Raw genomic sequence first — 72,089 nt, 5'->3', positions numbered from 1 at the left:
TGTCATGCATTCTGCATTTCCAAAATATTTCTTTAATTCCTGTTTTTTCTAATTAGAGCTGGACAATTAGTGGTATTTGTTAGCTAATTAATTGTTTGGATCATTAATCAGTTACTCCCAACTAAATGGTTAATATCACATAAGACTTCAATAGCTGAAGTGATACTTGGAAATTGTTGATGACGAGAAACCAATAAATATCTAGTGATCTTTCTCAATTTCTTAAGATTTTCTGTTATGAAAGATTTTAGCAGGATTACAGTTGATATTTTCTTGTAAGTATCTCACTGCCAAATGTTACGTAAATGCTTGGGGTACTTTAAAAAATTCATGTTTCCATATCTTGTTTTGTACCATGGGTTTGGGGCAGTATCCATCTTTGTATTAATTCTTTGTCCACTCTTTTAACCATTTCAGACTTGTTAGTTTCAATTCTTATTTTGTCTTCCAGTTGCATTCCTTGTTTGTTTTTTTTTTTATTGACAAGTGGAATGATTTTCTTATATTATTTACAACTTTCTTAAACAGATATGGTTTTTGTGAATGTAGATATTCAGATAATGCAAACCTTTCTTTGTGCTTCAAATCTGTGAACTGACATTACCAATGAATGCATTAAGCATCTAAACTTATTTACATGTATAATTTAAAACTAGCTGGTAATATCACTGTTCTATATTTCTCTTAATACTTACATTAATCTACATTTATTCCTCAAATCTTTATCGTGCACCCAGCCACAGGGAAAATGTACTAGATTTTATCTGTAAAATGACTTACGGTTATGTTTCAAACAAGGCCTAATTACCATTTGACACTTAATTCATCATATTGCATACGGTGTCATTTCTTGATATGGGAAGTAGAACCACTTAAAATTTGTAACATAAAAGCTTTCATTTAATTAACTGTGCATCTGTTTGTACATCTTCCAAGTTATTGTCCCTCAGTGTGGATTCTTGTACGTGGTGAGGGGACCTCCCAGGGAAGGTTCTGTTATTTCAGTTTACCTCCTCTGGGATCTAAACATCCACCCATGTGTTTGCCATGCGTGGCAACCTGTGAAGGGGAGGAGAGGATCCTGGTGGTTGAGGGGTTCAACCTTAACACACCACTTTGACCTTGAATTCCTCTAGATGGGCAGCCATGGGATGGCCCCCCCTTGGGTCATTTGGCTGGTTCACTCGGGCTAGGGTCAACCAAGTACCAGTGTTGGATGTTCTCAACAGGTGTTGTGGACATTTTATCTGATGCTGGTGCTTAGGTATATTGTTTACAAAATCCTGATGTTGCTGCAGTGTCCTTGTTTGACATTGTAGTGCGTCCCCCCGTAGGGCTCCATGGCGGGTGGGGTCAGTGAGTACTAAAATTTTCCTTATTAAAAATTTCAATAAAATAGTGAAAAACAGTCTATAAGTAAACGACCATGTCTTGAAGATCCTGAGCAGCAATCCTCACCATCCGTACCACCTGTTATACCTCATTTTCTTATATTGCACTCACTTTCAGACAAACCTTTAGGGCATATGTCTCCCTTTTTCATTCAGAAGGAACTAGAGGGACTTGCTGACTCTCCAGAGTCAATAAAAAAGCTTTGATCTAGTGACATATTAGTAGAAACATCCACATCTCAATACAGTGAACTCTTCTTGAATTCAACGGATATTGGGGATATACCTCTTGAGGTTATCCCTCATGCTACCTTGAATTCATCACAAGGAGTTATTGTTGAGAGGGATTTGAAGAACGTCCCCGAGTCAGAGATTCTCAGTGGTCTCTCCACTCAAGGAGTTTCTGCAGTGAGGCGTATTTCCACTCACAAAGATGAAATTATGGTACTGACCGATGTCCTCATTCTGACATTTACGTCACCATGTCCGCCTGCCACCATCAACGCAGGTTATCTTAATTGCAGAGTACGGCCATACATTCCAAACCCTTTTTCCGATGTTTCCAGTATCAACAGGTCGGTCACTCGAAGACGTCATATCATGGTTCCTTGACGTGTGCTCGTTGCAGTGGCAAGGACCATGATGCCTATGAGTGTGAAACGGACCCTCAGTGCATCAATTACAATGGCTCTCATCCATCCTACTTTCATTCTTGCCCTAAATGGTTCAAAGAAAAGGAGGTGCAGCGTTTGAAAACAATTCAGAACATTACTTATCCTGAGGCTTGAAGATTGCTGTCCATCACTTCATCTCGGATGTATGCTGCTGCACTTCATTTCACAGCTACTGTGGGAGTGCAGACAGATCTCTCTGTGCCTCCTAAAGAGTTGTTCTCCAAACAGATGAAAAGTCTTTTGATCTCCATGGTTAAAATCAAGTTTGACACCTATCTCTGTCCCTGATATACATTCCACCAAACACCAAGACTCACATCCTTTGGTTCCAGGTACAGGAATTTCCTCAGATCCATCTTCCTCTCATGTCCTCAGTCTCTGGATTCCCCTTCCAACAGCAAAGACCTGCCCAGTCGACCCAGGGCAGGATCCATGGAGGTCGATAAACCTCCCTCGAATAAGGAAAGTAAGGAAAAAAGACGTGATTGTAAACAGAGGGATTCTCTGCCCAATTTGTTTTTTGCCCAATAAAAATGGCCACAATGGAACTATCGAGGTTTATGTTCTAATCTGGGTGACAACAAAACACTGATTACTTGCTACCATCTTGTTTGTCTCTCCTTACAGGAAACATTTCTGAAACCTGCCAATACAGTCACCTTTTGACGGTTTTCTTTATATAACTCTGTCCCCCTCTCGATCTTGCTCTCTGATGACCAGGAAGTAACTGATACCCAGAGCATCACTGATACTCTAGGTGAAAGCTTTTGCTGGGTATCTAGTGCTTCTGCCTCTTCTTCCACCTGATGATATACACTATGAGATGTTGCGCCATATATCTCCTGCTTCTCTTTCTATCCTTCTGGTTGTTTTTAACTGGATCTGGCAGAAGAATGTTTTTCCTGATGCCTGGTGCCAGGCTATTGTCCTGCCTTTCTCCAAGCATGGGAAGGATCCCAAGATTCCTTCAAACTACCGTCCAGTGGCTTTGACAAGCTGTCTCTGTAAGACCTTACAGAGGATGGTTAATGCTCATCTTGTTTGGTTCCTCGAATCAAATAACCTTCTCTTGTCCACCCAGTGTGGGTTCCAACGACAGTGCTCCACCATGAACCATCTGATTGGACTTGAAACATCAATCAGAGAAGCCTTTCTCAAATGACAACCTCTTGTATCAATATTCTTTGACATTGAGAAGGCTTATGATACAACATGGAGGTATGACATTTTGCAAGACCTCCATATATATGGGTTATGTGGCCATTTGCCCATTTTTATTAAAAAATTGTTAATGGAAGGAGATTCTGAGTTTGTGTGGGTTTGACAATTTCCCATTTTTTTCTACAGGAACTTGGAGTCCCTCAGTGTAACACTTTTTAGTATAAAAATTAATGCCATCACTGAATAACTCCCTCTCACTGTTGCAAATGGGCTCTATGTCAACGACTTTCACATCTCATGTCAGTCATTGAACACGAGGTATATTGAATGGCAGCTACAGACTGCCCTCAATCATTTACTAAAGTGGACCACAGCAAACAGCTTTACATTCTGTCTCTCTCTAAAACCATTTGCTCGCACTTATGCTGCCAACGGGGTATTTACCCTGATTCTGAACTCCGTATTGGTGAAGTTGTGCTGCCTGTGGTCTCTGAGACTAAGTTCTTGGGGCTTATCTTTGACTGTAAGCTAACCCTTATACCACATATTAAGCAGTTACAGGTTAAATGTGTTGATATGTGTTTATTCATTGAGTACACATATACAAAAAAAATACAAAGTGTGACATCACAATACTTCCTGTTTTTGTCATGAATAATGTTCTCCTTGAGTTATTCCTAACTACAGGAGGCAGCACTTCTCTCAATATTCTTAACACTCCCACTTAATTTTAAGTTTTGCACAAACTTACAATTACTGTCAATAATCTTACAGTTATTCTAAATGTTTTACAATTACTTTCAATCTGTTATTATAATCATCATTTTATCTGGTTCATTTATCCATTGGTGCCGATCCAACATTATCTCTGAACCTTTCAAATGCATTTCTAGCAGGTGGCTTTGTAAGAATGTCAGCAGTCATACTGTTTGCAGGACAATATTCCAGTTTTACTGATCCGTTCTGCACACATTGGCAAATGAAGTGGTAATGAATATCAAAGTGTTTTGTTCTTACATGACCCACTGGATTCTGTGCCATAGCGATTGTTCCTTGGTTATCTTCCATGATACGAACAAGGTCATCAACTTCAGAACCTATTTCTTGCAGTAGTCTTCTCAACCATACTGTTTCCTGTGCTGCAAGACTCAAGGCTACATACTCTACCTCTGAGGTGGACAGGGCCACCGTGGATTGCTTTTTGCTAATCCAACTTACAGCTGCTCCTGCATGAATGAAGATATTTCCTGATGTGGACTTTCTATCATCCAGGTCTCCAGCAAAATCTGCATCTGAGTAACCAGTAATGACGTCTCCTGGTACCTTTTCAAACTTAAGACTAAGATCAGCTGTTCCTTTCAAGTAACGTAGGATTCTCTTTGCTGCTGTCAAATGTGCTGTGTTGGGCTGAGCACAATATTTCAATATTGCTCCCACTGCAAATACAATATCTGGTCTTGTTCCCATTGCAACATACAGAAGGCTGCCTCCCAACGACTGGTACAAACTGATGTCAACCTGAGTGCTAACACCATCGTCCTTTTGCAGTTTCATGTTTACATCTGATGGAGTTGAACTGTCTTACACTCAGTCATTCCAAATTTAATCAGCATAGTTTGGATATACTGTCTTTGATTTAACCATACACAGCCATTTTTTTCATCCTGAACAACACTGAGCCCAATTTTGTAATGGAGCTTTCCAAGGTCTTTCATGTGGAATTTTTCCCTCAGTGCTTCCTTTATAGTGATTATTTCATCATCACTATCAGCAACCAAAATAATATCATCCACATATGCTGCAACTATTGCTAGATTTTTACCCTTCCATATATAAACACATGGATCTGCTGAACTCTGAACAAATTCCAGTTCCATCATCTGTTCATGAAATGATTTGTTCCAACAACATAATGACTGTTTTAATCCATACAGTGATTCATATTTTCAGTTTACACACAAGGTTTTCCTTCCGTGGAACAGCGTAGCCTTCTATTTGTTCCATGTATATCTCTTCATCCAGTTTTCCATTCAGAAATACAGTTGTGACATCCATCTGGTGAATTTTCAAGTTGTTCTGCACAGCAAATGCAATCAAGGAGCAAATTGATGCATAGCACACCACTGGGGAGAAAGTTTCCTCATAATCCAGACCATAATTCTGCGAGTAACCTTTGGCCACCAGCCTACTCTTGAACCTCTCCACATTTCCATACTTAACTTTGAATACCCACTTACAACTTATAGGTTTTCTTTCAGCTGATAATTCCACCAGATCCCAGGTGTGATTTTCTTGTAAAGACTCAAATTCCAGATCTGTGGCTGAGCTCTACTCCTCTGCATTATCACTTGACATTGCTTTACTTAATGTGCTTGGCTTTAACATACTGCATAAGTTTGGAGTGTGACAAACTGATTCATTTGCTGCTGCCATATCAGCATACTCATCACATCCATAGCGGATGGGGGGTTTCCTGTTTCTTGCTGGTCGTTCAGCTTTATCTTAACTTTTGTTTCTTGGTCCACTATCTGTTCACTTGATGAGATATAGTCATTTGTTGCAGGCTCTTGACCAAATTCTGTTTCATTAAAGATAACATCTTGCTGTATGAAAATCTTCCTGGATTTTTTTATCATACAGTTGATATCCTTTGGTACAGTTATCATATCCAATGAAATGTACCTTCATAGACTTCATGTCTAATTTCTGTCTTGATGCATCTGGCACATGTGCATATGCAAGACATCCGAACACTTTCATGTGGTCTACATCTGGTTTCTTCCCATACCATCTCTCATATGGCATACAACCATCTTTTATTGCTGATATGGATACTCTGTTACCCACGTACGCTGCAGTAGCTACAGTGGTAACTTAGCATGTGACAGCATGCTTCTTGCTGATTCCATAAGAGTTCTGTTCCTTCTCTCAGCAACACCATTTTGTTCTGGACAATATGCTATTGATATCTCATGCCTCTTGACTTCAAGTATTGCTGGAACTCATTTGACGTAAATTCTCTGCCATTATCTGTGTGCAGGGTTTTTATGCACTCTTCAGATTTATTTGAGTACAACTTCTCAAATTCCTTGAATTTCTGAAAGATTTCTGACTTCTGTTTCAAGAAATACACTCTGCAGCATCTTGAGTAATCATCAATAAATGCAACAAAGTACTTGCTACCTCCAATAGATGGAGTTTGCATAGGACCACAGACATCACTGTGTACCAGTTGCAGTCTTCCCTTTGACCTGATTTCTCCCACTGACTTAAATGGCTTCCTGTGCATTTTACCTTCAGTGCATCCCTCACAGAAACTGGCTTCATCAGACTTCTGGAATTCGATTCCACTTACATTTCCCCTCCTGACAAGCTTCTGTAACTGTGAAACACTGACATGCCCAAGTCGTTGTTGCCATATATCCAAGCCACTGTTTGAGGCTACTTAGGCATTCTCAATAACACTGGTCTTACAGTCCAGTTGGTATAGACCATTATCCTTTCTTGTACCCATGCCATGGAGTTGTCCTGATTTACCTCGGATGTAACAGTGATTAACTTCAAACTGCACAATATTTCCTTTTTCAGTAGCAGCTTCTACTGAAAATAGATTGCTAGCTAATTTTGGTATATGAAGGACACTCTGCATTGTAACATACTTTGAATTACTGACTTTAAATCTCATTTCTAGTTTACAGTTTCCAACTCCAAGAGCTTCAACAGTTCTTCCATCACCAATCCTAACTTGTTGAGGTGTGCAAACTTGTGATTATATGTTCCTCTGGTGTGTCATATGCCTAGATGCACCAGAATCCACCAACCATTCCCCATTTCCTATTCCTTTATCCTGGTTTTTACAAAGGCAACACCATTGTTTCCATCAGTATAATCTTCTGCCACATTAATATCCTCATTCTCAGCTTTTTGGACCATTTCCTTCACTGTTGAACAATTGTGTTTTATATGTCTCTCTCTGCCACACTTGAAGCTGTTACCACTTTTCTTTGTTTCTTGTGTTCCATGTGGTTTGAAGTTGCTGCAAGTGGATAATGTAGTTTGATGTCTCATTCAATGTGGTCTTTTTCTTCTTTTGTTCTTCATTAATCAGTGCCTGTTGCACAAATTCTAATGAGATATCATCAGTTTTGGTTTCCAGGGCTGTTACAATTGTATCATAGCTAGCTGGCAGACTACCAAGTAAGGTAACAATCTGATCTTCTGCTATTTCCGCCCCAACCGCAGCAAGCTGATCCGTTAATTCCTTCATTTGTTTCAAATGTTCCTGGACCATCATGCTTTCTTTTATCTCACATCTTGAGTTATTTCTTTTTTCAGAAATAGTTTACTGGCTAGTGTGTTCCTATCAAAGTGAGCATGCAGTACATTCCTTGCTTCCTTAGGAGTTGTGTATGAGGTGACAAGATAAAGTTGTGCACCTTGAATATTCAGAACAATTGTTGAAAATGTTCTTTCCCTTTTCCTGTTGAAATCTGCCCTTGTTTGATCATTGGCTGTCTCTGCCAATGCCTCTGTTTCAGTCACATGGCTCCATAGGCCTTTTCCTCTCAATAAATGTTCCATTTGAAATTTCCACATGGCCCAATTATTTTCTCCCAACTTATCAACTGATATTTTATCTTCCATTGTCAAACTATTTCAACCACAACTGTAATATTCCTTTCTTTTATTTAGATCTATTTCTCCCTTTATATGACTTGAGAAAATAGAGTGTCAATCAATATTTTACTTACAGTTTATCTTGGTATTTCACAATGGCTTCCAGACAAAGGAAACGAATCGCACAGCACTTGTGATAAAGTATCCATGTAAATCCTGTGCCATCCAACGAAAATTGTCATCCAAAACTGTTCTACAGTAATCCTCAGTATCTCCTGGATTACTTGTACTAACAATTTTAAAACAGTTTCATATGTTTAAGCACTATTAGAGCATTCCTGGGCCCATAACCTGTTATGTGTTTGTTCATTGAGTACACATGTACAAAAAATATACAAAGTGTGACATCACAATACTTCCTGTTCCTGTCATGAATAATGTACTCCTTGAGTTATTCTTAACTACAGGTGGCAGCACTTATCTCAATATTCTTAACAAAATGTACAAGAGCATTGAATGTTCTCTCTACCACCAATTGGGGAACGAATTGGCGTTCTATGCTAAAGATACATCGTGCTCTTATTTGATCGAAACTTGACTATGGATCACTGGTTTATGGCTCTGCCAGAACATTGGCAGTAAAGATGCTAGACCGTATTCATCATCAAGGACTTCTACTCTGCATTGGGGCTTTCCTCACTTTCCCAGTTCAGAGCTTATACATAGAGTCTCATGAACCTTCTTTGCACCTCTGCCGTTTGCAACTGTCTTTACTAAATGCTTCGAATCTTCTTTCATTACCAAAGCATCCCACCTGGGGTTGTGTTTTCCTTCCTTGATAGGCCATGCATTTTAAGACCAGATGGTCTGCCATTACTCCTTTTGGCCTTCGTATCCAGGTGCAGTTAGACGAATTAGGTCTGTCCTTAGATAACATAGCCGTATCCATTGGTCAGCCCATCCCACCATGGCTTCTTACAGTCCCCAATTGTGACCTATTTTTAAGTCATCTGAGAAAAGTTGACACTCCTGATTGGAAATACTGTGCTATTTGCTGAACATCTTTTGAACCATCCTTCCATTCTTATTTATACAGATGGTTTGAAATCAGGCAACTGTGTGGGTTCTGCCATGGTTTGTTGTGATTTTCTGGTTGTGTGTAGAATTCCCTCTACAGCTTCTGTGTTCACTGCTGAACTGTATGCCATTTCTCTTGCCCTGGATCACATATAAGCTGAGCAGTACTTGAACTGCATGATTTATACTGACTCGCTTAGTTCTGTACTGGCCCTGGAATAGCTTCATGTTGGTCCACACCCTGTTCTCGCTGATATTCAAAATCAACTGCCCCTTTTCTCTTTAACATCTACTTCTATCCAGTTTTCTGGATATCGGGCAATGTTGGTATTTGCGGGAATGACCTTGGCGACAATGCAGTTAAGTCTATCTGCTCTGGCACTATAACTGCTATGCCTGTCCCATACATGGACTATGGTTCTGTATTCAAGGCTTAATTCCATGCCAGTTGGCAGTCGACTTGGAGTGAACAATACGAAAATGAGCTTTTCCAAATAAAACCCTATATATCACATGATATTTAGTAGCAGTAATTTTTCTAGTAGATTAAGGTTTGTTAAACTTTACTTATCAGATGTACTGAACCTTCTTAGCAATAAACAAAGGAAACCTTGTAATGTGAGGAGTGAACAGGATTAGTTTAGTTGTCTTGTACTTCTGCTACGTTAAAATAGTTGACTATTCTCATGATATTACATTTTTATTATTTTTATCAGTCTTTTGTACTGTTAAAAGATAATTTGGATTTTATCATGATTTAAATTTCAAGGACTACAGGGAACTTGTAAAAGGAGCATCGCAAAATCATTTAGTAAAATTTAAAAGGAGAGTCAGCATGCTGCATTTGGGTAAAAACTTGTTTTACTTATCTTGTGACATTCACTGAAAAGGTTACTGAATATATAGATAAAGATATGGTTGGGAATTCAATGCATCTGTGTTTTATGAAAGTATTTGTTGAAACGCTACATAAAATCGTGTTTTAAAATTCTTCTGTGGGTGTGGGTGATAAATTAGCTTGTTGAATAGAAATTGGCTCGATGGTGTTCATCAAGCTGGATTCGTGTCATAAATGTGGTATCTTAGGGCTGAGTATTATAACCTTTGCTAATTTTGATTTACGTCAAGAAAAGACGAAAGAATGAAAAATAGATTACTTCAATTTGCTAATGAAATTAAGGTATTTCTGTAGCTGCTGCTTTAAAAGGGTTTAGATCATTTGATGATTTCAGAAACTAAATATAAGATGGGTTTGAATCATTAAAAACAAAAGATAATGCATGTGGGTTTTCATAATTGGAAGTATTAGAATAATTTTGATATGAATGACCTTAACAGTTTCTTGAAAGAAAGATCTTGTGTAATGGATGACCAGTGTCTTAAAACATTTGAGCAATGTGTTGTTGACAGTGGTATGACAATTGGGATTTTTGGTTGTCTGTACAGAAATATTTGAATATGAGTCTAAAGCAGGTATAATGTCATTGTATAGATCACTGGTTAGGCCACGTTTGAATGGTTATATTCGGTCTTGGTCTCCTTATTTTAGGAAGGCTATTGAATTATTGGAATGGATTCAGAAAATGATATCCAGTATAGAATGGATGTCATGCAAGACTGATTAAGATCTTTGAAATTGTTTTATCTTGAAAATACTAGAGTTAGTGGGGATATACCTTTTAAGGGAATTGGTTGTGTTGATGCATTGCCTTTTTTGTACTTAATGGTTGGATTAAGTGACTCAAATCTTTTCAGAGTAAGAATAGTCTTCATCTAAGACAGTTTTACTCTTGATAGCACAGTTGGTCTTTGGAAAAGACCCCCTCCTGATGTGGTGGATGCAGTAAATTTGAGAGAAGGTTTGATAAACATTTAAGTAAAAGGAATGATGAGGTTTGATTTGAAGGTAGAATGTTGTATTTAGTTTGATGTTATGTTAGAAATGAACAAACATAAGGGCATAAAATACAGTTCATTGGAATTTAATAAAATGGCATTTTTCAATTATGAGAACTTATACTGCTAATAATTTTGTCAGCAACATCTAACAAACTCTTTGATGTGGAGAAAACCGTTTCAAAAGTTGTCCTAACAAATACTGACAAGAAGAATTACTGTTGTTTCAGAACTATCAAGGATGAACCAGTAATTTCTGACAGTTCAAAATTAAACTTTTTCATATATTTGACAGTGATTTAATAATACTGGAAGATAGTCTTGAGTTTCTACATGACTACATGCCAATTTTTGAAATCTTGTGTAACAGTGAAAATAATTAAAAATATAGAACACAACAAACTAGAAGAAGATTAAGTTAATTAAATACTATTTCAGATAACTTGTGTCTCACAAGCATCTCATAGGGTTCATCATGCCCTTTGTAGGAAGGACTACAGAAAGAAGATAAAATTTCCAGAAATTGTTAGAAACGTTTTAATGATAGTAACAAAAAACTGACTGCCATGATAATACAAAAAATTATGTTTCTAAGTAGATACATTTCCCACCTTTGTGAAAGTTTGTATGCTAAGAGTAGGCCTGCAACTATATAAGTTTTAAAGGGCCCTGAATTTCATTGAAATGACTGTATATAGCATAAATTTAATTGTCTTTAAACCTATACTGTTTATTTTTCAACTGTACCTGTACAGTTTATGTGCTTATATGATCATAATCGTGGTTCAAGCCTGAAATATAGAACACTACTGTAATATGTTTATCTTGGCAGTGTTCTGGATTAATACATTGTTGTATTTAATCTGATTGAATACCTTAGTTGTGACTTGATTTACTGTTGTTACTACAGTCATAGTATCAACCATAAAACTGTATGTTCCTTTGCCTGGCATACTTTTAGATAATAAACCTGTGGGCTATCTGGATGTGTGGAGTTATTGGTATTTAACAGACAGTTGTGTGTATTGAATTTGTAATATTTCTTAAGTATTTACAAGAAACCATTACAGAAGTAGTTTCAGTATGTAACTGGCACCTTAGTGTTTCAAGTCTTGGTTAGATAGTTGATGGTCACTTGTGTACACAGGGCCTGATTAACACTTACTTTGCATAAAAGCTTTATTATATTAATTAAATTGAGTTAAAATTCTTGTGAACCATTGGAGAACAAATGACTTAGTAAGGAATGAACTGTGTGTTAATATAATAGTGAAATGTATACTGTACATTCACTAGAAGGTCAAATAACTTTCACAGTTTGTTCATATTTATGTGTGTACATTATGAATGTCTCCATACAGCACTGTGTCTGTAAAAACTCTCTTGTGTTGAATGTTTATGATACTCCATAGTTCTTAACAGTTAAGAACATAAAATTATGTACAGATATAATTGAATAGTGAAATAATAAAACTTACTTTTGGATTAAAAGTTTATTTTTGTTAGTAAATTTATGTTATTTGTTTATTAACATCATTCAATGTTTGAATATGTTTGGTCATTTTCACTAGTTATGTGCTCATAAAAAATTTTTTTTTCATCTTACACTTTACTATTTGTAAGTATTTTGTTGTAAAAAATATATAAATATTAATACATAAGTAATAGAATTACTCTAAGTGAATAACAATCACAGAATTTGTATTGTTTTATATTTCATGTAGGCTTCTTGAATATTCCAGAGTGATGGATGCAAGAGAAAATTAGCTGCTAAGTGAAAGGAAATGTTATTAAAACTAAAATGCTGTAATTATCTAATGAACATAAAATCTTGGTGTCTTAACAATTATATAATCTTGCATAGCTCACTTTATCAATTGTGGATAAAATTAACCAATAAAATAATAGGATATGCATTCTTAAATTTGTACAACATACTCATAAGGCCTCATTCTTCTTTTGTTCCAGCACTGTCTGTACAGCTAATGAGGCTGTTGAAATAACACCAAGATACTGAAAGTTACTAGAAGATCAACAAACTTTTAGCTCATGACTTTTATGACAATATTAACTCAAATATCTATATATTTTTATTTGTATATATAGAGAGAATGTGTATGTGTAAGAATGTTGGAAATACTTTTGAAGAATTCTGTTTAGAAAACTGTTTAACACAAAGACACTTAGTCTGTTGCACCTGTTTATTTTTCTACAGCACCAATAAATGTTTTTAACATGTTTTTCAAACCAGGATGATTCCACAATGGAGCCCTAACATTTGTAGCACACTTGATGAAATGTTCCTAGTTCAGTGGAATGGACAATGAGCCCTGATAAGCTGCCCATCACATTCCCTAGACATTCTATCAATGGAATTTTTTCTAGAGCTTTCTAAAGGATATGGTTTATGTTATTAAGGTTGCAAGCAAGGGTAAATTGTTTTAATGTGTTCTAAAAGCATTTACAAAGGTTACTCCTGCAATGTTGCAAAACACTGAATGTAGACAGAGCATTGTGCACATGTCGAATTATGGCGACTATGCAGTAATAAAACATTGAACATTATTCTTGCACGTGCAACAAACAGTGATTCTATATTAAGTAGTTTTTCTAGTATGATTTTTTTCAAAAGTATTTCAAAAAACTATTTGGACACACTGTATGCCCCTAATTTAAAATGTAATAACAGTTACAGTATTACGGATATAAATGTTCTGTCTGTTAATACCAACAATAATCTGCTCCGTATCTTGTGCTGGCTTTTGGAACTTTCTTATGCTTAAGTATCATAGATATGATTTTGTAATAGCGTCCATCACCATAGTTACTCTTGTAACAAGCCTCTGTCTAAGATAACAAGGTTAAGTTTATATCACACATTATATTTATAAAGATATCAGCTTCCGAGACCAAATGTTAAGTAGATTGAAAACATGCCTAACTAGTGTTATCTCTCTTGTAGAAATACATTAAATGTTATTCAAAGTCTGTGATGTTATAGTTCTTGAACAAGAAATTTGTTATACTTCATAGGCCAACTACAAGTTTGTTTTTAATAGGACGACCTGGATATACCTTATTTACTATATTTTAAAAGAATAGCAGGTAATCAAAATTTGTATAGCAACCTATGAGCTTGAAGTTTACAAATTAATTCGATATTCTGAATTATAAACTAGATTAATACCATAAGTTACACCTGGAATTTCCTTCCTCCGACGTCATCTCCCGGGCAAAAACTATCTTTCACCCACCTCATCTATCAACAAGTGGGATTAGAACCTGACTAAGACAGAAAAAATATTTTTGATTAAATATTAATTTCTTATTTAATTAATAATTTCTTTAAATATTAATACATTTTCGGACATTTTGTTACAGTAAGTATTAATTTTTTTTTCTGCCGTCATTATTTTTGAAGTTAAATTAAACAAAAGAATAGAACAAGAATATAGTAATATTCTACTTTTCCTAGATAATGCAACTTGTCACCCAAAAATTCAACTTTTAAATGTTCGTTTAGTCTTTCTACCTCCATGTACAACATGAATTCTACATTCACTAGATAATGGAATTATATTGTATAAAATTGAAATACAGAAAATTGATGCTATAACATATTATTGCAAACATGAACGACTGTAAGAGAGCATCTGAAATGACCATGAAAATTGAAGTGTTAGATGCAATTGCATTTTTAAGTCATTCAATCAAATGCGTAAAAAATGAATACGTAATAAAGTGCTTTCGAACCTAGATTTATTCATGATAATGGCGGAGATTGTGAAGAAGTTTTTTGTTATGACAATTCTAGTGAAATCCAAACTCTGATTGAGAAGATTGTTACAGATGATTCTGTGAAGGTGGAAAGTTTTGTGAACGTTGACAAGAATGTTTTAACAGAAACTGATGAAATTGTTTTAAAATCTATAATAGAATCGCAAGATAGTAACAGTGTGAGACATTCAGAAGATGAACCAAATGAAAACGATAGTGAGGATATAGAAATTCCTACTTCATAGTAATTGTTAAGTTATATTAACGTTATTAAATTGTATGCAAAAATAAAGGGGAAAAATGAACTTCATGAAAAGCCGCAGAATTGGCGTTCTGATGAGAATATCTGTTAAAAAAATGAAACAGTTGAAATTGGACACTTTCTTCAAATAAATTTGATTATGATTTTATGTTGGTTATGTATATTTTCAATGTGTATTTTTGTTCTTATTCTAATAAATAAAGCATAAACAGTATAATAACTTTATTCACAAACGTCTTACTTCCCTTGAGTCAAGCAAGTATAACGTTTTGCTCAAAAATTATATATAATTAAGGAAGTGCATGTTCACTGTCTAAGCCAGAAAACCTACTTGAGCTGCAAGTTTTACTCGGTCTCGTGCGATTCCGCCTTAGACAGGTTTTACTGTAGCATCATTTTTGCTTTCCAAAAATTAAAACACGAGAAACTGGTCTATTCGATGTGTGCGGTATCTGTTCTTTAATTAAATGTTTATTTATAAAGGTTTCCGGTACTTAATGACACACGCCAGTTGTCGTTTATGTGTTTTATGTTACTTTTGACATCAATATTGTTATCGAACTTTTTAAAGTAACTGTTTGTTGTTGTATTGTTAGGGTTTTAATAATTCATAATATTATTTGATGGGAAAGAAATAAAAAAAAATAATGCATCATGCCTAAGTTCGGCATTTAACAAAAATAATGAAAATAACACTGACTTACGCACGGGAATGCATTGTTTTATTTATCTTCAAAATATTTAATGTTCGTATGCTCTCAACAGTATTAATTAATCAGTTTCCAACAACAGTGAATTTGTGCATGTTATCAAAAAAGTTATTTAAAAACAAAAACAAAAGACAATGTTCTGAACTATTTAAAATCTAATTACAATAAACATAGATAAGTATTTAGTCTCTAGTAAACAGTATCTTTCTTAAATGGACCTGATGATTATCGTGTTTGGACTGTGAATCGAAAATGGCCCACATATGTTTTAAAAACTTTAAACAAGTGTGATGTGTATTAAATCCATAACTGTAAAACAACAGTGACTACCAAGACTGTGAGCTTAAAATTAGGACAATCCATAGGTGGCCCTCGTGTAGTTCTGCGCGCAAACAAAACTCTTAATGCTCGTGTAATCACTGACTTCTGGAGTTTACTGAACGAATTTCTTATAAACTTAGCCAATTCCATGCGAGTCTGGTAGTTAGGCCTAACATATTCTGATTGTTAGGCTTATTAAGGCTTGCAGCTATGGACCTCGACTACCAATTTGAGAGACGCGGGTTCGAATCCCCGTCTTACTAGGCATGCTTGCCCTTTCAGCTGTGGGGGTATTATAAAGTCATGGTCAATCCCACTATTCGTTGGTAAAAGAGAAGCCCAAAAGTTAACGGTGAGTGGTGTTGACTACCTGCCTTCCCTCTAGTCTTACACTGCTAAATTAGGGACGGCTAGCACAGATAGCCCTCGTGTAGCGTTGCGCGAAGTTCCAAACAAACCCACATGAAGACAAAGTAATGTCATGTGAAAATTACTTTGTTACCAACTCTTCTAGGTCTATGTGTTATGTTAAAAGTACTTCCAGTCATCGTATAATAAATTATCAAATAAACAAGTAGAACTCTATCAAGTGCGTGTGATAAGCCACATGGATAGATGGTTTTTACAGACGAAGCATTCTTTATCTGCAGAAAGTAACACTGGTTTTCACTACAGTAGTGAAACACTTCGAATAATTGGTCAGAAATCCGGTAAAACAATAAAGTCTACATTCCAACTGGTGTCGCCCAAATTTGTAAATACTTGGGCTGGAAAATACACGAACAAATACGCACAAACAGACGAAGATGTTTGTTATTAAGCACAAAGCAAAACAATCGGCTGTTTGGACTTTGATATCTGGAAAAATAACCAATGAACGAAATCAGTGGCGTAGGAAAAGGGGAAAGAAGTGTCACTTTTTGATCCGTTCCAGTCAAAATGCATTAAAATATATAGACACAAATGTAGCTTTATTTTAAAAAGGTTTCTTATGTAGAAAATAGGATTATTTGTGTGTGACTACCAAGTGTAACTGTATTGTGAACACAGACTAACAGTGTGATCATACGTAAGTGACGCTATTGAAAATACATAAGTTAATATTACCCCAAGGATCACACGTGGCACGTGAAGGGTATGTTAATTAAAACTGCGGACAATGAACAGAATGTAAAATGCTGTGAGTAATGTAACAAGGGTTATTACCTAGGATTCTGTAATAAGATGAACAAAATAACAAGTCCAGAAGAGATCAACGCTGAATCTCTCCTCAAATCCGAAATTCCGATAAAGAATGAAAAGTAGGAAAATTTCTCTCAGTTGTGGGCATAAAATTTATTCCAGAACCTAAAAGATTCTTGGATATTAAGAGGAGCCTTGGACCTGCCTGTAATGGATGTGTATGGCGCACATCCCCTCGCTTCGCCTGATGAAATAAACCTTGGTCTCCTTTTTCCCACTCCTAATTTGTCTCCTACACCTTTCAATGGAAGTCTTACAATTCATGACGAAATTGGTAGAATTAGTTTACAAATTCTGACTGATTTGGTTTTCATCAGTTTGATATATATATCCCACAGCTAACGTTAGTATTACAAAGATCTTATAATAATTTATAAGATATAAATTATATATATAATAAATAATATTATAATAAATATTTATTATAATAAATAACTGATGTATGGATTATTTACTTTTATAATAACAAAACATGCATAATTTCGTCACACCACCGCCTACAGCTTTATTTTTATTGTTAATATCCCGGTTCTTGCCCTCTGCATACTTGAAAGCCTGTTAGTGGAACAGTGTACAATATCGTCTGGACGGGAGTGGTTGTTGAGAAACGTGGTCTCATGCTTCAATACCATTGGTTAGGTCGGTGGCATGCATTCTTTTGCAACACGGACAGGATATAAACTAATGTTTCTTTAAAATCCTGTTATTTAGTTCTGAAATGTTGACTAACGTGTTCGTTGCTCTTTGGAATGTAAGATCATGTTTTGCGTTACGAAACACGAAATCTGCTTCGCATTTGTGTTAAATCGTTTAGGTGACAGCTTAAAATTGTAGTGCTCACAATTATTTAGGAACTGTTAATGTTTTCAATTTCTCTTCTAAAAAAGGATTTCGAATAATCTTTCTTTGTGATTTGTTATATAACCTACCGCTTTGTCACATCTAGTTGATAAAATGGGGAGGCTCATAAATATTCTTCTTCAACGAAGTGGGGAATCTATACCATGGGGATTTCGTCTAGAAGGAGGAATCGACAAAAAACGCCCCCTGACGATATCGCAGGTAAAAACGTAACTACTGAATTATTATTTTATAAAATCATTTAATTATTTTTCATATCTTTTTATTATCTGACCATTGAATTGATTAATATATTTGTATCTAACACATAAAAGAATCACAGAGACCAATAATTTGATTTAATTAATCTCAAATGAAATTAAAAATTCATCGAAGAAAAAATTATAAATAGCGTAGATTTGATTCTCTATAGTTCTGCCGTCTGTTTTTTGTTTTTGTTTTTAACGACATTTACGTTTTTAAGATTAGGATAGTGTTGTATTAGAACTGTGTTTTTTGTAGATGAACTCAAAGCTACATAATAAGCTCTCTGTTTTGCGCCTACCACAGATATCGAAACCTAATTTTTAGTGTTATAAATCGGCAGGCATACTGCTGAACCACTTTGTTCGTTCATTTGTTTTAGTTCAATGTTACGCGTTGGGCTTATCTTCGTCGCGGAGAATCGAACTCCGAATTTTAATATTGTAAATACACAAACGTACCGCTAAAGTATTAGGGAATAAAACTCCAATAAACTAAGTACATATATAAATCCGGCCATGTTTTTAAGTAAGAAAAATAGCTAAAGCTGTCCGTACGATGAATATTTTTCCAAAATTTAATCGTAGAGTTGTCCAATAAAATAAATTTCGATACATTTTTTTAAATCTCTAGTTAGTATGTTCGCCATTAACAATATATTACCGAGCGATGTGGACTAAAGGAACATATTAGAGATCACAAAGTTCCGAAGTTAAAACTACTGAGCCCCGGCATGGCCAAGCGTGTTAAGGCGTGCGACTCGTAATCTGAGGGTCGCGGGTTCGCATCCCCGTCGCGCCAAACATGCTCGCCCTTTCAGCCGTGGAGGCGTTATAATGTGACGGTCAATCCCACTATTCGTTGGTAAAAGAGTAGCCCAAGAGTTGGCGGTGGGTGATGATGACTAGCTGCCTTCCCTCTAGTCTTGCACTACTAAATTAGGGACGGCTAGCACAGATAGCCCTTCGAGTAGCTTTGTGCGAAATTCCAAAACAAACAAACAAAGCAAAACTACTGATCAGAAGGGATAGTACCCTTCTATCTACCAGCACCCACCGCATATAGATGGTTTTTTCTAAACCGAATAACGAAATTAACTGTTACTTTTATAACGTTCTCACAAGTAGAAGAAGAGCGAGTTTAACTGTATACTACGGGTTCGAACCTTGATATTTCAGATCCTCAGATAGACGCCTTAGACGCGACCGACACTCGGCCTTAAGTACAATTTAACGAGATGAAGTCGAACCAGCATGGCCAGGTGGTTAGAGAGCTTGGCTCGTAATCTGAGGGTAGCGGGTTCGAATCCCTGTCGCAACAAATATGTTTGCCCTTTCCGTTGTGGGGGCTTTATAATGTGACGGTAAAAGAGTACCTCCTAAGTTGGCGGTGGATAGTGATGACTAGGTGCCTTCCCTCTAGCCTTACACTGCTAAATTAGGGACGGCTAGCGCAAATATCCCTCGTGCAGCTTTGCGCAAAATTCAAAAACACAAAAAGAGAACAAGCCTCGCAACGAACCCGCAAAACCTGTTTTACAGCACCTTAACCTCTAAAGTTCGTATAATTGTTCAGACAGCTTATAGTAACCAATAACAAGCTGTACATAAAAGTGTTTAAAATTACGGTTTAAACAACAGAAGCAGGAGAGATGTATATAAACCAAGAAGTGTAAATTTTTTATACAATTACATAACTTCCAGGTTATTCCCACCACCACACACATAATATGTCCAATGTCCCTCTGATTTCCAGCCGCAATTGGTAAGCTAAGAGGAATGTGGGTGGAAAGTATCTGTAGTTAACTAACTTGTTTTACAGAACAGAAATATGCATTTGCAAAGATGTAATATTTAGTTGGATAGCATTTAATTTTTTGTAATATAGTGACGTGCGAAAGAAAGTTCATTAAGAATAATCAGTGGTTCCATTAATTTTAGTCTGTAGGTTGTGGAATTAGCCCTTTATTTTACAGACTAGCAACGACAACCACTACAAGGAGGCTATTATTTATAACTGTTATCGTTTCTCTTTGTGCTTAGCAATCAGAGTCATAACAACAGGCTTGAGTAATCCGAGGGTCGCGGGTTCGAATCCCCGTCACACCAAACATGTTTGTCCCTTTAGCCTTGGGGGCGTTATAATGTGATGGTCAATCTTACTATTTGTTGGTAAGAGAGTAGCCCAAGAGTAGGCGCTGGGTGGTGATGACTAATTGCCTTCTGCAGATAGCCCTCGTGTAGTTTTGTGCGAAATTCAAAAGCAAACGAATAGGCTTGAAATAAATTTTCTTGACTAAGTAGTACATCTTAATAACAAAATTACTATGTGAAAAAGGCTTTGTCCTGTCGATTGCTGGTTAGAAATATTTCAAATGTATTGTCTAACCAGAAATCCTTTCAAAAATCTAATATTTAACACCATTTGTTAGGGAAATTGCGACTTGATCAAAGTGAAAACATTATGTATTTTGTGAACTCTCCTATTCTTTTCCAGTTGGTTATTGACAACTTTTAGGGTTTACAATACAAACAAAAAAACCAGGTTTTGATACGTGCGTTCGGCACATCACAGATATCCTATTATGTAGTTTTGTGCTTAAGAAATAATTTTATTTTTTCTTACATTCCAAATTTGTGTAATAGTAAAGCATGGAATTCGTAGACCTCTACAGACTTGTATTCAATTATGATGGCTTTATTCCCGATTTACGAAGATATTAATTTAGAGTTTTATTTCTGATGGAGCATGTATGATGAATATAGCAGTTTTTTTTAGTAGTTTCGTAAAATAATTTTAATAATATCAAACAAACATTATTGTAAAAAACTAAGCTGAGTAAAATTATAGATATAATTGTTATGGTTTCTTTGAATAAGCAATATCGTAGGCCTACGGTAATTTTATTGTCTTTAAATGTTTACACATTCTATTTTAATTTCTGTACGATAAATTCGAAAATGATATCCACTTCTCTCTATCATGTACAGAGTTTTCACCAAACATCATTATGTAGTTTTACATAAGTGAAGCATTTTAATTGAAATCGTGTCACATTTTGTTATGCTTAAAATGTTGACAACCACTGGCTATAGATTTCTCTTGACCAATCGCGACATGAGAGTCTTATCGATCGTTCTATAACCCACGAGAAACGCATATAATTATAAATTTCATTGTGGTAAATAAAATAGTAATTAGATCTAAGTAATGGTTTTTTTTTCTTCCCGGTTTGTAACAACAACCCTTTCCCGATAGAAGAAAAAAAATATTAGTTTCCAAGTCTATGTAGGTGATTTATGGAAAATTCATTATTAAAACCAAAACAACTTTTACGTAGTTTTTAAATTCGCAGTCCCGTGTACCTGATATACATATGTTGTTAAAGGTTATTTGAACAAACGAAAATGGATATAAATAATTCAATTAACAAGCAGAAGTCTGTTTACCATCCACAGAAATACAAATGAGAAACAAAACTACTTTATCGAACAGAGGCTCATGTCCGCAAGTTTAAATCCGATATGTAAAATTATGGCTTTGTTTAACTTAAAGGATCAAAGCTACAGAATTCTTTTTTTTTTTTTTTTCAGTACAGTTATCATTCAGAACATAAATCATTCTACGTTTAGAACTATAGAACAACCAGAATTATAGAAAATGTTGATTTAAGATAGATAAGGAACGTTGAGCAACGCTTGTTGTTTAGCTAAGTTTTAAATATTACTTTGTGAAATTAATTTCCGTCTGCGTGGAAAGTTACTTTATTACAATTTTATTCGCATATTCGCAGCTGACTAGGTCTTGGGGAATTACATCTATGTAAAAGCAAAAATACACTTCATTAGATTTTATTGTTCTAATTACAACTGGCTGGGTTATGAGATTAATTTATTTTTGCTAAGAGCGAAGCGGAGAAAGAAACCGAAATAATTCCAAATTATCACATACAAAATTTTCCTCTTGTGTTAGTACAATTTGTCATTATTATGAAATACGTATGTGTTTGTACACATTTAAAAAAAAAACTTATAGAACCTAGTACTCGATGGAAGAACCATGAATAAATTGTAGAAGACTGTCATTATAGGCCTATCACGGGCCTGGTGAAATTCACTCGACTCGTAATGTGTGGATCGTGTTTTCCAATCCTATAATCGAACATGTTCGCCCTTTCAGTTCTATAGACTTTGTTATGCGATGGCCAATCCAACTAGTTGTTGGTAAATGGTAGTCGAAGAGTTGACTAGCTGCTTTTTTTTCTTGGTTAGCGCAGATCGCCCTTGTGTTGGTTCAACAAACAGTCATCATTTTATTTGTGTGTGCGTGTGTATTTTCTTGTCTCTTTGTTATAAACAATCCATTATTTAAGCCTTTTTATATGCAGTATTTCTTCACAAAATAACTATTTGTTAATAAAGTATTGCTGCATGCTGGTCGTTATGACAACAAAGTCATTTTCAGTAATGTGATAAGTTTTTGTTATGAGATTCTCGTGTTTTTATTTAACAAAAGCGACCCCTGTGAAACGTTGTCAGACCTTCAATCCTTATATTATTACTGACACTTTTTTGTTTTCGAGCTACATTAGTGACAGCTTTTTATATAAGTTCTCTTATAAACTTTAATCTATAATACATACAAGCACCTTACCCTGTGCCGAAACTGTTTACATAAACGCATCATGTGACAGGGTAGGATCCCGGATTTCTCCTGTTTACCCTGTCTATTTGAGAAGGAACGAAATATGTTTCTGGTAACCTAAGTACAATTGTGACCTGTTGAACCTATCAAGTACGTTTACACGCTACCAAGTGCTTGTGTATATATATATAGAACAAATGGGATTTGTGTGCATTAGAATTAAGTATATTGTAACTGAGATCTGATTGCGATAGGGTTAGAAATGTACAAAACGAACTGTATTATTGTGTTGAACGTCTATAGTATTAGCTTTGTATTGATTATACATTTTATTTAAAGTTTTAAGAGTGAAGCTGTCAAGTAAGACTAAGCTGTTCATTAAACGGTGGGGTTAAAATCTATAAAACGAATTTTACGTGTATTATGGTTTTGAATGTCTATAGTATTATCTATAGTCTATAGTATATATTATCCTTGTATTTATATATTTTATTGAAAGTTTTAAAAACGAAGCAGTCAAGTTAGGCTTAGCGGCCCTTAGTGTGCCAGGTCAATGAGATTTGTTTGTGTGTGTATTTACTTTCCATATTACCGACAGAGAGCGAAGAAATCGAAAATATAAATTGAAGTTAACAACTCGGTAATCTCAAACAAATTTTCATTGTGAAACAGTAAGACAAAAACAAGTACATATTTGGCTTTCTGCACTGCAAGCTAATAATGTTTTTAACAAACTATGTTTTGACGTTGCTGTAGTTGGGATTACGGCGAACTTGTATGTCTCGAAGTAAAATCGCCACATTTGTATGGTTACGATTTGATACCAAGTATGGACATTTATTTTCAATATAGATTAAAAAAACGTATATACCTGTATAGGCTTGATGGTTATCCTCGTAGGAAAAGTTCTGATCACGTGACTAAAATATTATTGTGTTGGGAGGGGGGGAGAAAAAATGTGTGCTGTTATTTTTACAATTAACTCTCAAAATATATTTTTTCTATCTGATTTATAGGTTTTAGAAACAAACATTTGTTGCGCTACTATGCATTTTATCATTCTAGTAATTTCTTCTGTACCAGTGTGGTTAGCAACATGGTTACGTGAGCTGAAACAAATTCAATTCGATTTCAAGCTATGTATTTTTTTCATTTTGGTCCATGTCTAAAAGGTGTTTTTATATGTTGAAGGTTTACTATATATATTTCACGAGTCTACATTTAAAATGAGCTTGACACTCGTGAGAATTGGCTGTTCTTTGGGTGGGTTTTCCGTTGGTGTAGGTTTAAATAGGTCATTACAGGTGAGCGTTAGCTCATAAGTTTGTCATCTTAGACGTGAGAAAAAGTAACAAACACTGGTTAAGGTTTCTATGAGTTTCGCAACAAATCGACATTAAAAAAGAGTAAAATGTTAACCAAGATGTTTAAAGTTGTTTGCATTTGCTCGAGAATATATAGCGCACGGAAGATAGGCTTTGAACTACGTTGCCCCAATGGGGCAGCGGGGCAGCACCCTGTCTGCGGACTACAACACTAGAAACCAGGTTTTTATACCAGTGGTTGGCAGAGTACAGATAGCCCAATATGTACCTTTGTGGTTAATAGGAAACAAACCGAAAAAAGAAACTTTTAAAACGAATTAAGATAAAAAAAGTGTGTGTTTGTTTGTTTTTTTAATTTTCGCACTAAGCTACACGAGAGCTATCTATGCTAGCCGTTCTTAATTTTGCAGTGTAAGACTACAGGGAAGGTAGATAGTCATCACCACCCACCGCCAACTCTTGGAATACTCTCTTACCAACAAATAGTAAGATTGACCATAACTTTATAACGCCCCCACGACTGAATGGGCGAGCATGTTTGATGTGATGGGGATTCGAACCATCGCTCCTCAGATTACGAGTAGAGTGTCTTAGCCACCTGGTCGTGCGGGGCTAAGAAAAAAGCGAAAGAACAGATGGGTAGATTCATAACAATCCGAAAGAAAAAAAAAACAAATAACTATGCCATTTGTAACTTTTCTTTACTGATTGCACAATTTAATAATTACTAGTTTGTTACCTGTTCCCACGTTTCAACACTGACCTTGCTTTGAACACGAGGACTTGTTTTCATCTGGACAAATACGAATAGAAGATTCGTCTTTGCTTTATAAATTCCATTTTACGACCGATTGAATTGGCGCATCTCGGTCACGCTCTTACAGTTCTACTTAACCGGAGTTTCAAATTTGAGGACAAAGATTGTTATTGCTTCATTAAACCAAGTGACTGGGAGGACCATTCAGTCACATGACATTTTAGTGAGTGTAGACACAAACAAACAAACATTTTTTACATAAGTCAAAGGCCCGGCATGGCCAGGTGAGTTAAGGCGTTCGACTCGTAATTTGAGGATCGCGAGTTCGAATCCTCGTCGTACCAAACATACTCACCCTTTCAACCATGAGGGCGTTATAATGTGACGGTCAATCTTACTATTCGTTAGTAAAAGAGTAGCCCAAGAGTTGGCGGTGGGTGGTGATGACTAGCCGCCTTCCCTCTAGTCTTACACTGCTAAATTAGGGACGGCTAACGTGAAATTCAAACTAAACCTTTTTGTTTGTGTAATAAGTCGTATTATCCCAAGGCCCGGTATGGCCAAGCGCGTTAAGGCGTGCCACTCGTAATCCGAGGGTCGCGGGTTCGCATCCCTGTCGCGCCAAACATGCTCGCCCTTTCAGCCGTGGGTTGCGTTATAATGTGCGGTCAATCCCACTATTCGTTGGTAAAAGAGTAGCCCAAGAGTTGGTGGTGGGTGGTGAGGACTAGCTGCCTTCCCTCTAGTTTTACACTGCAAAATTAGGGACGGCTAGCACAGATAGCCCTCGAGTAGCTTTGTGCGAAATTCAAAAACAAACAAAAAAACGTATTATCCCGTTCTCACGAGTGGAAACATCCAGAACATTATCAACTAAACATCTCTGTTGCTACGTTTCAACAGTCTTCTTCAGTGAATAATATTGTTGTGTGTGTGTGTGTTTACCCAACCACGGGTATCGAAACGCAGTTTTTAGAGTTATAAGATTTACCTCTGAGCCAGTAGGGAGCGGGAGTGGCTAATATCGTTTATTAAATGAGACGCACTTTCTGTCGTTTTGTGAAAAGAAAAGTCGAATTTATTTCATGCTTGCAAATAGAAGTGGGGTATAACCGCTTAAACACATCACAGTAGCTCTCTACTACCCCCGGTGTCCCAGCAATTAGTAAGCTTGGAAAGCTATTACGCTAAAATTCAGAGTTGAGTCCCTCCGGTGAGCGCAGCACAGATAGTGTATTGCTCAGCTGCATGCTTATCTCAAAATGAAGACCATAACAATGAAAAGCATTGTCTTGGCTGAAGGTTAGAGCCTCTATATAGCGTGGGTTACTTTCAGTCTGTTTCTATGTTCTATTAAGAACATAGTTAAACTCTTAATAAAATGATTATTAAGCAGTACCATACTAAACATGAGAAATATTGGACTGTAACTCGTATGTAGCTAGACAGTCCTTCTGGTTTCTTCTCCCATTCAGTGTTGTTACACGGTAGTCAGTTCTACATCTTCATCAGGAAAAATAAATAAGGGTGTTGCTCTGAAAAATAAACTTGATTGGAAGATCTGTTCCACATTTTAACAGCTTTTTGCACGGATATTTTAAGCTCACCCGAATTCCCCCACAATTCTTAAAAGTCCTTCACAATGAAACGTTAAGTTCCATTGAAGTGGTATTATTTATCAATGAATTTCCTGTGGACTTTGTCACTCGGTCAACACAGTATTAACTGTGGAAAGTTGCCACTCCCAAGTTAGTCGTCCAACTACTGCAAAAATGGCAGAGTTTTAATACTTCCTAGCTTGGGAAATTCCTACTTCAAACCATCAAAAGTATTCGAACACCCACTCCCACTTTTTTTTTTTGAGAATTTCATCTTCACACCAAAGGGTGGGAGCGTAGTCTAGTGGTTAACGTGTCATACTGTACATCCGTTCACGTATCGCCTCACTGCCGATTAGTCGTTCTCCTCGCTTTGGGGCCGTGATGGCGTTATAAGAGTAACAATCAAATATTACTATTCAATTATATCAGTCCAGGTGTTGTTTTTGTTGTTTTTTCTGTTGGTCAGCTTCTTTCCCTATAGTCTATCGATTTAATTCTAGACGCGGCTAGCGTTGATAACGTTTATGTAGATTTGTGTGAATATCCGCACCAAGCAAACAGCCATGAAGCCTGGACAGACAGTCAGACAAGACAAACAATCAAGCTTAAAGACGAGATTGCATAGTGTAAAGTGCGCTGATTGTGTATAGTTGTTTTTTCTCAGTGTGTTGGAGCTTAGCGATATGACCACTGCATGTCTGTAATTTTTGGTTGTTTGTTTTGAGTCTCGAGACCACTCACGACCATTACAATATCTTAGATGTTGACATAACATTGATTATTGTTGGACAGGTTTACTGGGTGGTGCCTATCTCCTCTCCAGGTGCCCGTGTCCCTCTAATTCAGTAGTCAACACCACCCACCTGCCATTCTAAGACTTTTCTGTTACCAATAAATAGTGGGATTGACCATTACGTTATAACGTCTTAAAGGATGAGCATGTTCAGCGGCAGAAGCTCGAACCCACGACCGCCAGTTTGCTGCGAATCTAATTCTCTGAATCACCAGGCTAGATGGTTGAAAACCAGAATGACTGACAAACTAGGCCTAGCTCGCTGATTAGCGTGACGTTTCTTCCACACTTAAAACGTATGCCTATTGGTCATAACGTTTCAATTACAACATGCCAGTTCGGGAGCACAAACATCTTTCTATAAACAACATTTGTGTTAATTAAAAACGAATGCGAATTGTACAGTAATGATTCTTTAGTGTCGGTAGAGCTATCCTGTGGTTACCTGTAACATGTTTTCTCGCGTTTTCCGGATATTTTTTACAACAATTATTTGGTAAGGAGCAAGCTTTTCCCAGTAAATCTGGACAGGCTGAGTAGTTAGCGCGTGCCAGGCTATGGATCCGAAGGTCCATGGTTCGCAAAATTATCACAATCCGCGCGTTGGGGCGATAAATGCGTAATATTTGTTTGTTTTTTGGAATTTCGCGTATAGCTACACGAGGGCTCTTTACGCTAGCCATTACTAATTTACACTGTTGGCCAAAATCTTAAGGCCAATGAACATAAAGAAAAAATATTCATTTTGCGTTGTTAGACTCAACCACTTATTTGAGTAGAGCTTCGAAAGATGAGAATAAGAAAAGGGAAAATAAAAACATTTTTTAGCATTTAATAGGAAAAATGTGAAAACTATGAAATTAGCCTAAATACTAGCTGGTCAAAAGTTTAAAACCATACTTAAACGAAGCGTTAATCGGTAAACACGTAACGAAATTTAGTCATTTGTGTACAAGCATTAGCGTTATCAACATCTCCCACTGACATCTCTTGTGTTACATTGGGTAAAAATATGGCAAAGGCGAAAAAGTTGACACAGTTTGAACTGGCAGAATTGTCGAGCTGCAAAAGCAAGGTCTCTCTCAACGTGCCATCGCTGGTGAGATTGGGCGTAGTAAAACTGCTGTTGCAAATTTTTTAAAAGACCTTGGGAGAATTTCAAGTGGTCGACCCAAGAAAATTTCGCCGGCGTTGAGCAGGAGGATTCAACGGGTTGTCCTGCGAGACACCAGTCGATCATCGAACCAGAGTAAGGTCCTTACGGACGCAGAATGCAACTAAAGAACAATAAGATGGCATCTACGAGAGAAAGGCTTTAAAAACCGCAAACGTCTTCAAAGGTCAAGCCTCCTTCCACACCACGAAACATTTCGGTTAAACTTTGCTGAGAAGACCAAATATTGGACGTAGAAAAGTGGACGAATGTTTTGATCTCTGATGAGAAAAAAATTTAACCTGGATGGTCCATATGGCTTCCAACGTTACTGGCACGATAAGGATATCCCACTGGAGCCATTTTCAACACGACACAGTGAGGAGGTTCCTTCATGATCTGGGGTGCTTTCTCCTTCCATGGAACAATGGAACTTTACATTATAAAGGAGCGTCAAACAGCAGCTGGCTACATTGGCATGTTGGAGAGAGCATCGTTATTGACTGAAGGCCCTCGCTTGTGTGGAAATGACTGGATCTTTTAGCAGGACAATGCTGCAATCCATAATGCCCGCAGGACAAAGGGCTTTTTTCATGGCGAATAACGTGATTCTTTTGGACCATGCAGTGTGTTCGCTCAAACCTAACCCCATTGAAAATGTTTGAGGGTGGATGGCAAGGGAAGTCTATAGAAATGGACGTCAATTTAAAATAGTGCATGATCTTCGTGAAACCATCTTCACCACTTGGAATAACATTCCAGCCAGCCTTCTGCAAACGCTTATATCGACCATGCCAAAGCGAATGTTTGAAGTTATTCGCGATGACGGCCGTGCAACTCTCTACTGAGACCTCTTGTTAGGCATACCCTGTTTAGGACTTCTTTTTTGGTATGGTCTTAAACTTTTGACCAGTTGGTATTTAGGCTAATTTCATGGTGTTCACATTTTTCCTATTAAATGCTAAAAATGTTTTCATTTTCATTTTCCCTTTTCTTATTTTCATCTTTCGAAGCTCTACTCAAATAAGTGGTTGAGTCTAACTACGCAAAATGCATATTTTTTTTCTTTATGTTCATTGGCCTGCCTTAAGATTTTGGCCAGAAGTGTAAGACTAGAGGGAAGGCAGCTAGTCATCACCATTTATCGAGAACTATTGGGCTATCCTTTACCAACGAACAGTGGAATTGATCATAACATTATAACGCCCCCACGGCTTAAAGGGCGAGCATGTTTGATGTGACGGGGATTCGAACCCTCGAACCTCAGATTACGACCAAATGTATAATAAATGTACGTTCAAGTTCCAGTATTCGATTATAATAATCTAAGAATTAGTGGTAGGAGTTCTTCTGACTTTTCAGTTCAAAATTAAAAAATGGCTATTGCTAATAGCCCTCGAGTGGCTCTGAGTGAAAGGTTTGTGCGAACGTCTGAAACAATCAGTCAGTCAGTCTACTGGACTTGTTATTTTATACTGACTGCCATGTATTGTGTTGGTGAGGCTCAATATTTCTATATGTTATGTTGAAAATATTTAAGCGTAACAGTTATGGATATCATTTGACGAAATACAGCTGGAACAGAGAAAAGTCCGAAGAACTATTTCGTCAATAATATGACTTGGTATGACCAGGTGGTTAGGGCGCTCGTCTCACAAGCAATGAGTCGCGGTTTCGAATCCCCGTCTTACCAAATATGCTCGCTGTGGGGGCGTTATATCGTAAAGGTCAATCCCACTGTTTTTCATAAAAGAGTAGTCCAAGAATTGGTAGAAGGTGGTGACGACTAACTGCCTTCCCTCTAGTATCGCAGCAAGCGCAGATAACCCTCGTTTAGTTTTGCGCGAAATTCTTAAAACAACAGACAAAATTTCAATAACATACCATCACAGGACTTGAACTGCCAAACATATATCCACAAAAACATATAATGACAAATATATTTGGCATGAATTTACTTTTAAAAACTTCCAAGTATGGATTTCTGTACAATTTTACGCAGGATGTCATGACAAAGGACCTTACTTTGAGATTAACAAAGTATAGAAAGGACCTTACTTTGAGATTAACAAAGTATAGATACGCCTTGAATGAATAACGAAGAAAACTTCATAATAAATTTGAGAAAGTAACAACAGTGAATTTCTTACTAAATAAATACTGTCTGCAATCGTATGTTATTTATGTGATAACTGTCCAAAATTCTACATCAGAGAAACCGGAAAGAAATAGGTAACAAGATATGCTGAAGATAGTATTAAACATACGAAAGAAAAAACTGTTTATAAGTATTGTAATTTTTAAAAACAACAGCCGTAGTATATTTATATCAAACAGTGATTTTAAACAAAGAACTAAAGATCAACAAAGCCATTATAATTGAACACAGCCTTTCTTCTGAACTATCGTCCTGAGTGTGTTAAGATGCATTTGCTAAGCAATCTCCATTCATGTGACTTTGTTTCATACTGTGTACGTTTATTCCTGTGTCTTAGTAAACCATTCATTCAAGAGGTCTTGTAGAAAGTTAATTTACGCCGTGAAAATGTTTATCTGATATATACACAATATATATTTATGTGCACAATTTCATAAATTACGACAGAATTTTTCTAAACAGGTTATTCCTGGTACTATTGGTAACCAACACTTGAAACCTGGGGATATCCTCCTGAGGATCGGCGATCGAAGCGCCACGAACCTGACTGTAGTTGAAGCGGAAGAAATTATTTCTCAAAGTCAGAATCGTATTGAGCTTTTGATTCAAAAGTAACGAATTTTTACAATATTTGATTGATTTAAGTAAGAAATAAGCCATTTGTAGTAACTTATATGACAACAAAACTACGCTAATTTAATCCGTCAATTGTAAACTGTCGAAAGTGATTCACATCGAATAAATAGTGTTGTTTTTTTTCGATTTGATATTTCAGGCCATTGGCTTTATAACTTCTAATTTTAACAGAATGTAATGTGTACTGATTTATTTGGGTATTTTCTGTCTTGGTAATATATTCCCGGTTTCTTATTTTGTCGAGTATGTTTCGCCATCTTGTGGTTTCCACAGAAGTTACTTGCTAATATATAGTTACAAGGTTTGTATTCGTCTTTGGTTATTAGTAATTACTATATATAATTCCGTAGGCTCTCCAAAAGTGTTTTATTTCAAAAGTAAATAAAACCACAATTAAGAGTAACATTTATTTTATTTCTTGCTTTTCAAATTCATATTCAGTGCTGTGTTGTAGCATACAGAAATCTATAACTAGTGGTTGTCAGTATTTTAACCATAATAAAATGTTATCCGAGTTCAATGAAAATGATTCACTTGTGTACTAATTGATTTTATAAAAGCACATATGGCGTTTTCATGTGGCCTGTTAAATGTTTATATACTATCGGTGTGTTTCTAGTAGGTGATAAAACGATCGAAAAAAATCTGTACGTGATGGAGAAAGATGGATATCGTTTTCGGATTCGGCGTACAGGAATTACTGTAGAACATGTAAAACATTTGAAGACAACTATCGTAGGCCTATGTTATCTCTGTAAACTTCATGGTGTTGATTACAATCATGTTAAACTGGTGGACAACATAAACACAATAACAAATTAGAACAAAGATGCTATTGTTAAATGGCCTGACATGGCTTACTAATTAGGGCTTTTGACATGCAATCTGAGGGATGTAGGTTTGAGTTCGCGTTGACGAATATACTCGCCCTTTCAGTTGTTGGGATGTTATATGTCACTACCTATCCTATTATTTGTTGGTGGGGAAAAAAATCCTTAGAGCAGGCGTGGATGTTGTTGATATTAGAAACGGCTACGCAGATAGCCCTCAAGTCACTTTGCACAAAATTCAAACCAAGCTGCTGTTAAAACAGTAAATAGACTAGAAATTCACTCGATAGGGCGTACACATCCGCCACGTAGCGTTGACCGTATTCGGCCCCAAAAAACACTGAAGTGTGTCCGTATGTCCGTTGTTATCAAAGAACTCGAACCGTTTTTGGCAGAAGGAGAAATAATATTCTACATATATCCGCAACGATTCATCAAAACTCGAAGATTTTTGACCGAGATATAGAACAAAAATAGTATGAAAAATCAGTCGCTTATTTAGAGATATGATTTTTTTTTTTAATTTCCGTGGCCTTGACCCTCCAAAAACTAATCACTTCTCAGCTGGGTCAGTTCAAATGTATAGCAACTTTCGCCCAAATCTATTAGCCGTTTCGAGACACCTTGCTGACAAATACACAAACAAAACAAAAAAATACAAGCACGTATATAGGGGTGCAAACCCACTCTCGGTGGCGGAGATAATAAAGTTTACGTAAGCAGGTTAAAAACTGAAAGAGTTATTTACATCTTAATTATACGTAGACCTGAAACTCGAGCGCTTTCGGTTAGTTTACTATTCTTTTTTTATACCCCTGGGTCTTTTTTTTTTGTAAATTTATTGCATTTTTGTGTGTGTTTGTTTTTTTAATTTCAAGCAAGGCTACATGAGGGCTATCTGCGCTAGCCGTCCCCAACTTAGCAGTTTAAGACTCTAGAAGGAAGGCAGTTCGTCATCATCATCATCCGCCAACACTTGAGCTACCCTTTTACCAACGAATAGCGTGATTAACCGTTACTTATAACGCCCCCTCTCGGCTGAAAGAGCAAGCATGTTTGACGTGACAGGGATTCGAACCCGCGACCCTCAAATGACTAGTTGAGTGCGTTAACCACCTGGCCGTGGCGGGCCTTTTTGTGTGTGGGATCCCATGTTCTAATACTTTCTCTCAGAATAGATTTAATGAATCTTTAATTTCTAACTAATCTGGCGTCCAATGTATTCTATCCTCATAAAATCGAAATTATTAAAACATCAAAGAAAAGGGCATTAACATATTCAGTGATTATTTTAAACAAAAAAAAAGTCAAAATCGAAATAAAACTAAGTAACATAATACCCCTATCACAATACCATGTACATTTGTAAAGTGAAACAATAAAACTGTCATTTATACGGTATTGTTACACGGGCAGGAATTTTTACAGGAAGGAGTAAAGATTTCCGCGATAGGGGTAGTTACATTGTGAAGTGAATAAAAAATTGATATGCATATGCTGAACTAGTAAAGAAGGAATTGAGTTTGTCATTTTTCCATGGCAAGTGCCCCTCCTCCTGCGGACGCTCATGATTGTACATATTGTTTGGAATGTTCTGGTAATCAGCATCACAAATCTTACTAGTTTCGTAAAATAAATATATACACATGGTGTGTTTTAACAGTGAGGAGGGACTAATAAATAGGTTTAATGCTTTCATATAATAAAATGATAAGAAAGCAAGAGGAAAAGTGACAGGTAGGTTGGTTTAAAAAAAAAGACTGACAGTTTTGGTGAGAAACTTTGGTTGTTTATTACATGTTCTAGAGACAGGTGTTCTGTCCTATCGGCAAGTTTTTAAAACGCTTTTGTTCTTTTACTACCTTTTAATTTTAAGTTAACGTTTTCTTGATGTTTTCCATCTGGCAGTGATCTCCTGTTTGTATGTTTTTAACTGGTGTTTAGTACCATTTGAGAGTGTAATGCCCAAAGCTGACGTATTTCAAAAGAAAACCTTTCAACCGTCTTACTCAAGCTCATAACAACAATCCTCTGAGAACTGATGCAGGAAATGAATTATATTCTATACGTTCCATTTTACATTTGTTAGATAACAAAGGACTCCTACTGATCCAGGATCGCAACTTCTGGACGTCAAGTGGGAGGGAGGGTTAGGCTGAGTGTGAAGAACGTGGCTGCTCATAAGAGCCACGTGTAAATATAGCATCAAGACGTCTCGAATTGAAAACCAGGCAACTTTCTTTTCTTTGTTTGGCATTAGTTCTAGATGATGCGCATACGCAACTGAACGGCCCTCTTCTGTCGATATTTAACTCCTACGTGCGATTTGGTAACCACAACATCTGAGATTTAAGCGAGTAAAATATCTGATGTAATCTAGCTATGAGACGTTGCTGCTAACGTTAAGTAAGGTAGATCTCATTGATATAGGTTCCACTGAAGGTCAGTGTACTGACGCAATATGGACCGAGGTTTTGAAATACGGTGAGTGTGAAAGTATAGATTTGGCTCAGATTTAATCTTTCTGCTTTGTTTAGTCTGTGTAGTAATTAAACAAGACATTTCTTGTATTTCTATGTATTGTCCTTTTGTCAGTTGATTTTGTTTAATATCAAATTTTAATAACTCCTTAAACCCTAAAAAAGAAGTGAAAGAAATCCATAAATGCTACTTGCGAGCGAAATGATTTCAAATAAGATTCGTTTGTTTATTATTAAACATAAATCTATACAACGGGCTATCTGTACTTTTCCCACTACGGGTATCTAAACCTAACTTTTGGCGTTGTGAGCCCTTAAGACTTGGGACTAAGACATTGGGGGCTTCAAGGAAGAGGAAATATATTGTTTTGTTTCTCCTGTTGGTTAGTGGTAAGTTTACGAAAGTACAGTACTAAAATCCGGAGTTTGATTGCTTACAGTATCGAGTAGCGTTATAGTAAATATACAGCAAAAACAATAATACTGTTCAATGATATTGTAAAAACAATAAAATATATCTTCTTTTTTTTTTCGTTCTTAATTGTCAAACTGTTTTCACCAAGTACTTTTTGTGCTTTGGTATTGAGAGGAGATTTGACAATCTTTATTAATAAATGAAAACCTAACTTATTAGTGATATAGAAACAATTAAACTGTAAAAACTTGTCTTGAAATTTCCACTGATTTAACAGAACAATATGGAAGAGTATTCTTCAAGCTGGGACTATAATCATGTAACTCGTAATTGATTTGTGTGAGCAAACTCTGGATTTTGGTGTTGCTAAATTCATTAAGCCTAACGTGAATTTCGGCACTAACTAAGTTTTGATCAGCTTTGAATAGCTAACGAACAACTTTCGATTATTTTCTTTATATGGCTTAAACGTTTATTAGGCTTAACGCTGTTCTTGCTTATGAGAAACACTGTCTTAATCAGTCAAAACACTACAGCAATATCACTTGGGGAATTGGATTTATAACGAAGAACAAGAGGTTACATTATTTCCAAATGTAGGTGAAAAGGCGACGTAAATACTGAAACGAACGACATGAATATATTAGATCTTTTTTAGCCTCTGCTTGACCCTAAAATTACTACTGGGAGACTTCATCAGCTATTTAAAAATAATAGTTGAGCATCGGATTGTCTACAACTTAGTTTATCACAGAACCCCTAACAATACAAGATTCTCAACAAATATACAAAATCAATTCTGCAGAAAACGGGTTTCAGTACCCATGATGGATACAGCACAGATAGCCCGCCCATTCTGTGTCTTTGTGTTTAAGCACAAAGACACGAGCTTCTTGTGTATATTGCAGACAAAAAGTAATTTGAACATTTATTTTGGTCGATTTTTTCTAAAAGTTTTTATAGTAAGTAAATTTACAACAGTACAGAATATAATGGAATGAGTGGACCCCGCTGTTAGTGAGCGGTATATAAATGAACCAATATTTTAAGGTAGCCCAAGAGTTTGCAATGGGTGGTGATGACTAGCTGCCTTCTCTCTAGGCTTACGCTGCTAAATTAGGGACGGCTAGCATAAATAGCCCTTGAGTAGCTTTGCTCGAAATTCAAAAAACCAAAACAAAGGTTCCAAATACTTTTTAAGTTTTAAATATATTATCGTTTTCATACCGTTATTTGGCTCTAAGTGCAAGAGGTCACAACTTAAAAAATAGTATTAATAACATAATTCCAAGTTGTCATTCTGTTGTGTTTTTTTATACCAACACTGAAACATCGCATTAGTAACACAGAAACAAATCGAACGTTATTTTACGTTATACATGCAAACTGATCTAAACGACGTCGTTAGAAACCGTCTTTTTCTATTACGTGTTTCAAAGAATATTTGCACCACCAAAGTTTGAAGACCTCCCCCTTCCGTAAAAATTTAACTATCCTATTGTCTCAAAGTTTACGAACTCTTTCACTAGGGACCCACCCTCGATAAATACTCTTATCTTACGTGATATTGAGTCTTAATGTTCACAAATGAATGGGTTCTGGATCAGACTTGATAGGGAAACAAAGGGAGGAATCATGCTTCATTGGAGCTCGTGAATACAGCTATCTGGCTTGTAGTCAAATTGTTTGCAAGATAAAATGTTACGTGAAACACCATGAAAAAAGTTTTGTCAACTTCTAGTTTGCTCGTTACTTGATTAAGTTATTTGAGTTGTTAGTTGGTTCCAATAAAACATTTGGAAACCCAACAACTTTTGGAAAATAAACCCATTTTGTCATTTCAAAATCTGCCCCTGAAAAACTACACGAGGCTATCTGCGCTAGCTGTCCCTAATTTAGCAGTCTAAGATTAGAGGGAAGGCAGCTAGTCATCACCACCTACCGCCAACTTTTAGGTTACTCTTTTACCAACAAATACTGAGATTGGCCGTTACATTACACCGTCCCCAGGTAGTGTGACGGGAATTCGAAACCGCGACTCACGGATTGCGAGTCGAGTGCCTTAACCGTCTGGCCATGCTGAGCCTGCCCCTGAATAATGATGATAATAAAAGGGAGGGTACCTCCAGAACGTGTCTGTGTTTATGGGGTTTCTTACCTCTTTTAACAAGATTGTTTTAAGTTATTTATTTGTTATTAAAGTAACATTTGAAAAACAAAACAAAACCCGATAACATGAAATACAGTAATATAATAAATGTGTGCAACTCTAGTTGGACTCGTGATTTTATTGGATGGTGGCCAACGAATCCGCTAATTTAAAAAAAAAAAGCCTTGGGGGGAGGGGTAGAAGGGACGGATTGTTCACTTTGATAAATCATTGGCCCTCTTCGTCAGAGGTTCTGGGTTCAAGCCCCAGCCTTGGAGTTTTGTTTCCACTTGTCGGTTTTTTCACTTGCAATAACTTTTTCTCAGTAAGATCGTTTCTTAGTATTTTTATTAGTTGACTACAATACAAACAAGAAAATTGGAAACCACCACAACTTTCAACAGCTAATTCTTCCTTCTCTTTCTTCCTTAAAGAAGGAGGGTCTTCCCGTATATTTTTATACTATCATTATTACTACGCTGTTAATATTTACTAATAGGAGTTTCCTGTTCCTGTTAGTTCTTGACTCGTTAGGAACGTCCAAGATTTTAAAACAAACCAACGATGTAGTGATTATATAATGATGGACACTTTTAAATTTTGACAGTTACCACACTTCGATCTAGAATTGTTTTCCCCAAACTCGTACTATATTTCTCGCTCGTTTCCAAGCGACCCGTCACACCAAACATGTTCGCCCTTTCAGCCGTGGGGGCGTTATAATGTGACGGTCAATCCCGCTATTCGTTGGTAAGAGTAGCCTAAGAGTTTACAGTGAATGGTGATGGCTAGCTGCCTTATCTCTAGTCTTGCACTGTTAAATTAGGGACGGCTAGCTTTGTGCGAAATTCAAACCAAACCGAAAAACATTTTAAAACCCAAATGTAAAAGATATTCTTTATACCTGAACTATGTAGTATATTTAATGTAAATGGCTCTTTATTTACGAAGTTGCAGCGCTAAAATTCGGGGTTTCATTCTCTGCGGTGAACACAGCAGAGAGTCAAGTGTGTCTTTTTTCTGAAAACGGACAAGCTTTATTCTTAACTCGTTGATGTTCGCAGTTTACACGATTTTTTTTGCCTTTGTTCCCCAGTGGCACATCCGTATGTCTGCGAACTCAAACCGCTAGAAATCGGGTTTCGATACCTGTGATTGTGTACCTTTGTGCTTAACTTCAAACAATCAAAAGCCTTTGATTTGCCTGCCATAGTACAACTTGCACACACACACACACACACACACACACACACACACACACACACAGAGGAGAAATGAGACAGAGCTGGATTTCTGTTCAACTGAAAAACTATCTGCCTGCATCTTTCCTGAAAAATGTGAAAATAATCGTGTGCTTTATCAGTCGGATGTTCAGAAGTGAGTGGTGTGATGTAACTCAAAGGTTAAGTTAACTTCCCATACAAATGTTATAGTTAAGTTAACATCCCATACAAATGTTATAGTTAAGTTAACTTCCCATACACATGTTATAGTTAAGTTAACATCCCATACAAATGTTATAGTTAAGTTAACATCCCATACAAATGTTATAGTTAAGTTAACTTCCCATACAAATGTTATAGTTAAGTTAACTTCCCATACAAATGTTATAGTTAAGTTAACATCCCATACAAATGTTATAGTTAAGTTAACTTCCCATACAAATGTTATAGTTAAGTTAACATCCTATATGTATGTATGTATGTATGTATATATTAGTTTATATCAAATCTTCAAGTTTTAATCAACAAATTATGATACAATTTTCAAACTGTTATGTCCTACGGGTCAGTTTATTCGAACTGTGAGCCTGAGAATTCGTGGCCTTTTACCGTTAAGACGCGCTCCTCACTTTAAGAACCATGGTTTACTGTAAGAATGATGGTTAATCCCACTGTTCGGTTAGAATAAAGTAGCCCCAAAATGCTTTCATTTCAGATCAAAGCTGAGTTCATTTGTAAGTGTTCTATAGTACACAATTCTTTGGCTGATAATTTGTGTACTTGAGTCCACTCTACACAAATGGCAATCTGTGTACTAAAATAATATACAACACTGCTATTACTTGTTTTCATTATCACAAACGAAACAGCCAGCCATCCTGGGCTAGGATTTTAAGGATTGAAAAAGTACTTAACGTACCCTGCCCCTGACCCCTTATTCTTTACATTACCTTTGCTGTTGGGTTGATATAGTGTGTTAAGAGACCAAAAATAACGGATGAAGCGAGATTTCTGACGTAATGTACAAGGAAACAATGCAGTTTCTGCTCTCGATGCTAAAGACCGGACTATTTTTTTATGCGCGTACGTAAACTAATAGGTAAATGTGTTTGTTCCTTTGTTATATTTTACGCAAAGTTACTCGAAAGAATGATAAATAAGACGAACATAAAATGCACTTTGTTTAAATGTATTAGTTCGTTTGTTCAAGTGATATGACGGACTATCTCCCCAATGCCTTTTGCAATGATCAAAATCTGAGTGTAAGTAAGCATTTGACATGAGCCACCAGGGGTTAGTTAAGGTTAAATTATAAAATCAGTTATCATTGTATGCCCAACTATTTATTGTTTAGGTTTGTTTTCAAAACCAACATGAAAAAAGTCTTTTGAAAATTAATGTTTCTTGTTGGTAGAAACTAGTGTATTATTTTGATGTTCTCACGGCCTGGCATGGCCTAGCGCGTTAAGGCGTGCGCTTCGTAATCTGAGGGTCGCGGGTTCGCGCCCGAGTCACAAATGCCCTCCCAGCCGTGGGGGCGTTATAATGTGACGGTCAATCCCACTATTCGTTGGTAAAAGAGTAGCCCAAGAGTTGGCGGTGGGTGGTGATGACTAGCTACCTTCCCTCTAGTCTTACACTGCTAAATTAGGGACGGCTAGCACAGATAGCCCTCGAGTAGCTTTGTGCGAAATTCCAAAAAAACAAACTTGATGTTCTCACATTATCTGTTTCGAACACAAATGTATGCAATGTGAAATGGAGGGGAGAGGTATTACAGTGAAATTTGCGTGAGATGAAAACTGCGTATACAGAAACCTGATCCGATAGTAACGGTGATATTGACAATAGATGTATCGATGTATATACTTATTTATTTTGTCGTGCATAATTTCCAACTGGTTCTCGCGAGTTTCATTCGAATGAACTGGAAACTTCAAAAATATTACTTCTGTACTTCAGTTTCTTCTCATTTTCGCACATAACATATGTTCTCATGAAATTTACAGACGTCAGAGCTGTGTGTTTAAAAGTGAGTTAGATGTGGCGTCAGCTATTCTTTGATAGATTGTTTGGGCAAAGTATTCACGATGAAACTGTAGAATGGACAGCAACTGCCTGTTGTGGAGACACAAGTGTAGAGGACGACGTTTAGAAAGTTTTCCGCCTTTTGTCATCGCAACAGGTAGTTGCCGTCCATTTTACAGAGTTTCGTCATGACGACAGCTATTTTGAAGACCGTGATTTATTTTTTTAAACGAACCCCATGAGTACCAGTTGCCCCATACAGTTGACAGAAGGAAGAAAAAATACATTCTTGATGGCACAGGTAATTTAAATCTTTAACCACTTATCCACATCCGTAACATATTTTCGCAATTTACTGTAAACTAAAAAATCGGGTTACATGGAAAGTTAACAGGAATTAGAACTGTCTTCGCTTAGGCATTAATATTACCTCAAGCTACTCTATTAAATAAAATTAAAATTAGATTATTAATTATTTGAAATTAAGCAGCATTAAATTGAATTTGATATATAGCTTACTTCTGGAAATGAAATTGGGATAACTTAATAAAGCCATATTCCTTTGTGGGTAGAGTTGTTTGTTACTTTTGAAGTTGGTGCAAAATTACACGAGGGCTGCGTGCACTATACGACCCTAATTTAGCAATGTAATACTAGAGGAAAGGCAACTAGTCATCATCACCCACCGCCAACTCTTGGGCTACTCTTTTTTCCCAACGAATAGTGGGATTGATCGTAAATTATAACGCCCCTACGATTGAAAGGGCGAGCACGTTTGGTGTGATGTGGATTTGAACCCACGACCTTCAGGTTGCGACTCGAGCGCCCTAACCACCTGGCCAAACAGGGCCCCGAAAAGAGTGGTATGTTTACTAATTGGCAACGGTATAAATAGTCACATTTAACTTCGCTATAAAAACTAACAAATCCATCTGGTCTCCTAATGACCTAGCTATCCCAAAGGTTAAATTATACAACTCAAAATTGTTTTTTTCATTCCAACTGTTAAAAATAGAACAAGAACTTGCAATTTGTTTTTGGATTGTGGAGTGTGTTGAAAAGATTTATCTTAAGCCGAAGAGACCTTATGATTTTCTAAATTTGGAAACTACGCGATTACACATTACTCTGCCGCCAAATCTCATACCTGTGGTCTATTTCTGTAATTTTCCACACTGGCTTACCGCCAGACTTATACGACCATTTCTGGTTTTTATCCAACATGGAAGGTAAGTAGTTGGACAACAGAAGTTTTCTGTGATAACTAAAACGGCGGAATTATCATAATTTCCACATCGATCTTCTTGTGCAATCCACTAAGACCAGAAACGTGTAACGCTTAAGTCTGAAGTTCAATTTCTCGTAATGAATATTGTACACGAAGTAGACTGTGTAGCTACGCACTTAGAGAAAAAAATGAATGTTAGGCCTGGCATAGCCTGCTAGTTAGAGCACTCGACTCGCAATCTGAGGGTCGTTATCTCGAATCTCCGTCACCGAATGTTCTCGTCCTTCCAGCAATGTGGTGTTATAATGTGACGGTCAATCCAACTATATATTGTTAAGAGTGGCTATCGGTGAGTGGTACTCACTGGCTGCTTTCCCTCTATTCTTTCACTACTAAGATAAGGATGACCAGTGCAGATAGCCCTTGTGTGGGTTTGCGCCACCTATATTCTATAATAAATATAGGAGGGGAATATCATCTTACTATAATGGAACTCTTGCTTATATGATACTGGAAAAAACTTGTTTTATTACGCATTGCGCAACCTCCAACTTTGCAAAATTTTTATCCTGTATGTATGTATATTTACAATAGGGGTAACGATTTTCCCGTTTGGCCTCCGTTCCCCGTCACAGAGAACTTTATTTTTTCTCCATTCTCAGGATACAGATATGACGTCATATCCCCGTCACATCAAACATGCTCGCCCTTTCAGCCGTGTAAGTGTTATAATGTGACGGTCAATCCCACTATTTGTTTGTAAGTGGTGATGACTAGCCTTCCTTCTGGTCTTACACTGCTGAATTAAGAACGGCTAGCATAGACAGCCCTCGCGTAGTTTTGCGCGAAATTCAAAACAAACCAAACCACTCCAAACAAACGCATCTGACATCTTTACATTCATTAAAGATATTTTGATACATCAGTTTGAGTTATTGTGTAATATAAATTCATACCAATGTTTTTGTTTGTCTTTTGTATAATTATGGACCATTCAATCTATATTTGAGAAACACCACCAAGGAAACAGATAGCGAAATATTTAAACAATATTATATTGTTGCTTATACTCAGTTTTATTTGTTCACAGAAAAGCTGCGGACCACGCTAGTCCAGCTGTCTGGAGTCCTGCGTCGAATTTAAACAGTACTGGACCTAACCCTTTTTTTTCTGGTGTTCACAGTTCACCAGTTTCTGTGACTAATCCTGGAGTTAAGAATGTACCTTCAACGCCTAGGTCATCAGGACCATTCTGGGCAACTCGGACGACAGCAGCTCCTAGTTCTTCTGGCCCATATTGGGCTGTTCGAACCCCAAGTACCTCTGATAGTGCAAGTACACTGTGGGGAGTACAAACTCCCAATTTTATGAATAGTGGAGTTTCGCGATGGTCTGATCAAGAAGCGAATTCAACGGAAAATGGAAGCTCATACTGGAATACCCAGAGATCAAATTCAGAAGTACCACAATGGAATACACAGTCACCCAGGGAGGATGTGGAAAGTAGGTATTCTGAGTGTGCAAATAAACAGTCTGATAGTCAGATTAATTTCAGTTTTTCCTCGGGACCTTCACCTGAAATAAGCCATCTTCCGAACACAATTCCAGACACAAATTTTTCCTTTTTATCAACCCCAGTGTCGGATCTCCCAACTCCACCAACACCAATTTGTGTTTCACAATGCGGAATGAAAAGTTTAGAAAATCCTACTTATAGGCTTCAAACGAGTCTTCCATTTCAGAACACAGCTGCAACGTCAACACCATCCGCCTCGCCCTCAGACCCACTACGGAACAAAGAAACTGTTATGACTCAACCCCAGATAAACATTGCTGCTTCTACAAGTGACTACCAACAGGAAACTACAATTGTGGCCCCTTCGCCACCTCCACCACCACCTCCTCCTCCTCCTTTAGCAAGTGGTCCAACATGGCGGGAACGACAAAAAGTGAGTTGAATGTGTTTACTATACTGGCTATTACGTATTGTACTTTTATAGTAAATAACTTATCCACCACCAGGAGTTGTTACTTTTATGTTAATGATAATAATTTTGATACCAATGGGTCATGATCAAGTTGAATTATTGTGTTTAAAAAGACTTTTTGAATTCCCATTCGTTTCTAGACACGTGGAAACGAATCATGTACCTATCTTGGTAGGTTTATCTTCAGAGAAAGAGTCGTGAAGTAAGTGAAAGATTCATACTGTTAACAAAATCAAACAAAGTGTTTAAAAGTTATAAACATTTAGAATGTATTTTGGACACTTTTCATTTGTGATTACAGACGACCAACAAAGATGAAAATTCGGGATATCATCCTTCTCAAAACTGTGCAAATACTCCACAAGATGGCACTGATAAGCCTTTCAGCTACTTGCCTGGACCATTACATGGTAGTTTAAAGAAAGATAAAAAACCTTTTACCTATATTCCGGGTGGGATTGACCTCTCCCAAATCAAATCACCCAGAATGGCAAGGAGGCTCATCGCCAATCAACAAGACCCTGGAGTTGGAGCAAAATCGGAGTCTCAAAGAGAATTTGAAGAGCAGGACGATTTAAATGAAATTAATAAACATGCTTCTCAGCATCTTGCACCCCCCTCAAATATAATGCAGCCTGTCTTTCCAGTTATTCCACGGTTTGAAGCAGCAACCCAAGAACCTGCAGGATTTAGAGTAAATGCGAATAAAGCTGATACCCATAACTTCTATAATAATAATAATAATGTTTCTCCTTGTATTCTAAAACAGCCACAGAAAGATGTAGTTGTGCCCTCCTACAACTCTCCTTTAAATTTGTACCCGTCAGAAAAGGACTTAAGTGCTTATAAGACTCAAACTGAGGAAGTAACCAGGCAACTTGAAGGGTAAGTGAGGATCTAGCTATAGGGAATTCATTTCGCTCTTAGGAAGTAAATGAATACTCACTTTCCCTCCTACTTATCTGTATTTGTAGTACCAATATGTTGAACTTCTCTTTAATACATATCAATACGCACTTTTTATAACACATTAAGGAAATATTCCACAAAAATGCTGAACTACTTTTTTTTGATATAATATGAATGCAATGCATACTTTTGGTAAGAAAATATCTTTAAAAAATCCATATTTTCAAGGAAATAACCAAATAAAACTTATTTAATGTTATTGAGTGAAAATAATTTATGTAATAATAATAATATTATTTAAGCCCAAACATCTCTCCACATCGCTGATTCTTTAGGACGTAGCTTTTCTCATACTTTAGTAACCTCGTGACTCCTTTAAGTTAACATTTTTTAGCGGACCCCAAACCTAACGCTATTGTCCCCACCGCTGGTACAGCGGTAATTCTATGGATTTACAACGCTAAAATCAGGGGTTCGATTCTCGTCGGTGGACTTAGCAGATAGTCTGATGTGGCTTTGCCCTAAGAACTCACACACACAACCTAACGATGTTTGTTTTCAATAGAAAATTCTATGTATTTAACATCTTATACCGAAATTGAACATTTTCATTCTTGTAAATTTAACTTTATTTTTTACTCTATAAATCATGTTTTTTAAAAAGTATTTTATACAATTTTGGGCATGACTCGTGGACCTCGGAGGGCCTGCGGACTGCGGTTTGAGAAACTATTACTTTAGGTAGTCGCCAAACAAGGTCTAGAAAATACTACTGATAAACAGATGAGAAATAACACATTTTCAACTTTACAAAGTGGCAAGCCATTCTATAAACATAATTGCAAATAGTCATGCACGTGGTGAGGACGCTTTGAGATTTAATTTTAACAGATTTCAAGTAATATCTGGAAATAAATTAATGTTTGCATTATTAACATTATTTCTATTACTTGCTCAAGCCTTTTTTATATCTTTATATGTTGTATAAAGAAAGACGGTCAGTAAATTATGTTACGTTTCATTTAAACGATTGCTTATAACTGATGTCTTTAAGTATAAAAGTTAACTAACGATTCCAGGAGCAAAAATCTTTATTTTTTTCATAAATGTTAAATCGTAACAAGAACTAAATGTTTGTGTGTTTGTTTAATTACATTTATTCATATTTTTGTAATTATGATTTTTAATTTCCTATACGCAGGAGAGTAACATTTTAATATTATCTACTTGTTTTTTGGTGTGTTGTTTTTTCCAGTAAGCCTTCTCTTAATAATATATAGATGGCGCAGAAATAAAACAATTTAAAATCATGTGATAGAAATCAGTTAAACTTTCTTCTAACTGTGAGTTAAGATCCACATTAAAAGTCGGTTACTCACAGTAAATAAAAATGTTCACATTATGTATAATATTTATTTATCCATACCATACACAGCACGAATCTCGGCAGTGATTCTATGAAGTCATATCAGTTCCCAAATCTTCATCAACGATCTCCACCAAGAAAACACGAAGTTTACTGCCCCAAAACGGAGACAGAAGAGACTTCTTTTTTCCCGCAGTCACGCTCTTTTAGGTTGCTTCAGATGTTGACCGACCAAGACGATGAAGGACCTGAAGACGGTAGGTAGAATGTTGGAGAATAATGTTGGACAAAAGAAACCTTTAACATGAAATCCAACTTTAAGGAAACGTTAGAGCATTGCCCGTGACTATTTGGAAATGATGTAACATCCTTTATGTAATCCTGTGCCAGTATAATTGGTTAGATATTGAGGTTTATACATTTGAGAGTGGGTTTGAGGTTGTCTGTTTGCTTCAGAGTGTTTTGCGTTAAGCTACACAAAAGGCTGTGTACACAACCTTCTTGAACTTTGAACTTTTAAAAGCAGAGGGAAAGCAACTGGTCAATAACACCTGACGGCACGTCTTCTGTCTGAAGTGGGAGGGATTTGGCTGTAGATCTTATTACACGGCTCGAATGTTTCTGCTCTGCCCGTCACGGGTATCAAAACCCACATTTCTAACGTTGTAAGCCTGTTAATTTATCGCTAAGGCTGTGGAAGGCAAAAGTAACCATTAAGCCCACTATTTGCTCAAATAAGAGTAGCAGAAGTGGCGGTGGATGCTGTTTTTTAGTTATCTGTATAAATGACTGCAGCATAACTTAAGCTATCATGACTCATTTAAATTGTAATTATTTTTGAGCTTGTAGACTAGAAGGAAGGCAGCTAGTGAACATCACCCACAGCCAACTCTTCGATACTCTCATGTGACTGAATAGTGGGATTTGAAATTTACTCTTAGAGTGAACCATCGGCTCCAAAATGCGGGTGCGTTTTCTTTTTTTTTCGGAAATAGATAAAGTCCTGGTTAACCCTAATAAGCTGGAAGTAGATTCCAGAAGCGTGTTAAACTATATTATACCAAACATTTTATTCGTTAGTTTTCATGTGTATGCATTTCATGATTGGTTTCAGTTTCAGTATTGTAATTAGTCTAACTACGTGAAAATTGCTCATTTTTCATATAAAATGAAAGAATTCACCCTTTTTTTTCCCTTGGTTATTTACAAAGTTGACTACCATGTAGGAGCATAAAATAACTCAATGATTCAGTATAGGAACACTATTGGATGGTTGAACGGTGTCGAGACGAGTCTCTAATTGGACGGTTGAAGACTACTTTCCTTGTATCTTGTGGTTTTTATTCTGTATATGCAACCAAGAACTTAATAGGTCACGTTATTAAAGGTGTTAAATATGAATCCGTCTCATGAGATTCCTAAACACGTGCCCCCCGCTGGTACAGCGGTAAGTCTACGGGTTTACAACGCCACAATCAGAGGTTCGATTCCCCTCGGTGGGCTCAGCAGATAGCCCGATGTGGCTTTGCTGTAATAAATCAAACACACTCCTAAACACGTGACCTAATATGGCCAGGTAGTTATGGCAGTCTACTCGCAATCTGGGAGTATCATGTTCGAATCCCAGCCCCTATCAGCCGTGGGGACGTTATATTGTGATAGACAATCTCACTTTTCGTTGTTAAAAAGTAGTTAAAGATTTGGCGGTGGGTGATGTTGACTGCCATCTTGTCTGTCACTTCACAAGTAAAGACGACTAGAATAAATAACCTTCGAATAGCGTTGCGCAAAATTTAAAAAAATAAAAAAGGGGTTATTCTTTGATAAATTGATTAGGCAGAGTATTCATGATGAAACTTTGTAGAATGGACGGCAATGGTAGGATTTCCACCGGACTTCTATGTTGAATTTCTTGGCTATGCATTTGAGGTTTTCTCTTAAATTTTGCAGGTATGAGAGAATAATAGTTTAAGAAGTGTTTCGTATACCACCTTCTGCCTTGCTTCTCCTTGGCCTTCCTTCGTTGTCCAAGTCATTGACCATCACAACTAAGGACATGCCATCGGCCCTGCTGAACTTCAGTGTACCATCCTGAACTAACCAGACAGCTCCAGGCTTTTGTCAAAACTAATTAAATAATTCATGGTGAGACAACTAACAAAAACTTCCGAAATCATCAAACAAAATCAACACAAATCATGAAAATAATAACTAACCTAAATCAAATCGCGAGAGGGGCGACAGGGGACACCGGCATCTTCGACCTCAGTTGAGAAACCCGACTTTCCTTTAAAACTCAATACCAGTCATGATTTCAATCAATTCAAAATTCCACGGGCGGGGCTGGAGAGGAACAAAAACGTTCTTGAACACCCCCAGTTGGGTAGAGAAGTCCCTTGGCTTGTCTCTCTTCAAACTAAATCCCTGCCACGAATGTTTAGTGTAGTGTGCACGCACGCACTCACTGGCCTGAAGACGAAAGGTTTGGTTGGGGCCGTTTCGAACTTCGCGAAAAGCTACTCAAGGGCCATCTCCGCTAGCCGTCCCTAAGTTAACGGTGTAAGACTAGAGGGAAGGCAGCTAGTCATTACCACCAACTCTTGAGCTACTCTGTTACCAACGAATAGTGGGATTGACCGTCATATTATAACGCCTCCACGGCTGAAAGGGCGAGCATGTTTGGTGTAACGGGGATTCGAACCCGCGACCCTCGGATTACGAGTCGAGTGCCTTGACCACCTGGCCATGTCGGGCCTTGAAGACGAAAGGCGAAAGACTTTCGAAACGTTGTCCTCTACACTTGTGCATCCACAACAGGCAGTTGCCGTCCATTCTACAAAGTTTCATTAAAAAGAGGCTTTTGTCAAGTGCCAGGTGGCGCAACAGTAAACGTAGAATGTTTAACACCTGTATACATCTAATGATAGAATAAGCCTGTCCTACATGATTAAATATCGCTGAATCACATACAGTTAAACTACAGACAATCCAACATTCTGTAAACACTAAACACAGATAGCAGAACTATAAACACATTTCTGTACACTTACGTAAACATTCCTTTCGTGTTAGTTAGATAGTAGACTCCTTTCAATTTACAGTAATATTTAGACAATTATTTTCGCGAGCACACTGAAAAACGTAATTTGATTAATGTGGTACTTCCCCCTTCCCACTAAATCTCTTAAACTCACCACGTGACCTACGGCCAGTTGCTACCGGTAACTAATAGAATGCTAGTTTTATTATTTTTCTAAAAAGTTATTTATATGAACATAAAATTATTATTATTTATTTTATGGACAGTTATGAAACTATTCGTGAGAACAAAACTTTGTTTAAATCAAATAACAAAATTTCAAATAGTTTTTTTAGTAAAATAGTAATGATAAAAACAAAACAAATTCGCAAAAACGGCTCGTTTGGGTTGAAAAAATATTTTACATAAAAGAGCGAACAACGTTTCGACCTTCTTCGGTCATCGTCAGGTTCATATGAACCTCAACCCAAACGAGCCGTTTTTGCATATAAATCTCTCAACAAGTGGGTTTCTCGACATCGCTGAAAACAAATTCGCGTTTTACCTTCGTGGACATAGCCTGAAAATATTCACTAGTGCATACAATAACTTGAAGACAATTGTAGCTCGCGTGTAGTTGCTAAGGATTTTAGTTTGTTTTGTTTACCAGCAAACTTATCGTAAGATATTGGAGTATAGTGGTGTAGGGGCGGGGGGCAGAGATCCAGTGAGTACCTGATCCTCCTGGCTCTTTTAACCAAAACTACAACGAGATATAGACATTGATTCTATCAAATGGAACTCGAGCGCCTCTGTAGTAGACACGCCGTGTTCGTCTCCCACTTCAACACCGCACAGTTGGAAAGTGTGAAACGTTTCACACGAGCTCGTTGTGAGAACATTGCCGTCTTTGTACGGTAGCCCTCATAAAGTACCACTGTCGTCACCTGTTACCGATACGATAAGCGTTACGTTGTATAAGATGCTACGTTATTTGGTTTCAGTAACGGACCAAAGTATGTTATCACTTTCACAGCTTCAAAGTGCTAGGACAAATATGGTTAGTTACGTTAAGTTCGTATTTACATTTGTCACGGACAGATGTTATTTTTATTTAATCATAATTTAAAACAATGATTTCATACAAGACGAAGTGTCTCAAGAACATTTTTTTTCCCATTACTTATTCTGCTAAATAAACATGGATTTGTTTAGTTGGTTTTTAATTTAGAGCCAAGCTAGTCGTCCCTAATTTAGTAGTCTAAAACTAGACGGAAGGCAGATACTCAGCACCATCCACCGCCAACTATTGAGCTACTCTTTTACCAACGAATAATGAGATTGATTGTCACATTATAACACCCTCACAGCTGAAAGGGCGAGCATGTTTTGATGTGATGGAGATTCAAACCCGCGCCCTTCGGATTACGAGGCGAGCTTCCCTAACCACTTGGCCATGCTGACTTAATAAACATGGAAAATGTTGTACACTTATAGGGAAAATAGGCCAAACGGAAGGTGAGCCAGGCGTGACCCAGTAATTAACATTCCCGGACTTTGAATTCGAAGATTAATGGTTCGTGGCCTTTCGCACTTTCTGACTGTAACCGAATTTATTACCAAGAGTTTGCAGTTGTTAATGTTGATCTTTCCTTTAGTTTATTTAAAAATTTATAATGAGTTATGAGTAGATAGTTATTGTGTTTCTTTGCGCCGAAATTCGAAATAAATAAACCAGTTTGTTTTGTAATTTGTGTCTTTCATTAACGACCAACGGTTAGATATCGAGTTACTCTGACTTCCTGAATATTGTGAACATATTTGAGAATATGCCAAGTTGCGAGAACGGAAATAAATAATTTACTATTGACTTTTATTCTAATGATGTATCACACCCTATTACATGCCAGGATTTTGTGTGGAAATTTGAAAGGAAAAACAAACTCCATTAGAAGTGATAAACAGTATGAATGGTTTAACTTGCTTAATTAATATGAATGGTCTAACTTGCCTTTCTTTCGTTTAGTCACCTGGTGGTAAGTTCACGGAATAACAACTAAAAAAATCCGCGGTCCAATACCCGTGGTAAACATAATAAATACTCTAATATGGGTTTGCCCTCAAACGGACAGGCAAACTTCTTACTTTTAGCTTCATAGGTATTCTGAAACGTTTAATTATGCAGTTCCCGACCGCATGTCATTGTTCTTTACTGCACGGCCAGGTAGGTGGTTAAGGCGTTCGACTCGTAATCTGAGGGACTTGGGTTCGAATCCTCATAACACCAAACATGCTCGCCCTTTCAGCCGTGAGGGCATTATAATGTTACGGTCAATCCTACTGTTCATTGGTGAGAGTAGCCCAAGAGTTGGTGGTGACTAGCTTCTGAATTAGGGACGGCTAGCGCAGATAGCCGTCGTGTAGCTTTGTGCGAAATTTAAAACAAACAAACAGACTTTACTACACAGTTAAGGTCATTAATTGGCATACTTTGTAAGAAGTTAAACAATTATGTATTTCTTCAGGAAAATAATGAAGGAAATATGGATAGTTTTAAAAATGAATCTCGTAGTGCTGTTTTGCTGCGTCCCTCAGTTTGTTCGAATTTATGATCGCTTTCCTAAAATATCCTTGAAATGTCATATTCAGTATTGGCTAAATCGGTGTACGTCATTTGTTTTGGGCATTATTCGTGCTAACATTCGAAGTATTAACACTTTATTGTGTTAACCCCCTGTAGTTTATAATCTAATTTCTCATTATTCATCGCTATAGAGCACCTCTATCTCTAACGTTTACTTACATTAATGAAACTGATTTGATTTCAGACTTTTTCGAATGGTAAAAAAAGTTTTGATAACCCTAAACCTTTGTCTAAATGTACATAAAACCGTGACAAGTTTTCAAACCTTTGATAGTAAGAATTGAATATTACTGGATAGTAAGAATGTTGTTCCATTTAGTAAATTTGTGTGTGTGTTTAGGCCCAGCATGACCAGATGGTTAGGGTACTTGATACGTAATCTTAGGATCGCGGGTTCAAATCTCCATCACACAAAACATGCTCGCGCTTTTAGTCGTGGGGGCGTTATAACATTATGGTAAATCCCATTATTCTTTGTTAAAAAAACTAATCCGACAGTTGGCAGTGGGCTTGTCTCACCTCTTGTCTTACTTTGCTAAAGTAGGAACGGTTAGCGCAGATAGCCCTTGTGTAGCTTTTTGTGAACTTTCAAATAAACCAAACTTAACTTTTTTACAGGTGAGATGTTGTTGGCAAGTTCGCTGGTTTTATGTTACTGCATTCTTTAGTTGCAGGTTAAAGAATACTTGGCGGCTCTGTTCTCTAATTTGTTTTCGGATTAACGGAACGACCGATTTACTCCGACAGGACGACCATATTGTAGCTTTGTGAGAAATTGAAAACAAACAAACAACCACATTTCTGTGATGTGGGAATCTGTTTCTCTACCTGTGTGTTATCACGTGTAAAGTCTCAAAAATGAAATAAAGGTGTGAAAACATACTCGGAGATAAAAACATTTGTTGTACTTGTCAATATACTGTGAAGGATGAAAATTAATAAAAGCCTCCTAGCGGCTCAACGGAAAGTCTGAAGCCTTGTAATGCTAAAACCCAGTTTTGATAGTCATGGTGGACAGGGAACAGATAGCCCATCAACCGACGAATAAACTAGAAGTTAATAAAAACCACCAAGGAAAGTTAATAAATTATTCAAAAGTATCGAGTCATTTATAAGAACAAAACTTTAAAAACTAGTTTGTTTATTTGTTTTTTCTTACACGACATTTTTATGGAACTCATTATAACTGAGAGTTTTTCGGACCTTGTAAGAATCAACATTTGCAATATTATGTTAATAACTAGTACAAGCCATCCAGTAGCACAATGGTATGGTATTATAGGGAGAAAAAACACGTTTCTGGTTGTTACCATTTTCTGCTACCAGTCTTCTATAGTTATAAACAAACATTTTGTACTAGTTGTCGGAGAGAAAGAGAAAATATTGATACTGACGAGTTAATAAAAATAAATCATTTATTTTTGTTTCGACTTGTTTTTGTTTATAACAATGTATAGTAATATATTTATATTTTTGTTTATAACAATGTATAGTAATATATTTATATTTTTGTTTATAACAATGTATAGTGATATATTTATAATTTTGTTTATAACAATGTATAGTGATATATTTATATTTTTGTTTATAACAATGTATAGTAATATATTTATATTTTTGTTTATAACAATGTATAGTAATATATTTACTCCAGAGGTTCCAAGCAAACGTGAAGAAGATGAAATGAGATTTTCTGGATTGAGAAGGAACCCTTTTCCCTCTCCAACTTTCCAGACAATTCAAAAAATGACAAGCCCTGGTGGTGATTGCTATGAAACAACGCCACATGCTAGTAAGAAAAGTCCTTTCTTATTAAATCCTTCAAATTATAGACCTTTTGTGAACAGTGTGTGCATAAGTATAATTGTGTTTAGAAAATCTAACAGTGAATCATCTTAAGGTTTGCTAACTATGTTAGTTTAAACGAAAACATTTTCGCCCACGTAGTTATCGTTAAAATATAGCATATTTACTGCAGTCAATAAAATAAGAGAGTGCATTCGGATCTAACGGAGACTTAATAATTTAGTGCAGAACTCTGCTTAATGTTTCTTGTTTGCTCTCATCGATACATAGACTTGCAATGTTTACCCATCTCTTCAAACCACGCTCTAAAATTATGATCCAATAAAAGGAATGCATTTGACCAGTACTTAAGATATAACGTATGATTTTCCCACCCTAATTACTAACCAATATTCTTAAAGGTCAGTTTAACATGGTGGAACTTTTTCGCAGCCAGCATGAATGAAAACCAAGATGGCGACCGGACAGATGATGGCCCAATTGAACCTCGATACCAAGGATGTTCTATTCCATCGTATGCCTTTCGGATGCTACAGGAAATGACAGAGGCAGGTAAAGATGATGCTATCTACAGAAAGAATCGGATGTGAAAAATAAATGGGTTTTATCGTGTACGCATATTGTTTAATGTCCTCAGATATGTTACAAATGTTTTATAAACGTCTTCCCGAAATTTATTAATATCTGTAAATGCTTCTCGAAGTTTAAACATTATCTGTACCATCTCCAGAAATCTTACAGAATATATGAATCCCCCACAAAAAACAAGTCTTATTTATAAACTTCCCCAGAAATTTCTTCCGACTTCTTTGATTTTCAATTTATCAAAGTTTCCTGATCTGTTAAATAAAACTTCAAACACTAAACGGTCTTCTGCTGCTGAACTTTTGAACTATGAAAAGGGGGCTCGACATGACCTGGTGATTAGGGCGCTCGATTTAACTTGTAGGTAGTTGAACAGGACGTTATAATGTTACGGTCAATCTCACTATTCGTGGGTAAAAGAGTAGCCCAAGAGCTGGCAGTGGGTGGTGATGACTAGGTGCTTTCCTTCTAGCCTATCACTGCTAAATTAGGGAGGACCAACACAGGTAGTCCGCGAGTAGCTATGCGCGAAATTCAAACCAAACCTAAATTTATAAGTAAATATAATACGCTCAAGAACTTACAAGATTTCTTATCTGATTCAGCTAGCACTAACAGTTTTAAATGAGATTCTGAGAAGGTGAGATCAGTGAATAATTGCAGTAGTTTTATGTTAGACCCTTTGTTGTTTAATATGGACAAACAACGATATTATAAAATGTGAGCTGTTGCTACAACAAATATTTTTTCTTGTTATTGTTTGTTTCTTTATAATTAAGCACAAAGCTACACAATAGACTATCCGAGTTCTGCCTACCACGGGTATAGAAACCAATTTTCTAGCATTGTAAGTCCGCAGACTTGCCGCTGTGCCACTGGGAGGCTTTACTGTTTGCATCAGTATATTTGTAAATAATTTCACAATAGCTACAATAATTATTTTTACTGGTTATTCCAGCGCGTATTTTGTAGATGGTAGTTTTGTTGAACTACAAGAGAAAATTCTAGCATCTATTAAATAACCCAAATTATTGGTTACATTCAGATAAACTGAAATTCAAACACAGATAAAATTAAATATCGAAGTTATGCTACAACAAAAGCAGTTCATACTAGACTTAAGACACAAAAATGATTGGTTTTTCTGAGTAAATTCATGAGATGTTACAAGTTCTTATCTGAGTTGATTATTATGGTCAATATTAGGATCTCTTCCACCCTCGGCTTTACACAAACCTAAGAAAACAACGAAACTTCAACTACACATTGGTGAACCACAGCCACCTCGCCCCCAACAACAAAATAATATAGCTTCTCCACGACAGCCGTACCAACAATCATTTCCTCGACAGCCGTACCAACAATCATTTCCTCGACAGCCGTACCACCAAGCATCTCCTCAACAGCAGTACCACCAAGCATCTCCTCAACAGCCGTTTCCTCGACAGCAGTACCACCAAGCATTTCCTCAACAACCGTCCCCTCAACAGCAGTATAACCAATCGTATTATGAATCTCAAGTTCCAGAAGAACCCAAAATATACACTGGTGGGAAAATACCATCGCGATCTTTTCGAATGTTGCAGACAATGACAGGAGAGAGCCCTCTACCGGATGGTAAGAAAATTAATCGTATCTGTGAAAGAGTATATTTAAGTATTACAGACCACCTTAAAGAAATTATAATTTTATTCTGATAACTAAATAATTTAATTTTCTTCACTTAGAATTACAGGAAGAGACGAATCTACGTTGGACGCTAAACACTCGATTAAGGGTAGAGACAAAAAGATAATTATTAAAGTTGCACGTGCTTTTCTACCTCACTGTAACCCTGAATGCTTCCACTTAACTAATTAAGTTTCATATTCAAATTTCATTACTTATAATATTAAAATGTTTTTTAACCTGTGGGTACCCTTGCTGTTAAGAACATTTTCGGCCGTAAACCCAATAATAACAATGTTGAAGTTACTCATTTTTTGCATCGTGGTAAACTGTGTGTTTCCGGTCTGTATTAATATTGACTCCTGTGGGGAAAAAAAAAGCTATCTATGTAGATCAGAATTAAAAATATTCTGTAACGACAACAGCTAATTAAATATACTATTCAAACTAATACCGTTGTTTTTTTTTCACATAAAGATCATACATTGTTTTATCATTTGGTTACCCTCACTGTTAAAGTTGGTGTCAATTTCTACATCATATCAAGTCCACGTGTTTTTCACATGTTAAATGAAATGAATTTAATTTGATTTTCAATAATTATTGAAAAGTGGTTTGGTTTCTAAGTGACGCTAAAAAAGATGGAGGAAGTCTGGCAGTAAACGACAGAACTATGGAGGGAAAACGCAAGTTGTTCCCCTTTTTTGTGTACATGTGCATTCAGATAACAAATTTGTAGACGCATTAACCAAATCTAAAATAAAGATTAGAGTTTAAGTCGTCATGGGTTGCTAACCGGTAACAAAGTTTTATGTAACTCTGCCATAAGTGTTCTTAGAATAGCCTCTCGTTGCATCCATTTGGTGACGCCGTTTTAGTTGTACAAATTCTCAGAGCTTAACCGAACTGTTTAGAAAAAAAGTATTCAAATATATAATCACGCGCTGTACCCCATTTCCGCTTATTTAAAATAAAATTAGCTCGTGCTTAAAAAAAAACATCTTTTCAACGAATGCTATTTCACGTTTTGTTTCGACTTGCACTAAATTGTCAAGTCTAACTTGGAGAAGGGAAGCTAATGTACAGTTTTTTTCGGTGTTGTCGCAATTGATTTTCAAAATAATTCTCTATTGTGGGGAAAACTAGTTGTTTTTATATAGATGTCTTCCAACTTCCCCAGTGGCACAACGGTATGTCTGCGGACTCACACCGCTAAAAACTGGGTTTCAATACCCGTGGTGGGCAGAACACAGATTGCCTATTGTGTAGAATTGTGCTTACTTCTAAACAAAGAAATAATATTCCAGAATATTCGAAAGTCCCTAACCACTGTATAAAATGAATGCTTAATAAAAGGTATGTAATACATGCTTAATTTTGTGAATTTTTAAAATAATACGTAATTCGTGTAAAATTTTGTCGCACTTAGGATATCTGCTGACATAATTTCTTCCTCGGTCATTTATTCAAAATTAACTTATTTTAAAACTAAATACAAACAAAGATGTCACTAGTGTTCCAAGATAGGAACAGTTATTCTGTTACGCGTGTTTTGTTCTTTCATCAAAGCCACTCATCATATTCTTCTGGTGATTGGTCAAAATGTCAGTCACGAGCATTGTTTTAATGTTTCGTCAGTTACGAATTATACTGTTTTGCTACTCTATCACAAATCATATTAAATTGTTCCGTATTTCGTCACAGTCGCATATCGCATTGTTTGAAATTTCGTCAGAATCGCGTTTTATTTTGTTATTCTGTCACCGCTACATATCATGTACTCATTCGGTTTTCTTCTAGGAGAGGATGGTACTGACTTCTGAGGTCTGTAATCGGTGACTATCAATGGAAGAAGAGATCGCACGTGACAATAACACATGATTTGTTCTTTGTCTTCAAAAAAAGAGTGGATCTCATGTTCTGGTACGTCGGCTTCCAAATAATTCGTGTTAGACACAGAAAGGTTTCTCGCGTCTGGGAAGGAGAGTATTTAGATAGCATGCATAATATATTTTTAAATTACTTTCCTAGGTGTTTGCTTATCAAACACTAGTCCTTGGCAAACAACGCTAAGAATGACAAGTTAATATCTTAAGGAAGTGTGAGGAAAGTCTAGGATCTCTGATAAAGTAATAAGCAAACCTTGCTTCTTTTTGGTTTTGTCAGTTATCTTGTAACTTACTTAAGGTGTGAATAAAAAAAATATTCTTAACTATTTTCGTGTTTTTCCTAATGTTTCAGGTAGAAACTCTGCTTTTAACAATTAAATATCAATATTCTAACAGTTTGTCACACAGGTTTAATATTTTTAATCCACGGTATGTATATATGCAAGTAACGTTTTTAGTATTTGTGGCCTGAAATGGATAACTATCAGCTTAGGAAATTACATATATTTATAATTAGGAAATCTATGCTATACTGTATAAACTCCTAAAATTTAAGAAATTAATGTTTCTATGTTTTTTAAATACAAAGCAAATCAACTGTATACTTTTTAAACGAAACCTGAGGCTATCCAATGATAGAAACGGATATATACACTAAACGAAACTTGAGGTTAATCAGTGATACTATAAATATTTAGTTTCCTCTTATGCTAGTTGTTGTTATAAGGATTGGGTCCCTTTTTAAAGCTGTTAACGTTGTAAACAATTCTGAACAAAACTACACGTTTAAATCAACTATTTTAATGTTTTCTATGTGTATATTTGCAGACCTTCTCTTTACAAGGACAGTTTTAAATAAGAAGGAAAATGGATTATAAACTTAAGTAAAAGTGTAAGCTGAATTGTTTTATTTAAATATTCGTTAGTCGGCACATCATTGAGCTGACACTTGTATGTAGAACATTCTATAAAAAATGGGTTTTGCAGCCGGTTTGCAGTATGTCGTAAAGCTTATTTTCTGTTCAGTGTTGTCGATATATTAGTTCATTTTAACATAGACCAAACAGAGTTTGCTTCAAAACTCCTTTTCTTGCGAAGGATAGGTTTTTGGTGTGCATTGTTTTCGTACTAACAACCATGATTATTGTTTTATTTGTTTCTGATTTAGAAATCTGCGTGTTTTTAGTAATATTTTATAAATATTATAGCATGTTGTTTAAAGAGGTAAATCTTTCTGTCGCATATAAACATCATACTTAAATGTCTTTTGCGATAACCAACTTTTAACCCTAAAACTACAGCCATCATCTACAACATTTCTGTTGTTTAAGGGTTAATGTGGTTGAAATGTTATTATTTCAGACGCATTTGTTGGAAAATTTCGCATTTATAATAACGGTAAAAAAAAGACTTTTATCTCTTAATTCTATCTTTCAATTATTTAATTACCTGCTAAGAGGTAGCTTTATAAGAGTGTTTTAAGAATTCGGTTCTCTCTACCTGTAACCTTGTAAGACAAGCATGTGACACAGTTAATGTTTGTCAGGAGGTATTAGCTACTGTATTTGTTGATTTAGATAATAGAACATAAGCAATGAGTACCACTGAACGTGATAAAGTTTTGGTTTCGCTTCTCAGGCTGAGTTTGGTGTAAACAAATTAGTGTAGGAAAACAATTGTCTTAAGTTAATATTTTCTGTATTTAATATTACTGAAAATAAAAGATGTCTACTGGTATGAATTTAAGTGTACTTGATATACACTGAAACATAAAACATGCCAATTGGTCCGGCTTTAAGTTTTAATTTTGCGCATTACAGTATAACACTTTTTTTTCCCAAGAGTATTTGTTTTTGAATTTCGCGCAAAGCTACACGATGGCTATCTGCGCTAGCGTTCCCTAATTTAGCAGTGTAAGACTAGAGGGAAGACAGCTAGTTACTCATCACCCGTCACATCTTGAACTGCTCTTTTTACCAGCGAATAGCGAAATTGACCGATACGCCCCCACGGCTGAAAAAGCGAGTATGCTTGGTGTGACCAGGATTAAAATACGCGACTCTCACATTTCGAGTCGAGCGCCCTTAACTACCTTCTGGCTATGCCAGGACTTTGCAGAGAAAGAAAGAGCTGTCTGGAAGAGTATAGAACTAAACGTTCCGCCCTCCAACCTAAAGCGTATAAATTATGTAATCTGGTAGGCCTAATTGTAGATTCAACTTAAGTTTTACAAACGTGTTTTCAATATACAATTTATACAAGCACTTCTTAATTAATTAATAATATTACAAACCTTTAATGATATAAGATGTCTATAGCCTACTATGACTAAATTATGAGCCTCGGGACTTACAGCGCTACAGTTTTGGGTTCATTCCTGCAGTCAACACATTGCAAATAGCTCATTGTGCAGTGTTATTCTAAGAAAATATGGTCATACAAATCGTCCCTCAAACTGCAGGCTCGTTTACTATCGGTGGGGTCCACCCAAATATTACATCTTGCTAAGTAGGTTTAAGTTTTTGCCTGTAATCAAACGGTTTAAAAAACTGACTGAAAGAAAAAGTGAATTCGCTTGTTTTCTACGTTAAATACATAGCGGACCTTAACGGCAAAACAATATAGTTACTAGGGGCCCTACAATATATGGACCTACAAATAGTTTGGTGAATTGTTTAGAAAATATATTTTGAAAGCCATCATGGTGTTGGTAATTTTAGGGTTAAATAAGATTTAAGATAATTTATTTGAAATCTCTTCTATTGTTCGTAGGGTTTCGCACAAAGCTACTCTAGGGTTATCTGCGTTTTACCAACGAATAGTGGAATTAGCCGTTACGCTATAACGCCCCATAGCTTGGCATGGTCTCGCGGCTATGGCGATCGACTCTAAGATGGGTCACGGGTCCGAATGCAGTTCTCCAACACATTCACTCTTTCGGCCGTGGGAACGTTGTAACGTTATTGTTAGTTGGTAGATTGTTGGTAGAAAGCAACCTGGGAGTTGGCGGTGGGTGATGTTGACTAGTCTACCACTTCAAAATTGGGGACGGCTAGCGCAGTTAATTTTTGATTGGCTTTGCATGGAATTCTAAACAAACTAAGTAAGGCCTCACTGTTAAAAGGGTAAGAATATAGTGACTGATATCCCATTGTTCAGGTTTGTTTATGAGGAACAAACAAATTGCTTCATGGTTTAAAATTAGGACTAAATACGTTGTTTGTTTCGAAGGTTATATCTCATATATTTCAAATTACTTTACCCTTCCCGGCCCGGCATGGCGCTCGCCTCGTAATTTGAGGATTGCGGGTTCGAATCCACGTCCCACCAAACATGCTCGCCTTTACAGCCGTGGGAGCGTTATAATGTGGCTGTCAATCCCACTATTTGTTGGTAAACACGTAGCCCAAGAGTTGGCGACGGTTGGTGATGACCAGCTGCTTTCCTTCTAGACTTTCATTGCTAAATGAGGGACGGCTGGCGCAGATAGTCGTAGTGTAACTTTGCGCAAAATTCAAACAAACTTACAATCTTATGATGCTATGCTTTAGAAGAACTAGCTCGTTACGGGGGATGGGTACGTTTGCTTACATCTACTTAGACAAATTATATAAACAATATGCGGAATTTATATTTAAAATGTCATTTACTTGGCTTTTCACATGTTTGTTAACATACTTTCCGTACAACTAAGACTTCCTAAAAAAATATAATCATTCATACAAACCTAAAAAAACAATTTACTGTTAACCTTAACCTAAAGAGGACCTGAGAAGGTCGAAATGTTGTTCTATACTTTATTTTAATTAAAGTTCTAATACCTATACCAGCAGTCTTGAAAATACATTTTTACATCAGGCGAGTGTCTTGTAATTTCGAATGATTGCGGACTTGTATCTCTAGAAAATGGGTTACGATACCCGTGGTGGGCAGAGCATAGATAGCCCTTTGTGTAGCTTTGTGCTTAATAACAATTGTTATAGTAAAGATATGTCGGACGATCTGCTGTATCTATCGAGGGGAAATCGAGCCCTGAATTTTAACGTTGTAATTCCGAAGACTTGCCGCTATCTTACCTAGGCACCGATCGCGTTTCAGTGGGAACAGAAACTATTGTTTATCCTAGTTTATCCGTTGTTACAAACGGTGCCTTTTTCTATTTCTTTTAATCGTCATATCATCTTGAGTAAAAGATTTCCAGGAAAAAAGGAAATATTTAATCAAAGGCGAAGGGATGGCTCGTTCATAATACAACACTGCAACATGGCTCGTTCATAACTACAAAGGAACAGCTAAGTCCAAAATTTAAATAAAATATATGACAATATAAAAAGTTCGTTATTATAAATAAATGTATTGTGGTATTTCCTTTAATAAAATCATAATTCGTGTTTATGTATTTATTTTTTATGTTGTCATTTTATGCTGTTTATAACGTTGCCATTACGTATGTATACTAATATATGTATACACACATACACGAATGTCCATTTCCTTTAAGTAGCCTAAGTTTTAATATCTCGCGCAGTTATATTTCTACACCGTGATTCTCGTATATAAAGAATATTAAAGTGACAAGCATGTGAAAAAATTAATGAACTGAAAAATAAGGCTTGTCTTTCAAGTATGGATTAGCTTTTGATAAATGTTGGTGATTTTGTGTTCAACGAAGTTTTAATATGAATAATTAAAGGTTTTTCACTAACTACACAGCGTGAGAACCTATCCCTATGTTTTAAAAGCAGTTATGTTGTCTCTACGTGCGGAATGAGTCAATCATGTTTACCTGAACCTAAAATCAAACCCCAGCCTTTATATTCTGGCACTCGTATCGATAGAACAACAGTTACAATATTTATATTCACCTTATTGTAAAACGACATTCTTTCATAGTTTAACGTAAGCAATTGTTCAAACGAAAACAAGAGAGTTGGGCCTAATTATGGTCGTCTGTTTGGATAGGATAAAAACAAATACAGAATGTGGAACACACATTTGACCGCTTCTTCTCATAATGTATGTTAAATATTGAGAAATAGTCGTACAGTTAATATTCAATAATGTTTTATACATGCTGTTCACAGTAGACAAGAGAAATTCATCACGTGGATAAATAGAGCTAGAGAGGGTTTAGTGTGACCCTATATATTTAGGTGAATATTATTTCCTTGACACGTGCATATAATGTTAAAATAATAAATAAGTAACGTTACAATTAAAACATAAGATATTGACTTCACATGGTTCGACGTTTACCACATACCACATCATATTCAAAAGTAAACTTGGAAAGTTTCATGTTAATTTTCTTAGCTGTATCATGTGACCTATATTTAAGTTTACATTTCTGCATAAGTATCAGAGAGAGTTCAGCACATTTTCAGACACACACACACACACACACACACCTAAACCAACAATAATAAATTCCAAGATACAACAAACATACGAAAAAATAACCAACATTTGGAAAAAAAACTTACAACAAAACACAACATTCCAGTAAACACCAAATTTATTCAAAAACTAGATACAAAACAAAAGTCCATACTATGTAAAAACTACACTGACAAACACAACACCAACATTATTTATAAAATACAATGCAACAACTGTCATAACTTCTATATTGGATAAACAAGTAGAAAAATGGAAACTAGATTCAAAGAACAAAAAAAATACCTTCACATATTTTTGAACACTGCAACTCAAATAAACACATCATAACCATAGAAAACGCCAAGATACTAAGTAATGAAATAAATATAAACAAACACAAAATCAAAGAAGCTCTACTTATACAGCCGCTAAAGCCGAAATTAAACCATTATAAAGGAACACCTTCATACCTATACTAATTAATAACCTAACAGCTAACTGTAACGCACCCTACAATCCCGTACCCGCTTATATTCTCGTTCCTAGGACGTGTGCTCGGCAACGGTCAGTTGCAAACTCTCTCTTTGTCAACCTAAAGATGACCTAGGAAGGTCGAAACGTTGTTCTCTGTGGTATTAGTAAAAGTGTTAATACTCATATCAGCCGTTCTGAGATACATTAGACAGAGATATTTTTTTTAATGTTCACATAAGTTCATATCGGTTGTACATAAAACTGTTGTTTATTTTATTTGTAATGTTCCATTAGGTTAAGCTATCTTTGCTAGCCGACCCTAATTTACCAGTGTAAAACTAGAGGGAAGGCAACTAGTCATCACCACCCACCGCTAGTTCTTGGGCTACTCTTTTACCAAAGAATAGTGGGATCGACCGTCACTGTATAACGCCTCCACGGCTGAAAGGGTGAACATGTTTGGTGTGACGGGGATTCGAACCAGAGACCCTCGAAGTACGAGTTGAGCGCCTAAACCATCCGGTCATACCGGGTCAGAAATTTAGTGATAACGTGATGAATCTGACACTTTCACATGCACACTGAATTATATAGATTCCAGCTTCTTCTGATTTATCTTATCGATTGATTTGGCCCGGCATAGTCAGGTGGTTAAGGTACTGGACTCGTAATCTGAGGATCGCGGGTTCGAATCCCCGTCACACTAAACATTCTCGCCCTTTCAGCCGTGGGGGCGTTATAATGTTACGGTCAATCCTACTATCCGTTGGTAAAAAGATAGCCCAAGAGTTGGTGGGTGGTGATGACCAGCTGCCTTCTCTCTAGTCTTATACTGCTAAATTAGGGACAGCTAGCGCAGATAGCCTTCGTGTAGCTTTGCGCGAAATTCAAACCAAACCGAACTTGATTCATTGATTCAAATACAGTAAAATGTTATGTCTGTTGACTTCTGCTATTGGAGTGACACAAATGAATCATGACTTACCTTTTTTGTTTGTTTAACCATGGAACTTATCTTTACAAACTATGTACAGTTCTTTTGAATGATAATTGTTAAAACACATTTAGAACACATACATACACGGGTATATGTATAAGAGACTTAAATGAATTACTACACATATTACAAATGTCCATTCAAATTTGCTACTAATTAGTACTTTGGAAATTTCTTGACAAAACAGTTCGTGAATAGAACTTAACCATACATTTCGAAAACGCGAATTCGCAAATATATCCAAACTTCAGTTTCAAAATTATAAATTTAGCATTGCAGGTCAAGCCATATCATCCAATTACAATTTAAATTTTTGTCGGAACGGCTTTCTTGTCTTCACACTTGAGAAAAATGGCGCTGACCTAATTCTTTAGTCAGTGAATTAGGACACAGTGCATTATGCTTGTCTAGGGTGAGTATGTTTGTGTGTTTACGCTGCGAATTGAAGAAAGACATTTTATGAAATATTGAACAACATGTCTTATTCTACACAGCTAATCGTACACTGTGATTTTGTTTCTAACAGCGCATGATTTACAATTCATATAATTATACAATAAACATTTATGGCTGCATTTAAGGGAGCGCAACTTTTTCAGGATCGTGGACTATCACGTTCCAGGTTAAAATAATTAAACACATATTTAAATCATTATTTCAGGGTTTAAAATCAAATCCTCTTGTCCTGTAATCTCTATAGCTAAGTGTTTATCATAATAACGCTAGGAAATGGTGAGAAACAGAGAGACATGAAAGAATTCGCTCTGGTTCCTTGTTCTTGGGCCCATGATTTCTTGACTTGACATGACCAGGTGGTTAAGGTACTGAACTCGTAATCCGAGGGTCGCGGGTTCAAATCCCCGTCACACCAAACATACTCACCCTTTTAAACGTGGGGGCATTATAATGTGACGGTCAATCCCACTATTCGTTTGTTGCGAAAATCGAAATAAACCAACCCAAACAAATGATTTCTGAATCAGACCCCAGATACTCCTAATATTAATGATACATTTGTGAAGCTGAACAGCTAATCCTAAATCTTGTCACACTACACTTCCAGCAACGTCGATAATACTTGAAAAAAAGTAGATTATATAAGTCACAAAAGAAAAAGATTTCTACCATCACAATCCTGAAAACTAGTTGTCAAGATAATCACATTTTTATATACAATCTGAAAATTAGTTGTCAAGATAATCACATCTTTATTTGCAATCTGAAAATTAGTTATCCCAGTAACTACATCTTTATTTCCATCTGAAAATTAGTTGTCCCAGTAACTACATCTTTATTTACAATCCTGAAGACTAGTTCTCAAGATAATCACATCTTTATTTATAATCTGATAATTAGTTATCAAGATAATCACATCTTTATTTATAATGTAAAAAATAGTTGTCCTAGTAACTACATCTTTATTTACAATCTGAAAATTAGTTCTCCTAGTAACTACATCTTTATTTACCATTCTGAAAATTAGTTGTCAAGATAATCACATCTTTATTTACAATCTGAAAATTAGTTGTCCAGTAACATATTTATTTATAATCCGGAAACCTAGTTGTCAAAATAATCACATCTTTATTTACAGCATGAAATTTATTTGTCAAGATAATCACATTTTTATTTACAATCTGAAAATTAGTTGTCCGAGTAACTACATCTTTATTTACCATCATGAAAACTAGTTGTCAAGATAATGACATCTTTATTTACAATCTGAAAATTAGTTGTCCCAGTAACTACATCTTTATTTACCATCCTTAAAACTAGTTGTCATAATAATCACATCTTTATTTACAGTCTGAAAATTAGTTGTCCCTGTAACTACATCTTTATATACATCTGAAAATTATTTGTCCCAGTAACTACATCTTTATATACAATCTGAAAATTAGTTGTCTTAGTAACTACATTTTTATTTACAATCCTGAAGACTAGTTGTCAAGATAATCACATATTCATTTACAATCTGAAAATTAGTTGTCAAGATAATCACATATTCATTCACAATCTGAAAATTAGTTGTCCCAGTAACTATATCTTTATTTACAATGCTGAAGACAAGTTATCAAAATAATCACATCTTTATTTACAATCTGTTGTCCCAGTAACTACATCTTTATTTACAATGCTGAAGACAAGTTGTCAAAATAATCACATCTTTATTTACAATCTGAAAATCAGTTGTCCCAGTAACTACATCTTTATTTACAATCTGAAAATTAATTGTGCCAGTAACTACATTTTTATTTACAATCTGAAAATTACTTGTCCCAGTAACTACATCTTTATTTACCATCTGAAAATTAGTTGTCAAGATAATCCCATTTTTATTTACAATCTGAAAATCAGTTGTTCCAGTAACTACATCTTTATTTACAATCTGAAAATTAATTGTGCCAGTAACTACATTTTTATTTACAATCTGAAAATTAGTTGTCCCAGTAACTACATCTTTATTTACCATCCTGAAAATTAGTTGTCAAGATAATCACATTTTTATTTACAATCTTAAAATTAGTTGTCCCAATAACTACATCTTTATTTACCATCATGAAAACTAGTTGTCAAGATAATCATATCTTTATTTGCAATCTGAAAATTAGTTATCCTAGTAACTACATCCTTATTTACAATCTGAAAATTAGTTGTCCCAGTAACTACATCTTTATTTACAATCCTGAAGACTAGTTGTGAAGATAATCACATCTTTTTACAATCTGAAAATCAGTTGTTGCAGTAACTACATCTTTATTTACCATCTGATAATTAGTTGTCCCAGTAGCTACATCTTTATTTACAATCCTGGAAACTAGTTGTCAAGATAATCACATTTTTATTTACAATCTGAAATTCAGTTGTCCCAGTAACTACATCTTTATTTACAATCTGAAAATTACTTGTCCCAGTAACTACATTTTTATTTACCATTCTGAAAACTAGTTGGCAAGATAATCACATCTTTATTTATAATCTGAAAATTACTTGCCCAGTAACTACATCTTTATTTACAATCTGAAAATTAGTTGTCAAGATAATTACATCTTTATTTACAATCTGAAAATTAGTTGTACCAGTAACTGCATCTTTATTTATAATGTTAAAATTAGTTGTCCCAGTAATTACAATTTTATCTACAATCCCAAGAAACTAGTTTTCAAGATAATCATATCTTTATTTACAATCCTGAAAAACTAGTTTTCCAGATAATAACATCTTTATTTAGAATCCTGAAAACATGTTGTGAGATAATCATATCGTTTTGTACAATATATAAATTTATCTTTTGCGCAAGAAACTAAAGAAACTTGGATCGTAAGATCACTCATAACACTAAGTAACAAAATTTTTACTTTTCTTGTTCCTGGACAGAAAGTATTATTTGCCAATTGCCTAAAGTAAATGGGAAAGACCTATTTTTCTCTTCAAACTTTGCTTTTGTGACCTGGAAGCGAAAACGAAAACATGATGGGAGCCTATATTTGAGGACTGGTACGTAAAAGTGATTTACATTACAGTCGCAAGTTTCGAGAAACTACTCACTTCTGAACAGTTTTGTTCGTTTATGTATAACTTTAGTATAAATACATGTAAATCTTAATTCATATGTTGTTTTATTCAGACCTTATGTAAATGAAAATGTGCAAATTTGCCCGTTTTTACATAGGAAATAGGTTAATTTCTAAATTTCATTATCCAGGTCACAGAAGCAAAGTTTGAAGGGAATAATGGTCATTTTTTGTACTTTTACAACATAAGCAATTAAGAAATAACACATACTATCCAGGAACAAAATTTGTTTTACGTCGTTTAATCAGCCCCTCGTTCACCCTCAACATATTGGTTCACAGCGCCGCCTGGTGTATCTAATTAGAACCAAACGTTGACATTTCTAGGACTTCTTTCGATATACTGGTTCAGAGCTCCGCGTGAAAGTATTTAATTAGAACCAAAATGTTTTTTTTTCTATGAAGAGTTATTATGAACCAACTCATCTAACTATCACTCATAAATAATATTTCTGTATTTATGGCAAGACGAATTACCTTCGTTTGTTCCTTCATTCAAACCAGACGTGTTGGGAACGAAGATGTCTTCTATCATTCATGTTTATGAAGATATAAATAAGTTACTGACGCGATCTCGTGACGTCATGTATTAACCCTTGTAATGGCTAATTCTTTTTTACACTAGACTCTCGATTTAGAATATAAGTCGTACTCTCTAATTAAGGTAAGGTTGAGACGACAGTGACATATATTTTACCCATTCCAACAGCGTCTTAATAATTTTCTTATTTTTAAAATATTACAATATCGAATCTAAAACATTGTATGATAATATTTCTAAAAACAATGCAAATTTACTCTGGGCTCGTGACTCGGATGTCTCATGTGCAATACTTATCCCAACTTTTGGTTGGTCCACAGATTTGCCCATTCCTCGTGACCTAGCGGTGTCAGGCTACACTAAATATACTAAACTCTGTCAATTTTGGGTGTATTATAAAAGTGACAGATGTTTTCGGAACTTTTAGAAACAACTATAATACCCTTCCTCTCATTTCCTTGTGCGCAAAATATTTTTACCCTAATATTGCAAGCTGCACCAATATCTACTTTCAAACACCCTGTACACACTTACAAGGTGAACAAACATAATTTGAAAACCTTTTTACGCTGTTGCACGGAAAGATGTTACGTATTATTATGTGACTACTATAATAATAATTAAAAAAGGTCTTCGCGTAGACTGTTATTATTACACAGCCAAGATTTTTGATATTTATTTAAAGAGCTCGCGGAATTTTTTTTAAAGAGGTATGCATTTCTTTATTTAGTCTTTGGTATGCACATTTCTTTTCGGTTACAAGTATGACGTAACGGATGGATGTTTACAAGCCAATTAGAAAAGACGCACAACGTAATGGATAAGACTTTTTGCCTCTGACGTTTAATTCTATTTTATTTTATTTTTTGAGTGGTTAATAATATTGTAAGTTTGGAGGAAGGCGTGGCCTAGTGGTTAGCAAGCACTGACTATGAATCCGAGAATTCCAGGTTTGAATCCCTTCTCAGTACAAAACAGCTCCCGCTATGGGTTCGCTTTAGGATTGACAGTCAAATCACACTCTTCAATCAGATTAAAGTAACTCACAGTTGGCAATGCTTAAGTAAGGCTGTCATTTATCAGTGGATAAAACGTTACCAAGATGGCCGGGATTCAGTCAAAGATGACCCACGTTCTCGGCGACCATCAACATGGTCCACTGAAGAAACGGTCGCTTAGGTGAAAGACAGTTAACCAGGCATTTTATAAAGAATTCTTAATTCGTTTCAGGAAGAAAGTTAGAAGAAACCACCGCGACCTGCGGTAAAATGATCACTGGTTTCTTCATCATGCGCCTTCACACAATGTTGTGTCTGTTCAAGAATATTTGGCAGAAAAACATACCTGTGACACCACACCCCCGTATGCTTCCGATCTTGTCCTGTGTGACTTTTTTCTGTTCCCAAAAATCAAAATTAAGTTAAAATGAAAGATATTTGATGACATACCAACCATCCATAATAATGTTAAAACACAACTTATTGTAGTTACATAACAGTTGAAGATTTCCAGCATTGCTTCCGATTGTTTGTTTGTTTTTGAATTTCGCACAAAGCTACTCGAGGGCTATCTGTGCTAGCCGTCCCTAATTTAGCAGTGTAAGACTAGAGGGAAGGCAGCTAGTCATCACCACCCACCGCCAACTCTTGGGCTACTCTTTTACCAACGAATAGTGGGATTGACTGTCACATTATAACGCCCCCACGGCTGAAAGGGCGAGCATGTTTGGCGCGACGGGGATGCGAACCCGCGACCCTCAGATTACGAGTCGCACACCTTAACACGTTTGACCATGCCGGGCCCATTGCTTCCGAAAATGACAGGAACATTGAAACAAGTGTGTATCATCTGGGGAAGATTACTTTGAATGAGATAGCGTATAATACTGATATATGTACATTATTCTTTGGAATAAAAATGAAGTCTCAGAACATTTTGATCACACCTCATATTTGTCTTCCTTCTGACCAACCATTTCAGAACTATGGAAGGTTTTGTGTGGTTTTGAGAGAAAAATTCGAAATAAAATGACCTGTTTTTTTAAAGATTAAATCTTTTTGTTTTTCTAAAGCTATGATATTTGTGGTTTATTAATTTTTTTCTGAAATGATTTCTTTGTATTTTGAGCACAAAGCTACACGATGAACTGTTTGTGCTCTGCCCACCACAGACACCAAAATTCTGTTTTTAGCGTTGTAAGTTCGCAGACATACTGCTGTGCCACCAGGGTGTGGGAATTCTGACGTGAAACATGACAATTTAAAATATGTTATGTGAGTTTGTGTCTTCGTAAGAGACCTTAACTTTATTTAACGACCCATAAATTATACTCGAATGTTAATAATGTCTATTAACGATGCATTTGTTTGTTTGCTCACCTGATGCATACTGGATACTGAGTGGACAGGTCAGAAATGACCGTTCCTAATCTTGAACTGGGGACAAAATGGAAGATATCCAATTGATAGCACCAGCCATCTCAAACGGTTCCACTTACATTGACTGTTACTCAACACACACTCTCATTTAAAAGTCCATTTATCAGCACCACGTCTCGAACTCGAGACTTTCGGATACTCAACCCTATACTCTGATCAATGGGCTACTTTACAGCGGAAATCTTGGCGCTAAGTCTCCCCAGTGGCACAGCGGCATGTCTGCAGAATTATACTGCTAAAAACTGAGTTTCAATAACCGTGGTTGGCAGAGCACAAATAGCCCTTTGTGTAGCTTTGTTGTTAATAACAAATAAACAACTTACCGTCAAACTAATTGTTGAAAATATCAGTTTTATAAAACTGAACTTATAACTGTGTTCTTTCTTAAGTTCTTTTTCTATATACGAAAATAAACCTGGCAAGTAACCTTGGCAATGTTCATGCTAAGAACTCTTGATAAAAGTATTTGTAAAAGTTCATCCCTCAAAAATTGAAATGTCTCGTAGTTACATTTTTTTAAACTTAGGGGGACAATATATTTTCATAGTAAATACAAAAAACCGTAAGGGCTTTACCTTCGGGGTTCATAGTCGCACTTAAGAGGGCGCTAAAAGTATTTGTACTTAAAGTTTGAAAGTAAAAACAACAACAAAAACTTATAAACAAGAGGAATTCTGATCAATCATTTCGGCGAAAGGAGTTTTATTGTTACCAAAGGTTAATTGTTTTTATTTAACTGATTTTGTTAAGCTAAAAGATGTACAGTGGGCTATTTGTGTTCTGCCCAGCACGGGTATTGAACGCTGAACTTAACCATCTCGTAAGCATACAGGTTTTCCGCTAAGCTACCGGGGAAGAGCTTCGTCTACTCTATAAGTTTAAAATTAAGATATAAAGTGATTTGTTCATTTTGTTGAGCGGATTTGTGGATAGGTTTAAATAATATTGTGACTCTATTCGTTATTCCTGCCAAAATGAACTTTAGAAATATTGTGACCGTTTGTTATTTCTGCTAAGATAGGGCCTTTGCCCAGCAAGCGTCTGCTATGTTTCCCACTAAATTGCTCAAGGACTATCCGCTGTAGCCGACCATATTTCTGAAGTAACAAACTAAAGAAAAAGTACATAATTAACACTACCTGTTATCAATCCACTTGAA

General features: G+C 36.2%; 1 protein-coding gene and 1 long non-coding RNA gene across 10 annotated transcripts in view; both read left to right on the top strand.

Annotated features, from left to right (window-relative positions):
• Nucleotides 1-14,042, top strand: part of LOC143233600 (uncharacterized) — a 16,738-nt gene extending 2,696 nt beyond the window's left edge. The window contains exon 4 of one of the 2 annotated variants that reach the window (XR_013018248.1): nucleotides 12,785-14,042. This is a non-coding gene — a long non-coding RNA (uncharacterized LOC143233600). Of the gene's footprint in view, nucleotides 1-12,540; nucleotides 12,752-12,784 lie in introns of those variants that run through there. The other variant, XR_013018247.1, reaches the window with a different exon arrangement.
• Nucleotides 14,043-17,699: 3,657 nt separating this feature from the next.
• LOC143233599 (uncharacterized) lies at nucleotides 17,700-59,267 on the top strand. Of its 8 annotated transcripts, none has more exons than XR_013018243.1 (10): nucleotides 17,700-18,190; nucleotides 31,126-31,274; nucleotides 42,743-43,601; nucleotides 43,942-44,525; nucleotides 45,985-46,172; nucleotides 53,233-53,370; nucleotides 53,817-53,936; nucleotides 55,176-55,586; nucleotides 55,697-56,993; nucleotides 57,438-59,267. XR_013018243.1 is itself a non-coding variant. In XM_076469979.1 (9 exons), the coding sequence occupies exons 1-9, from the start codon at nucleotides 18,083-18,085 to the stop codon at nucleotides 57,458-57,460; spliced, it is 2,580 nt and encodes an 859-aa protein (XP_076326094.1). In that variant the 5' UTR covers nucleotides 17,700-18,082; the 3' UTR covers nucleotides 57,461-59,267. The 8 variants fall into 8 exon arrangements, 3 of the variants coding, with proteins under 3 accessions (XP_076326094.1, XP_076326093.1, XP_076326095.1); XR_013018242.1 differs by having other exon boundaries at nucleotides 17,713-18,190; nucleotides 31,111-31,274; XM_076469979.1 differs by lacking the exon at nucleotides 55,697-56,993.
• The last annotated feature ends 12,822 nt before the right edge of the window (nucleotides 59,268-72,089 follow it).

Source organism: Tachypleus tridentatus, chromosome 12, assembly GCF_004210375.1.
Source record: "Tachypleus tridentatus isolate NWPU-2018 chromosome 12, ASM421037v1, whole genome shotgun sequence".
Lineage (NCBI taxonomy): Eukaryota > Metazoa > Arthropoda > Merostomata > Xiphosura > Limulidae > Tachypleus > Tachypleus tridentatus.
This window is presented reverse-complemented; position numbering and strand designations above follow the sequence as displayed.

Coding starts and splice junctions, on each gene's coding strand:
- LOC143233599 (XM_076469978.1), top strand. CDS start 18,083: ATGGGGAGGCTCATAAATATTCTTCTTCAACGAAGTGGGGAATCTATA. Junction 44,526..45,984: donor GTAACCAGGCAACTTGAAGG/GTAAGTGAGGAT, acceptor TACCATACACAG/CACGAATCTCGGCAGTGATT. Junction 55,587..57,437: donor AGAGAGCCCTCTACCGGATG/GTAAGAAAATTA, acceptor GTTTTCTTCTAG/GAGAGGATGGTACTGACTTC.